This window comes from Molothrus ater, chromosome Z (genome assembly GCF_012460135.2).
Source record: "Molothrus ater isolate BHLD 08-10-18 breed brown headed cowbird chromosome Z, BPBGC_Mater_1.1, whole genome shotgun sequence".
NCBI classification, from domain to species: domain Eukaryota; kingdom Metazoa; phylum Chordata; class Aves; order Passeriformes; family Icteridae; genus Molothrus; species Molothrus ater.
Genome location: NC_050511.2, coordinates 47,575,578 through 47,644,531, shown reverse-complemented (window position 1 = coordinate 47,644,531; position 68,954 = coordinate 47,575,578). Strand labels below are relative to the sequence as shown.

The window sequence follows — 68,954 nt, the reverse complement described above, 5'->3', positions numbered from 1 at the left end:
AAGTTAATGACAATAAAATATCTCAAAAATTCTGTGTTCTGAGGAGTAGACAGGACTCCCTAGTACAAACATTACCTACAAAGGAAATCAAGGCACAATATTGTCTTACATCAACAAGACACCTGAAAATGCTAAATGTATATACATACTTAAACACTGGAGAGATGCAGACCATATAAAGCCAGGGATTCACTTCAGATTAAGAATATATGTGTTTTGTTTGATTGATTGGTTTTATTTTGGTTGGTTTCTTTTTTTTTTTTTTATATGAAACAAATCTCAGCCCCATGGCTGGCAGGCAAAATGAACACACTCCACAGAAAGTGGCTCTTTTGGCAATTCTCCACCTCACACTAACTTATAATTACAGCTGTGCACATACAACAGCCTGCATCTGAAAGAACCAGGATGTATTGGGAAACTGCAAGACAGAAACATAGAGCAACAAAGTAAGTGAAGGCAGCAAGTCAGGCTGCAGCTGTGAAACAAAAGAAAGAAAATAAAGTGGGAGGCACTGAATGATGACAGAAAGTCAAACAAAACAGGCTCTAAGCTGAATCTGAAACTGACCCAGATGCTTTTTAGGACCCTATTGGCACCAGGTGAGCCCCTTCCAGCCTTCCTCTCTTTTGGAGAGGGATGGAGCAACCACCAGAAGTATATTCTGTGCTTACTGCAATGAACATCCCCCACTGAACTGATGGCATAAAAATGGACTCAAAAGACCTGTGCCATCTCACACACCTTCAGATGCTCAATCTCCTCCTGCTGCTTATACAATGTCTCTACAGTGATAGTGTTGGCTTCTTGCAGGGGGTCAGAGAGCTCTCGGGCCATCTGTTCTGTCAAGGTCATGATGACTTCTTGTTTGGCATGGTTCTTCTCCATCAGAAGCTGCACATGTTCCTTGAGCTCCTGGATATGGCTGTCTCTCAAAGTCAGTATCTGCTCCAGTTCCTTCTTTTCTTGTTCAAGAGCTTCCAGTCGACTTGTCAGATCTGCAATTTGTCTCACTTTGTGGCGCACGAGCTCCAGCCTGTCCTTGTCTTCTGTTGCAGTGAGATACATGTTAGATACTCGCTTCTCCTGCTGGGCTGCTTCCAGAGCTTTGTGGAGAAGTTTGACTAGTTCCTGGAAAGGGAATGCAAAACCATTACATCACTGCGCTGTCCAGGGCAATGGCATTATGGACAGCACAGACCCAACAGTGAAATATCTTGAAATTGCCTTCTTTCAGAAGGAAAAAAAAAATGCAGAAATCTTGAATCCACAGTGACACCACTGTGAGATGTTCTGCTCTCAGAGAGCCTGTGTCCTAGGTTGACTATATGATGCTTTTATCCCCAATTGTCTGCTCTGTTTATGCTGAATAATAAGTTTTGCACCTTTAAGACTTGTTCCAGAGAGTCAAGGGGGGAGAGAAGAAGCGCAGAGTTTGTTTTCAGACACTGCACTCACTCCTCCACTGGACTGTTGTTGTCTGCAGATGGACAGACAGTGGGACAGAGTTCTCCTTTGTTTTAGTTAGTTTTAGCTAGCTGAGGCAAAGAAGTTCCCTGGACTGTGGGGTTTTTTCCCTTTTCTTTGGAGCTGTTTAAACCTGCTCTGGACTGGACACCCAGCAGAGCATCAGCAGCTGCACCTGTGGCCCACCAGGCCGGGCCTGGGCCGCGGCATTTCCAGCACCTGAGGGACTGATCAGAGACTGAGTGAGCTGAGCTGCAACCTGGGGAGGGGACTTTCTCAGTTTGTCATCTCTTTTGGAGCAGCCAGGGGTTTTATTGTTTAATATTGTTTTGATTTTATTGTTTAATAAACAGGTTTTTTCCACTTTTCTCCAAGGAGGTATTTTCTCCTGGACCAGTTGGGGTGGGAGGGGCAGATTGAGTCTGCTTTCCTAGAGGAACCCCTTTGGGGCTTCTCCTCCAAATTTGTGCTGAACCAGGACAGCCTGAAAGGTCTCTGCAGCAGTTCACAGATGACTTGACGTGGATTGGTAGCAAAAAAGCTGTTGCCCACACTGTCTGAACTCTGGCTTTCCTACAGTCATTCTTGGGAAGCCCAGCAGAGAACATGGAGATCTGGTCAGCAGTGTGGTAAAATGGGAGGGAAATAATGCAGTCTGCAACTACCTGTGCTACCAGAATGAAACTGCAGTATCCATTTTAACCTTCCTTCTGACAGAGTCCTCCCTCACTCTATCCTGCATGAAGGCATGAAACCTTGCCCCACAACACGTTGCTGATTCAGGCTCTGCCATCTCAGACACTTAAGAAAGCAAATCAAGGATGCAACTGACTGCCCAACATGGGACTTGGCTCTCCTGCCTCTTCAGCTGGAAGAGCTACCAGCCTCATTAGCAGAGAACCTGGCATTGCTCCATGCTTTGAAGAACAGTTTCATTCATGAGCGACAGCCCTTGCAGTGACCCATGCCCTGACTTCTTATAGTTAAATCACACTTTAAAGGTGGGTCACTGTTCAAAAAGAATGATCTGCTGTTAATATCATGACTCCACCTGGCAGTTCTCACCAGTGTCATAGTACCCATTCAGGACTGAACTTATCAAGCAACAGAGATGCAGAAGCAAGATAACAGCAGAGTACACTTGGATTTGTTTTACCTCCCTCTTACACCTACTGCACTTCCTAGAAAGAGCTGAAGGTCTTCTTTTGTGCTGGGCACACTTAGGCACACATAAGGTGGTAACACCAGGAGCTTCAACTGGTCTCCAGTTACTGCCTGATGAGCACTTCTCAGTGCTTCTATCACACCAATGTGTAAGGGAGTCCCTGTGCCCAGCCTCAGGGCCCTGACCCTTAGAAATAGTAGTCTCTTCATCACACTCACCTTCTGTGACTTGACTTCCTCTGTGAGCGTCAGAATCTGTTGCTGAAGGACACTTACTTTATCCACTGAGTTCTTCTCCCTCAACAATTCTTCTGAGCCTGGGAAGCCACTGTTCATCCACCTGGCCTTCCTAATCCAGTTCAGCCTGGGCCCCATCCTCCCATCTTCCAGGGTCCCTTCCTTAACTGAGGGGAGATAGACTTAATTTAGACAGAATTGCTCTTCTACTATGGACTCCCAAGTCTTGCTGTGGGGACTCAACAGTTCCGCAGAGAAGGCTGACATACAGGACATGGATAATTGACCCACAGGATTGGAGCCAAACCTGTAGGGATCAGACACTGATATGCCCACAATAAACAAAGTTGTGATGGTTTATGGCACCTGTTAACCCACCTTGCACCCTGCTCATGAATCTGGCCCACAGGAAATGGAAGTTACCACCGTGGAAAGGTATGCATCCAGTAGAGCTGCCACACTTAGCTTGTGGCTGTGCAGCAATTATACTTTTACCTCAAATAAATCTGGTGGATTTTATTTGTTTGGGGTTGATTTGGTAGGGTTTTTTCGGGTTTTTTTTCTGGCTTCTGCAGAAAGTTCCAGAGGTAGGAGATAGATGGAACCTGAAGCAGAGCCAAAAGAGTCAGTCTTGTGGCAACAATACAGGAAGATACTTGAGACAATGTAACAGAGTTTTCATATCCCTTGAAAATTTGTCACCATCTCATTTCCATTCCTGCTAATCCCTGCTAGAAGGCACCCCAGTCAGCTGACACAGCTCAGTAACAATCACCTGCACCTTCTGCCTCTTGCTCCTCATCCACATTCTCAGGATGCTCTTGGAATTCATCAAAGCTAAAGACATTCCCGTTGCTCCCCCAGAGCTGCTTGGAGCCACAAATATTGTAGACAGTGTTTCTGAAACAAGAAGAGATCAAGACAGCCTAGTGAACAGAAGTCATGATCACCGCCTCTAGCCAGTGCATAGTCAAACTATTCAATTCCTTACCTCCCCTTACTTCTCACCTCTCCTCCCAAAACTTATCTCCTTCATGTGCTGAGAAAATTAATTCTTTATAGAATTGGTGGATTTGAGGAGAGCAAGGTTGTAACCAGTGTAAACCAGGAAAATGCCACAGAATCAGTACAGCACAGCAACGTCAAATCAGATAATCTTTCCCCATGTGCTTCAGCCCTATACATAAACACATCAGATCAAAGAGAGGATCACAGGTAACAGTAAACTAACCACATCCTTCCCTCTCCCCTTCACTTCCTTCATCCATCCCTATCCTTAGTTCACTGCAGAAATCCCCAGGTACCAAGAAAGGCTGCCAAGAGAAGATCAGTTACCTACAACACAGCCAAAACTGGGACAAATGATCACATTTGGAGTAGCCACAGGTCCTGTGCTCTGAACATTTAATAAATAACCTTGCCAAAGGTTATTTACGAAGTCATAAACTAAAATGTAGGAAAGAGTTTCAGGAACAAAAAACTGCAGTCACACCCAGGAACAGTTTGTTACAACTGCTGCTATCAGATATTGCCAGAAGCACTAAGAGATGACTTGATAGAATCATGGAGAACTACAAAGGTACAAGTAGTTTGTGTAAAACCTGTACCAGAAAACATGCATACAAATCTTTTTCTTCTCCTCCTGTGCTGTCCTTCAGCTAAAACAAAAAACAAGTCCCTTGTTTTGAGATCTATAAAAGACTCAGTGTTTGCTGCTTTCTTAACTGTAAATGAAGCTGCCATTTAGATACCATTATCCTTTTGCCTTGCTACTCTAAGGCTCCAGAGCAGAAGAGCAGACATTGCTGACCTTGGAGAACATACTAGTGTGTAAGACTAGCAGACCTTCAGTCCCTGTAGTCTGCAGCTACTACTCATCCAATGCAATTTTCCTACTTTTCCCTAGCTAATGCTGCACTGTTTTCTCCATGAGTCTATAGCAGCTCAGGGATCCAGATGTGCTATGCTCATGAAGACCCAGCCTGACAGTGATAGAGCCTGGAGAAATGTTTACTGAACAAGGGCAGCAATACAAATTGAAGCTGGAAAGAGACAATTGTTACTTAAGCTCATGCTTGAGTAAAAGCACAACACGGGAGCAGGGGCCAAGGACATGTTTGTGTCATTTTTAATCAATAGGAAAGAATGCATAGCCTGAAAAATAGAACAGCTGACTTTGAGGAACTACAAATGTACAAGTAGTTTGTGTAAAACCTATACCAGAAAGTATGCATACAGTTTTTTTCCTTCTCATCCTGTGCTGTCCATCAGCTAAAACAAAACAAGTCTCTTGAGATCTATAAAAGACTCAGTGTCTGCTGTTTTCCTGACTGTAGATGAAGCTGCTAACATGAAACACTGGTCTCATGGGGGATCTTTCTTCATAAAAGCATCAGATTGTAGCTGCAGCAGTGGTGGTAAAAAAACTACAGGCAACTTCCACACCAACGATATTTGGCAGGTGCCTGGCTGCCTACCACACCTACGGCCACTTACTCATTTTTTATTATGTGAAAATTAGCGACTAGGAAACATTTAAAGAGATACTGATGAAGTTGTCTTTGTGAAACTGTAACTGCCCCAGACTAGTAACTTTTAACCTGATGGGGCTATCCATTGCAACAGAAGCAGGCAGTGGGAATACTAACACCCTTGAAACTCAGCAAGCAAGAGCAAGTGGTGCAGTCAGGCCACGTTACAGGCTCAAGCTCCTTCTCCCTGGAGTTCCTGCATTGGAGAATACACTACATTCAAGGTCCTTTGAAACTACTGGAAAGAGCTAATGAGCTCCTATAACTACCTACTGAGTAGAGCTGAACCTGATCATGCGCTCTTCCAAGACCACTGTGCAGATGGCTCATACTAGGCATGAAAAGCACTGACTACACTGAAGAGAGCTTAGTCAAGTCCTAGGTCTGCTACCAGGATCTTTACTAATAGAACTAGATTATGTGAAATTCATCAAAACAGGGGGATGTGAAAGACCCACCTGCAGGAAGTTTACTTTGGCCTGGACTAGCCTCTGAAAAGGTGCTTCACAGTTCTCCCACCTAGGCAAGAGTCCCATTTCACACAATACATGACAGGCAAAGAAGGTACACAGTGGCAGGCCAGCTTGTCAACTGCACTGCAGTTCTCTTCATGCACTTACTGTATCTCTGTCCAAGGGTGCTTAAGGGAGATGTTCTGCAATGCAGTAGATGTTTGGGGTGCAGGCAAAGATGCTGCCTTTAAACCCACTGCTTCTGTTGGTGTTTTCACAAGAGGCAGAAAGTCTTCATTGTCAACTACATCTACAAATATAAAAACAAAACAGGACACAAAAGCAAATAAGCAAGACAGAATTCCATTGGACTTTGGGTCCTTCATGTAACCTGACAGCCACAACAGCTTATACAACAGATACACATTACATGTGCAAGTGGTCAAGGACAGTGGGGTAGGCTTCCTTAATTTTAGGTTAAATTACATAAGTTTCCATGTACAAACAGAATGATCTACTCAAGGACAATCAAGTGATTTCAACCATATATATGAGCATGACTAACATTAAACAATCAAACTTTAATGGCTTAAAGGTATAAGGGAGGAGAATTTTGCTGTTCTCTTCCCACATTCCAAACCACGTTTGATAGTTTTAATGTGCAGATAACACTCTGCAAGAATAGTTTGTTACCAAATTTTTGCCTGCTGTAGCAAGATGCCAGAACCTTTCAGAGCAGACACTAACTAGGGAGGGCATTATTTGTTTCAAACAAAATGTACATATAGTCATTACTGAGCAGGTGGATACCCTGATTGTGCCCTCCCCTGATCCACTGACCTATCTACTACCATTTCTAGGAATGGACATCTTCAGCCCACTGCTGGAAAAAACATTACTTGCTTGAAATTTCAGAGGCCTTACAAGAGTGATATATCAAATGTGTACATTTCACACGTGTGAGGAAAATCAAGATGATCACAAGACACATATCCCCAAACATATGCTGTGGATAGGAGGCAGCTTTTTCACTTTTATACATAATAAGGCAGAAGTGTCCAACATTGGCCAAGTACTGATATCTGGCACCTGCATTTAAAAGCCTGACCAAAACTTCTACCCACTTCCAGATGAGGAACACCATTCATCACCAGGGGGCTGAAAGCAAAAGAAAGGCTAACATGTGCAACACCTACTTGGTCTTCCAGCCAGAGGGTCATTCACAAGCTGGGAGCTGCCCACAGGAAATCTGCTCTGAGTGTTGCAAAATTCCCAACGTCTCATTTGCAGCTGCTGCAGCCAGTACATCATTGCTTGTTTGCTGATTGCCTAACAAAACAGGAAAGGGAGGGGAATCATCTCATCAACACAAGACAGAGCCTGAGGAGATGACCACCACTTTCCTGCACAAGCCAGCAGGAAAAAAGGTCAGCTGTATCAAGCCTATCCATAGCTGTATCTGCTGTATCTGTATCCTCTGGTACTAATACTGATTTGGGAGGACAGAGGAAATTTTTAGTATGGCCTTAAGGGGTAGAATCTTAGTGGACCACTGACCTAATTTTAAATGTGGTTTGGTTTTTTATGGTCCAAGACTAAGCAGAAATGTCCCAATTGTTTTAGCCAGGAAGCATCCCCAGAGCTTTTTAACAATTACTTACACAGAAATAAAAGCCTAGCAAAGAATCCTCCTGGAACAACCATTTTAGACAGAAGAGTTAAGAGTTTGTGTTCTGTAAATGACATATGGACTGCAGGACTCCTCAATTACTTTAATTTGGCTCACAGTTCCGCTTTTATTCCTACTATTAAACAACAGCCATCTCACAGGTAAGGAGACTTGCCAAAACAATGCAAGTAATTTAGGTCCAAGTCATAGCAATCTAAGCTACAAGGACTCAAATGAAACTCAAGCTAAAAGATACCTGAGTAACAAGTATGTCTATCCTGACTGAGAATTTTTCATTACCTTCAAAGTAAAAGCTCTGCTTGGTGTTCTGATCTCAAAAACTCCTTCCCCATTCTCCATTTTGCAGTCAAAGCTGGCACTGGAGAGATCAATAGACCCCAAAGGATTAATGTCCTGGGCAGTTCTGTAGTACAGTAAGCGACATTTGTTTTCATCGTAAAAGAACCAGCGAGACTTCCAGGTCTTGATTGGCCCCTTGATGCCCAGCTTATTTAAATAACCACAGAGTTTTTTTCTGGATGTTTCTGTGCTGGTTTTCACCGGTACATTTTCCAGTTCTCCGGGAGAAGGAAGCATGTCTTTCTCTCTTGCTGAGGTTCCATTGCTGCTGTTAGTGTCTGGATCTGACTCCACTAAACTGCCTGGAGCAGCAAGCATACATGCTCCGCTTTCTGGTCCTTTCTTCATCCCTTTAAGGAAATAGATCGAAACAGGATACTCTCTAGGTAAATAAGCCAATCCCAATTATATCATCACTGTTACAGAACCTGCAGACAACAAAAAAAGGAAGGAATAAGTTCAGGTCTGCCACATGACAAAAAAATACTTCCTAGCTTTCAAACTACCTAGCCAAGGTCTCCAACTCTACTTTTGGTCATTGCTCCCTGCCCTCCTCTGCTCCGATGACCTTTAATACCTGTTTTCTCCCTTTTTCATTCCTAAATTAGGCTGGACTAGCAGCCAAGAAACAGTACCTTAATCTCTTGTGAGAAAAATAAGTACAGCCTATGGGCATACCAAATCCATAGCAATAACCAGGGCATTCAGTACTTAATGTTAAGGAACAGCTGAAGAAAACATGGCAAGATAACAAGCTCTGCAGGTAGGCACATAGTCAGGTCAAGGAATTGCAGGTAAGTGTGTCCTGGTATTTGCACTGAATGTTCAACTAATATTTTAAACCATGGCATCTGGAGAAAAAGACAGCATTATGTAGCATCCTTATGAATAATTTATATCAGCTGACTATAGTTGTTAAAATGCCTGCATGTTACGTTAGTTCTTCATCCAGTAGAAGAGATTCATATGATGAATTATGCACCAGAGAAAGTAATTCTGTGGTCATTGCAAAAGAGACTTGGTTGCCTTAGTGACCAAAGCAACCACCTGGGTCCCAGAAGTGTAAAATAAAAAGATAAAATTCGAGCTGGAGGAGATCTTTCTAAATCTCAAGTTCAACTTATCTCTCAGATATAAAAGCTGTAGCCAGCTACACAGGCCCCCATTCAGGTAAATTTTTCCTTATGCAAGGATGGCAATTTTGCCATGTTTCCGAGCACTTTTTCAAGTGCTTAACCATATGACAGATGTGATCTTTTGCTCAGAGTGGCAGATACCCACAGCTCCTGTATAAAGAAAGCTAACAACACTCCAGCAAAGTATCTATAAATAACTTCTTGCATTTTTTGAAACTTCAGTTCAAGACACTAACAAAGCTGAAGCAAATATGCGAGCAAATAAATTGCTGCAGTGTTAAGTTAGTGTGAATCCAACTGCAGACACAAAACTATTCAACCCAACATCCAGCTGTATGGCAACATGTCAGTGAGATAATACAATGGAGCACACTGAGATGTTTCCCAAGCTGATCTATTTCCTCTGCTCTTAGGAACAACTTGTCCTCATGACTGAAAGGTTTATGCATCTTAGCACTGGCTAAGCCCCAACATGTTTATTGCTGCCCCCTCCTGTTCCCACATTAGCTTTACAGACAGCTGTCAATAATGTTCACTCTTTGTGAAAAGCTACTTAAATTCTTTTAGTTCACTCCCATACACTGTGGATCACGGTTGTGAACACATTCACAAACACCAACAACAACCACTCTGCTACCTTCTCCTTCAGAAGGTGTTGCCTCAACTACACTTCTGAAACACACAAAAAAACTTCATTTCCAAGCTAGTTTTGCTTGTCATAAAGGAAATATCATCAGGAGGAACAAACACTTTCAACTTTCCCAAACAGACGCTGAGGCTTTTATGTCAGTACCAGTGTAAGTATCTTCTGTACCCTCTGCAGATTCCATCACGCTTCTACTTCTTGCCAGCGTGATGATCCATGGATCCACACCATGAACAGGACCAAGCAAGGACTTTATCTAATTTAATTTAGGTTATTTAGTAAGCATTAGGTTCAAGAAACAAGTTATAAGGAATCATGTCAGAGCTGCATTCAAAGACCTCTAGATAAGACCTCACCTCCTTAAGGGAAGTAATGAGGAGCTCCTGGAAGCCACCGTCTCCTGGCACAGAGCTATTGCTGCAAGCAGAACCAAGCAGGTACCCGCAGTCTCCAGCAAATCCAACAGCAACAGAAAAGCAGCGTCTGTCTCTAGTTTTCTTCGGTCCAATAACTGCCGGGGAGCTGTCTGAAAGATATATTTAGCCGAAAGCTGCCCCGACACTGACTCACCAATGAAAACGGATCAGGGTGGACCCGGCAAAAACCTTTCCGGAGCTGTGATCAGCGCAAGGCAGCCCCCATGGCCACTCCCCGTGCCTCCCGCAGTGCCGCAGAAGCGCCTCCCAGCCCAGCTGCACCGCGCGGGGCACCAGCGACGGGGGCCGGAGCCTGGCACCAGCGACGGGGGCCGGTGCCTGGCCTGAGCCTGGCACCGCTCGTACCAGCGCCCGGCTGGGGCGGGGGGGCATCCGAGCCGCTCGCCGCTCGGGGAATTTGCGGGGGGGGAGTGGCGGCGCGCCAGCCCCGCAGCCCCGCCGGGAATAGCCCCGCCGGGAATACCTGCGGTGGCCGCCGCCCCGCGCTTCCTGCCGGGCCGGTCTGCGGCGCTGCCGGCGGGGCGGGGCCCCGGGACAGCGGCGGCGGCGGAGCGCGAGAGCAGCGGGGCGGGGGAGGTCAGCTGCAGCCGCGGGAAAAATATCAACAACAACAACAATATAGGGCATTTCAGACGGGTTTCGGGAAGAAAGTGATTCATCAGGGTGATGAGACCCACGGAAGGCAAGCAAGCAGAGAGGGACAGCTCGTGGGCTAGACGGGACCAGCAAGTGCCATCTGCCATGGAGCACTTCTCTCCAGAGCTGAAAAACCACCGGGTGGTGGATGCAGATGCTGCGAGAGGCACGGCTGTGCAGTCAGCTGGGGCAACTCAGCTCAGTGAAGCACATTTCACGGGGTAAAAACAGTGGTAAATTGGTGAGTTGGGATACTGGAGGCTGATAGGATCAAGCTGCACCAAAGGAAAAAGCCTCTGGAAAAGATACTGCAAGGAATAGGGGTGTCAGACCACCCTAATGAAGCAGTGTAGGTCCTGGGGGCACAGGGGACGAGACATGCAGCACAGGCAGGTTCACATGCTCTCTGACAACTGCCTTTCCTCCCACCAGTGCAGCCTGGCACTGCTGGCCTTGGCAGGTGCTGTACTGGCCTGGGAAAACACTTCTTATGCCTTTATCCCAAAAATAAGGAGTCTGGGTGGCTTTAATTTTCCTTGTGTGCAGTGATAGCTGTGCCTTTTCCACTGGTCTCAGAAAAGCCCTGAGAGTTTAGAGTTTAGAAAGTGTTGCTGAGTTTTATCACTGACTTTAGCTAAGTTTAGTACCCAGAACAGCAAAAAGCAGACCTGTCCAGGTGTGGCCCATCTTTCCACTGGCCTAAACTGCCAAACTGTAGAGCACATAAAGCTCATTACAGCATGCAAAATTTACAGATTGCCATAGACAAATCTGAGACAAAAGACAAATTTGAGACAATCTGTCTCAAATTTGTCTTTTCTTGGTATTTGGCCAGTAGACTGGATTATAGGATCACATAGAATCACAGAATTGTTAGGGGTGGAAAGGATCTCTGGAGACCATCTAGTCCAACCCTCCCTGCCAAGGCAGTATCACCTAGAGTAGAATGCATTGAGGTAGGATTTTAATATCTCTGGAGAGGGAAACTCCACAACCTCCCTGGGCAGCCTATTCCTGTGCTCTGACGACTTCAATATAAAGAAATTCTTCCTCATGCCGAGGTGAAAGTTCTTGTGTTTTGCTTCTCATCCTGTCATTGGGCATCACTGAAAAGAATCCGGCATCATCTTCTTGTCACCTGCCTTTGAAATATTTGGATGTATTGATGAGATCCCCTCTCAGTCTTTTCTGGACTGAATAGGCCCAGGTCCCACAGTCTGTCATAAGAGAGAAGCTCCAGGCCCCAAATTATGTTTTTCTCCACGGGACCTTCTCCAATAGCTTCCTGTCTTTTTTAAACATCATCAGTAGAGACTGACTGAGTCTAGCTCCACTAGGAAAAGAGGGAAGTGTGAAGGGTATAACTGATTGCACAAAGTCCTTCTTTCCCCTGAAGGCTGAACTACCTTCTCCCCCTCAGCCACACCTGGAGGGAGGTGGCAGAGTGTGACAGAAGCAGTGGCAATAGGACAGCGCTAACCCATGTGAAGGCTGGCCTGTAAGTGCCTTGGAAGCCTCAGCTGGGGTGCTTCAGCTGGCTAGTGCCCAAATGGCTCCAAAAGAATCATCCTGCTCCTACTGTCGTCTTATATACTGGCACTGGCAAGGCGGGACATCAAGTGCTGTGTCCAGTTCTTGGCTACTCTAAAAAGGACATTGATGTGCTGGAGCATGTTTGGAAAAGGGAACAAGGCTCATGAAAGGACCAGAAAACATGTCTTATGAGAACTAGCTGAAGGAGCTGGGGTTGTTTAGTGTCCTGAAGAGGAGGCTCAAGGCTGACCCCACTGCTTTCTAAAACTCCCTGAAGGGAGGGTGCAGTGAGGTGGGGGTCAGTCTCTCCTGCCAGGCCTGCAGTGAGAGGACAAGAGAAAATGGCCTCCATCTGAGACACGGGAGATTCAGATTAGATATTAGGAAAAAAGATTATCACTGTCAGACTGGTCAGACATTGGAATAGGTTTCCCTGGGAGGCGGTGGAGTCCCCTATCCCTTTTGTTTAAGCATCTGGATCTGGAGTGTGGTTGAAGAGTTACAGTGGCAGTGCCGGGATGGTTGGAGTGGGTGACCTTAAAGCTCTCCTCCAGACTCACAGGGAGCTGAGCTCCTGAGGACTCGCCGAGCTGCATCTGCCGCCTCAAGCGGGGCGGCTCGCAACCCCGGGCCCAGCGCTCCGGCACGGCCCGTGAGGGAAGGAGAGGCCGCGCTCCCCCCTGCGGGGCGACACCGCGCACGGCGCCTGCGCCCGCCCGCTCGCGCTGCACGACGGGGCGGCGCCGTGAGGCGGTCCCGGTGCCTGCCGTCCTTCGCTGCCCGGCGTCCCTCGCCGCCCGGCCTCATCGCTCGCTCCCTCCCTCCGCCATGAGGAACCTGCGGCTGCTGCGGGCCGGCGAGTGCCGCTCCGCCGCCGCCACGGGCACCCCGCTGTGCTTCTGCCTCGGGGCCGAGCCCGGCGTGGTTCTCGTGGGCTCACAGTACGGGCTGGTGGAGCTGCGCCCCGGCGGGGACTCGGTGAGGGCCGCGGCTGCGGGGCAGGGTTCTGGTGCTTGCCGGCGTGTTGGGGTCGGCTGTGGTTGCAAAGCCTCCGCCAGCGGCAGCTCGCCGGGAACTCGCCTGTCTCCTAATGCGGCTCCCCCTTCCTGGCGGTGTCTGCGCGATCCTGGACCCTCCCGCTGCTCCCCGCGGCCGCTTGCTGCTGTCTCACGGTGCCGTGGAAGCCGCTGCACTGTGGTTTCCGTGGCTGAAGAGGCTTTCTGTGCCTCTAAAATACTCTATCTGCCTTTTTAAGAGCGTGGCTGTGTTAGACACGTGTCGTTCGCGTGGTTTAGTCTTAAGCACGACCTGACGAACAGTTGCATCCGAACAGATTCACAAAACAGAACCAAACAGGCAAAGAGGTGGTGAAGAGTACAAGAGGAAACTTTGCAAACTTTGCACTAGGGAGGAAAACACGCCGACATACCTCTAAAATAATAGAATGCTATTGAGTCATGAATTCCTATTAGAGCTGTGTTGCTTTCTTCTCAGTGTGCAACTCTGAGGCATCTAATTCCTTCAGTACATTCAATTCTGAAATTAACTGACAAAAAAACTTTGGAGCTTTCCAGGGATTTAATTTTCAAAGATTGCTGTACCTTAACCATCCAAATGATTTTCCTTAGAAATTACTTTTTATGCTGTGTATAGTAGTCTGCATGTCCCCTTAAGAGCAGCAGGACACTCTTAGCAGCTACCCACGCACTTCTTAATGTTGATACTCTGGTGAAACATGAAAAGGGTATTGAAAGATGATTAGCAGGGCAAATTGGAAGTTGTGTATTGTTTGCTCCCATATTTGGGTTTTCTCATTTTCTCCTATCACTTTTGCCATAAGTGAAGATAAGTACTTGTGAGTTGGCTTTTTTCTGGTGCCATTCACACACTCTTCTACTGTATAGTGCTTTGTGTCACTGCAGTAGGATGGAATATACCTATGTTTTTTACGCTGTCATTTCTGCAAAAATCCCAGGAAGGTGATGTATAATTAGTAAGCCATTGGCCTTTCTGTATCAAGGTGTCAAGAGAAGTTTCCCTGACTGTGGATGGGTTCTTGCCTGAGGATGGAAGTGGCTGCATCGTGGGTGTTGAAGATCTTCCAGAGCAGGAGAGTGTGTGTGTTGCTACAGCAGCTGGAGACATCCTACTGTGCAATTTGAGCACAGAGCAGGTAACATGGCAGGAAAGACTCAGCTGTACTGAGGAAATTTGGAGGAAAGAGTAACATTTAAAATTTCTTTAGTGGCTAGTTGTACACTCATTGCATACTGAGCTGTGGCTAGTTTCCATTCTCAGGGCAGACAAACTGATTTTTGTGATAGCCTTGGGAATGACTAAAGACAGAATATATACTCTGTAAAAGAACTTGAATTGAAATGATGGTTTGCCTGTGTACAGCTTGCATCCTCTGAGTTTGCTCAGTGGGCTCCTAGCAGCAAAGGATCTGATGGAGAGTCTTACAGAAACAGGATATCACTGAGACTAGGTAAAGAATAAAGTAATCCATTCATAATCCACTATGTAGCTACCATTTTGTTATCAGTAGATACATGTTGGCATGATTTAGGAGATGGCAGAAACTGAGATACTTGCTTTCTCTTCCTTCCTCAGTGTCTTGTATCATCTTCAGCAAGACACCACAGCAGCACCCTCTGAAATCTGAATCAGCTCCCACAATACTAGTCCAGCAGTGCAGGTTTAAGTGGACATGAGATGATAGTGGTCTGTCTGAGTTAGCTGTAAAACTGTGGTTATTTGCAGCTTGTCTGTTTTGGTTCATGTTTGCAGTTGATTTGCAGATACCACTTAAATGTGCAGTTAGCTGTATCTGAAAAATGTGTCCTGTATTGCAATTTATAGTGTATCATTAGGGAATAGCTATTACCAGAGCTTTTTGGGGTTTTTTGGTTTGTGGGGGTTTTTTTTGTTTGGTTTGGTTTGGGGTTTTTTGGGGGGTTTTTTTGGGGTTTTTTTGGGTTTTTTGGGGGTTTTTTGGGTTTTTTTTTGTTTTTTTTGTTTTTTTTTGGTTTTGTTTTGTTGTTGTTGTTGTTGTTGTTTTTTTGGTTTGGTTTGGTTTTTTTGTGGGGTTTTTTTTTGCATTGACAGTTGCATCAGGTTTAACATCAGATTCTTTATTTTGTGGGGTTCTGGCTTACTTTTCTGGTTTTTTGCTTTACTTTCCAGTCTTCTTTTGGTGCAGTCTCGGCACCAAGAAGGAGGTCTGGAAGACTCTTCTGCTTATTCTGAAACCCTCTCTGTGTAAGCGAGAGTTAGTCTGCTGACAGGTGCCGAGTCACACTTTTCTTACCTGGAAAGATTGTGACCCCCAAGCCTAATTTCTTGAATGGCATCATGATGCTTTTTATCACAAGTGATATATTTGTTGTTCTGTTCTATGCCTTTTGCAAATCAGGGTAACCATGCATAACAAAAGTTCTCTGCCTACTGCTATTACTTGCTCATGATGGCCCAGTAAAACTAGTCCAGCTTTCCATAAAATTTGACATTGGTTCAGGTACATACAGTTGTCAAGTTCAGCATTCACAGGCTGGTCAGAGTTTACCCCTGTGCTGGAATTTTCTAGGCAAGAATCATTATGTCTGTGTTTTGTTACTGAAGAATATTTACCAATGTAATCACAGGCCCTATCAGGTCATATTAGTATTGACACTATCTGTGCTGACATAAGACTGAGAGTTGCAGAATGAAGCTCTCTCTAAAATGGTGTATGGTAGAATGTGCTAGACTCTACATTACCTGGGTTCTCATTCATAAACATTCTGGAACTCTTTTTAGTCAGAAATGTGTCTTTTGTTTTGTTCAACACAAAGTGTGAAGTTAGACTTTAGATTTTTTTTTTTTAAGTAGAAGGCAATTTTCTTTTCCCTTGGTGACTGTTTGCTTTTGTGCTGGGATAGTGCTGCCTTCACGTTCCTGTGATCTTATTTTGGTCTTTAGGTGGAATGTGTTGGAAGTGTGGACAGCGGTCTGAGTGTGATGAGCTGGAGTCCTGACCAAGAGCTCGTTTTGCTTGCAACAGGTACCAACAATAGCCTGTAAGCTTTCCGCCTGTAGAAGTGAAACTCTCTATGGCCAAAGCACAAAACATAACCAAGATTGAGAGAGAGACGAAAAAGTTACAAGACTAGGACTAGGACTTAAAGTGGAAAAAACTCTACCAGATCCTATATATTAGATTTCATTTCATGGTTCATAAGGTGTTCCGGAGATCCAAGCAGAAATAGGTTAGGCCCAAAAAGCTGCTTTGTGGAAGAGTTTTTAGTCCTTAAAATCTTCCCAGGGAGTACCTTTGATCTTGTCTCAAAAGCATAAAGACTTCTTTATATCACCATTTGGTTTCTTCATAACAAAAACTGTTTCTTGGCCTTTGGTATGAAATATATGTGTCACAGGCCCTAATTAACTACAGGTGTGACTCATCTAGAAAATAAAATTAGCTTCAGACAAAACAGAATCATAGAGTGCTTGAGACTGAAAGGAAACTCTGGAGATTGCCTATTCCAACCACCTTGCTCAATGTGTGTTACTTAGAGCAAGTTATTTGGGGATTTTGTCCATTTAGGTTTAAGACCCCATAACTCTCTGGGCATCCTGTTTCTATCTGTTACCACCCTCAGAGTAAGAAAAAAACACTTTCTTAGGTTTTAAGGGAATTTTCTGTATTTTAGTTTGTGCCCATTGCCTCTTGTGCTGTCGCTCAGCACCACAAACAACTTGGCTATGTCTTCTTTACTGTACCCCACCTCCCACATAATATATTTACACATGCTGTTGAGATTCTTACCTGGAAAGATTGTACCTGAAGCCTTCTCTCCAGGGCAGTCTGGCTTGTCTTAACCTCCACTCATGTGACAGATTTTTCAAGCCCTTAATCATCATTTTGATCGTTTGCAAGACTCACTCCAGTATGTCCTTGTCTGTCTTGCACTAGGAAGCCCAAAAATGGAGTCAGCATTCCATATATCTCACCAGCACTGAGTGGAGGAGCAAGATAACCTCCCACAGCCTGCTGGGAGCACTCCTAATGCAGCCAGATGCTATTGTCCACCTGTGCAGCAGGATGTACTGCTAGCTAGTTCAACTTGGTGCCTCAGGAAACACAGTTTATTGGTTTTTGCCAAGCTGCTCTCCTGCCACTTGATTTCCACTCTGTCTTTAGTTCCTAAGATTATTCTTTTCCATATGCAGGACATTTTTTTCTTGTTGAGCTTTATGAAGTTCTGGGCAGCCCATCTTGCCTACATGACAGGGTCCCTCTGGACAGCAGCACAATCTTCTGCTTTACCTGCTGCTTTTCCCAGCTCTGTGTCATCTACAAACTTAGAAAGGGTCCCATTCTTTGGACCATTAAGGACAATGTTAATCATTGTGCCTAGTGTCCAGGGGCTTGCTGGTGACTGACCTTGAGCTGCACTTACTGACAGTCCTAGCAAGCTTTTGAGCTTGGCAGTTCAGCTGGTCCTCACTGTCCTTTTATCTATCCCATACTTCATTGGTTTGTCTGTGATGACGTGGCACACAGCATCAAAAGATTATTAGAGTCAAGATAAATGAAATCCACTGTTCTCCCCATATTCACAAGCTGGTCATCTCATTGTAGGAGCTTATCAGGATGGTATGATTTTCTCTCCATAAATCTATGGTGACTATTCCCAGTGGCCTTCTTGTCCTTCATATCTCCAGAGAAAAGGAACCAGGTATTTGTTAGGAAGGTGGAAAAACTTATTAAGGTTAGGCCAGGAAGCATATTTTTGAGGAGAAAAACTTGGAAGTGTTCTGTTCCAGTTTGCGGTTTCATGCTTTGAAGGATATGTTCTCTCTAGTACCATGTTTTCTGTATTCAGGTACATGGCAGAACAATAGGAGCACACAGGAGAACGCTTGAGTTTTTATTTGCTGCAGATACCATTACCAATACCATATTTTATATCTGCCTTGCAGGTCAGCAGACTCTCATCATGATGACAAGGGATTTTGAACCAATTACTGAGAAGCAAATCCACCAAGATGAGTTTGGAGAAGGTGAGAAGTGCACTGAAATTAAGTTGCCCTAGCTGATGTAGTTGATATGTTGTAAGCACATGGAAAGTAAGGAAATGGAGCTGAGCACTTTGAGGCCCCAGGAGACATTTTATTTACATTGTAATGCTGCTGGACAGCAGAAGGGTAAAGTCAATATTGTTACTTGTCAGCAGAAATTCAAGTAAGGTCCATATACCAATGTACTTTCTAGGCTACATAACTTCCCAGCAGGTTTTTAGAATAAAATCTGGGAAGAAGGTGTGTCATCGTTGAGTCAGGAACGGGAGTGAGGCAACACATTAACTCTCTTCAGCAGGCTAATATGAAAACCCATAGAAACCCATTGTGCACCATTCCTGTACAGGGGGACCTCATTGGTCATGTAATCAACACCCTGTCACCACTGGCTAATTAAGAAGATGCCCTTTGGTAAACGTATAATGGAAAAACAACTGTTCAAAACACCAGCTGCAAGATCGTTTTAATTCTTTCTCTCAGCCTTCTCAAAACTCCCCAGAACAATTCCTGGGAAAGTTTATCTGGCTTTCTCTCTCTGACCAGACTGTGGCATCCACAAAGGAGTGGGTTGCTTGAGGCTATAGTTGTGTACATAATGCACAGTAGTTAAGGTATTATCTGTAAATCTTCCACTACAAGGATTATTTCTTCTCCAGGAAAGTTTGTTGCTCTTGGCTGGGGTAAAAAGGAGACACAGTTCCATGGATCAGAAGGGAAACAGGCAGCTCATCGCAAACAGACGGTATTATACTGCTTTTTTTGTGTCAAGCCAATGCTCTCTCAGGGAAAACATGCATAAAGAGAGTTTCTGTTATTCCTGTGATGCTGATTTGCCACCACCTTTCCAGTAGTTCTCTTCATATGCTGCTTCTGTTTGTTCCTGTGTTGTCTGAAATCATACATTTTTATCTTTGAATTCAAGCAAGCATCATGGAGTATTTACTTTTCAAACAGAGCTCCAAGTAAGATTTGCAGCCATTCCAGCATCGATCTTAAGCAAATCTCAGTTTACCGTGTGTCCAGCTTATGCACTGTTGTCTATAATTAGAGACCCCAGTGAATGGGAAGGATAGTGTGTGGTCATGTGAAGAGACAGTCATATGCACTTGGAGGAGGAACAGATTGAATTAAATAGTTTTAATTCTAGTGTTTCCTAAAGCAACATTTTGAATAGTGAGTTTTTAACTTACTAGTCTTGACACTTTTTAATGGATGGATTTCATCCCAAGGCTCTTGAAAGAGCAGTCTGTTTAGACAAAGACAGCAGGTGCCTTCCCAAGCTTTGATGCCACTTTCTTTTGTGTGACTTCAGGAAGTGCTACCAACATCAGCCTGGGATGATGGCAGGCCTCGGGTAACGTGGAGAGGAGATGGGCAGTTTGTTGCAGTGAGTGCTGTCTGTCCAGAGACAGGTATGGCACCCCACTTCTTTGAAATACCAGCTTGTGTAAAGGGCTTCTTAAACATAATCTAGGTAAGGCAAGGACTGTTTGTGTCTGTTGACCATTTAGAGAGTGAGTTGAGCTATTTAATCGCCCTTTTCTCTGCTCTGATGTTCTCAGAGCCATTTTATAGATATGATATTTTGAATATTTTCTGTGTGGTTTGGTTTTCAGTTCTGTGAGATGCCAGAAAGGAATACTACTTTGCAGATACTATCTGAACTATTTCTTTCACCTGCTCAAGCTTTAAGCAATACCTGATAGGCTCTCAATGCCAAATGGATGAATATGTTTGGGTTCATATGCCCACTGTCCCTCACAAGTGTGTAAGTTTAGCCTTGCACACTTTCTTTTAGATACTGGTGATACTTTTCCCTTGGTTCTGCCCTGAAGTCAAAGAGGTGATGCATTACTTCTAAGACTGTGTGTTCATGAAAAACTGTACATTACTTCTAAGACTCTATCATGGAAAACAATGTATTTTCCATTATAAATACTACTTTCTGAGCAGTTTAAATGTATTGGTTAACATATTGAACTGCGTCAAACTGCACTGCTCTTCCACTTGTTTGGATTTTTACCTTCAGTACTTCAAATTAGGGAGGATTGTAAATTTATAGCTCAATTTTAACATTTCTATTGTGAGAGCTGGAGCGGAAAATTATTATGACTGAACTACATCAGACTGAAATTCCTAACACAGTTCCTTTAGTCACTTGCTTACTATGGGAGAACTACCTGACACAGAATAAATTCTTAGCCCTTAAGGTGTACAAGAGAAATCTCCTTTTATGCATGTGCATCAAAATTTGCTCTTGTGCCCTCATAAAATTAGGAAAGTCTCTTCCCAGTTTTCTTAGACTTCTGTCTCATTGCTCTCTCAACCTGTAGGTGCTCGGAAGGTCCGGGTATGGAGCAGAGAGCTTGTGCTGCAGTCAACAAGTGAGCCTATCTCAGGATTAGAACAAGCACTGTCCTGGAAGTGAGTAGTACTGCAGTCTGCTTGCCGACAGCAGTGGTGCTTGTTATTCCCTGGTCACAGTCTTTGATCAGCATCATTTTAATTTCTTCAGCATTTGGTTGATTTTGCCCAAAACTTGAAGAAAGTTGCCTTCTGATTTAGCATAAGGAAGAGTAGCCCTTTAAACCCTGAAAACCCTAATACTTGCATCACAAATGGGAAGAAGGGATAGAGTCTCTGCATAAAGTCAGAGTCAAGTGGGTTTGGGCTCAGCTGCATAAAAAGAAATATTACAGGTTCCTTTCCTAGTGCTGACATTTATTTGGTGACATATCATTTGGTGGCTGTCATAAGCTCTGGTCTGTGCTGGATCTATGACTGCCTGAACAGTGCTGAGGAAAACACGTCCTCTGCTGCCTTTTTCTTCATGCCACTGGAAAAAATGTGAGATGACGGGGATTTAGAGTGACAGTTGGGGATTGTGTAAGCAATGAATTTTCATTTGAATTTTCATTTGACTCTTTTTTAAGGCCCTCCGGAAACCTGATAGCATCTACACAAGAAAAACCCAACAGACATGATGTGGTTTTTTTGGAAAAGAATGGACTTCTTCATGGAGAGTTCACCCTCCCTTTCCAGAAAGGGCAGGTCAAAGTAAGTTCCTTGTCTGGGCTTCTTTGATGAGAGTGTAATGGAGAAGAGGACTAGATCTCTTCCAGATTCTAGGAAAAGGTTTTTAACTTAATACTTTGTACTTATCCTAATGGGAGAAGTGACCTGAAAAGAGAACATGTGGAGAAGATGCAAGCCCGTAGTACAAAGACACATAGTAAAGGATGATTGTAGCCCTGGGGTACTTCTGTGCTCTATATACTTTATACTAGGCAAGTGAATCAAAAGTACTTTTCAGCATGTCAGTCATTGCAAGAGTGAGGTTATATACTCACATTATCCCAAATAAGTGAGAAGCTATTGCTAGAGTCTTACTTCAGCTTCTGTGCTTGGATGCTGAGAGGTCTTTTGGCAGGTGCTTAATGTCAAGGAAAGCAAAGAGAAGGCTGCTGTCATTTTTGTGGCCTCTTCATCTGTGGTCTTCTCAGGATGCCTTCTCAGGAGCTTTGTGATGCACACAGGCTCTGTTTGTGTATTAACTGATGTACCTTTTGTTGTTGGAGCCCCTCCTGGTCTTGTAAACTTTCTGTGAGCAAGAATATCAGCCACAGCCATGTTTATTTCTGCAGGTTAACGAAATGCTTTGGAATGCAGATTCTACAATCCTGGCTATATGGCTGGAAGACCTGAAGGTGGAAAACTCCAACCCAAACACTTATGGTGAGAGCACTCCATGGGGCTCTGGCCCTTAACGCTTGCCTGCAAATGTTCTTAGCAGCGGGTACTTACCTGCAGGGTAGGAGACACTGTGGAGGCTTGCAAGTGGCTTTGAGACCACTGTGCTGGTGTCATGGTTTAACCACGGACAGCAGCCAAGTGACCCCACAGAGTCACTTGCCCACTTCCCCACCAGCAATATCATAGAGAAAATCAGGTGGGTAAAAGCTGGAAAACCCATGGGTTGAGATAGTAACAGTTTACTATGAAAAAGAAAAGGCCATGTGTGCCATAAAAAGCAAAGCAAGGAATTAGTTCACCACTTCCCCTGAGCAGGCAGATGTTCAGCCATGTCCCAGACAGCAGGACCCCATCACGTGTAATAGTTACTTCTATTACAGAAGAAAAATGCCATCAGTTCAAATATCCCACTCTTCCTCATTCTTCTTCTCACTTAATATATGAACATGATGTCATGTGGAAATATCCCTTTAATCAGCTGGGGTCACCCGTCCTGGCTGTGTGCCCTCCTAACCTCCTATGCATCCCCAGGTTCCTTGCCATCTTGGCAGTTTGGCAGTAGAAAAAGCAGAAAAGACCTTGGCTCTCTGTAAGCCCTACTCAGCAATAACTAAAACACCACTTATCCATGCTGTGTTCAGCACAAATCCAAAACAGAGTCCCATACTTGACACTGTGAAGAAAATTAACCACCCCAGCCAAAACCAGCTCAGCTGGTGAGGAAAAACTGGTAGTTCAGCCTGAGATTGTAGCATCTTCCAGGCTGCTGTAACTGGAAGTGGTACAAATGGAATAGTAAAGGTCTGAGTCTTTCATTAAACCAGGAGTACTGTCTCAAAGGGTAGCTCAGTGAATTTTAGGATTGACTTTTGCACAGCGCGTTGTTTTCTTGTGCTGTGTGTTGTATGACATAGGTCATGGACTGAAGACTAAACTGTTATTTTAATTGCACTTAACCCACCCAGAGAAGGGCAGTGGTGGTTGGGAGGGATGGTTTGAGCTGGGTCTCAAATACTGGTCTGGTAACTATTTGTTTTTCTGCAGTTCAGCTGTGGACCACAGGGAACTATCACTGGTATCTGAAACAAAGTCTACACTTCGGTAGCTTGGAGGAAAATCAGTTGGTGTCACTGCTATGGGACCGAGAGAACCTGTATAGACTGCATATACTCTGCCAGGGCTGGCATTACCTCTTCTACGACTGGCACTGGACCACAGACCATGGGCTGGGGGAGAATAATCAACATATGGCAAATGTGGCTGTCATAGATGGAGGTAAGCAGTGGGACAGCTTTCCAGATCTAGGGTGAGACAAGGTGGGGTAGCCTTTTGTATTCAGTTCTTCTTTTAGTTGTTGCTACAGCGCTTTTAGGGAGGGATCCACGTAATTGATAGATGCTTCAGGGTTAGCTCAGTGAAGATAACCACTAAGAGCACACCAACCATTTTCCTGTAACATCATTTCTGCTTCCTATAAAGAATCCAGGAAGAGCTTCACTAGCATTTGGACTGGTGTTCATCTTGGATTTTCTTCTCTTTTCTTCCACAGATAAAGTGCTTGTCACAGCCTTCCAGCATGCTGTGGTGCCTCCACCCATGTGTACCTATGAGCTCCAGCTCCAACAGGCAGTTAATCAGGTTGCATTTCACACAGATCCCAAACATAGTGGGGACATGGCTATCCTGGATGCTGATAACAGGATCTCTGTGTACAGATATGGTGAGAGCATGTTACAGCCTTGTTAAAAGAAACCCTCTGTTCCTGACAACAGTACCTTAGGAGACTGGTTAGGTGATGGTCACTTAAATCTTTACACAAGACATACTTGGTTTAGTGTGAGTTCAAGCTCTGCTCTCATTTCCAGTAGTTTGAGTGACATAGAAGCATTTTGGTGATGCGTTGACTTTGTGAGAAGACAGTGTTTGGCACTTGACTATGTCATTGTGCTGGTAATATTCCCCTGCCTAGCTTCAGCTTGAGTGCAGCACATGGTATCTTGCGTAAGCTGTTCTGATGGCATGATGATGACTGTCACTGGGAAGTGTCTAAGAATCTGTCTGGGGCGCCCAGCACTTCCCAAAGCAGTTTTATATACAGCATGCTGTGAAGAAACAGCTGTTTTGTACTGCAATGTTGGAATGTGACTGTCTTCCTCAAAGTGTTAATGAGAATTAACATTTTGGCTGTAAAAGTAGGGATGGCATTTTCTGACGTTTTTAATACTTGCACAAAGCATCTACTTTTTGCAAAGATTGAAGATGGAAGGGGCTCTGTTGGGTGGATGTCTAAACTCTGCTTTGTTCTGCTTTGTGTTTGCTAGGACAGAGTACAGGGAATGACCCTTCTGTCAAGTTTGGAGCTGTGGGAGGAAATGGCTTTAAAGCAGCTGTAGAAACACCGTACCTGGATAAAACCTACAGGTAATAAACTACTACAGCTGTAGAGGGGAGAAGAGGGCTGTACCTCACTGGATGCTTTAGAGGTCACAGCTCTTACCACTTTTCTCAAGATTTTTAAGAGGCTATCAGATAACATGGTTTCATTTTGTGGACACTGTCCTGCAACTAGTGCTTTGAACGTCCTTTACTGAGGTCTCAATCTAGCAGAACCAATCTAGACTGTTAATGACAGCAGTGAGATATCTCTTCCCGAGCCTTCCTGTGCCTGGTGCACAAAGGAATGATGGTGCAGTGCCCAGGCCCATGATCACATCACACAGAGCAACAGAACTGCTTGCATGGCAGAGACAGTGATGAGGTTAAAAATCCCACCATGCTCCCTGTTTGTTCCTAGAGGATTCATGCTTTGGGTATTGGTGTTTCTGCACTGGAGCCCTCCCAGTCATGCTGTATATTTAAACAGCCAGGCTGTGCTTAGGAAGTCCTCTGCCTCTTTAGTGAGGTGGCCTATCGAAATCAGGTTCTATTTGTGTCCCAACCTCTCCTATTTTGTGACAGAGTTGATGTGAGCAGCAGCAGCAATGAAGTGATGAATCCTCTGGGGCTCCGATTTCTCACCTGGCTGCCAGATGACAGCTTCCTGGTTGTTGGTCAAGGTCAGCATGCTGCTCAGTCTGTCCTTCACCATCTGACTGCAGTGCCTCACGTGGCTGGAGCTGAAGAAGAGTGCCTGAATTTACGGTACTAGAGATCTGTCAGTTGTGGCTGAAGTCTAAGAATGCTTTCTGGACAGTGCCTAGAAGGAATTAAGTCTCTTATTAGCCTGGAGGCCATGGGTTAAGGAATTTGGCTCTCTTCTGACAGGAGAACCAAACAGCTCATGAGGCTCCCTACTGATCAGCACTTGCCTGTAGTCCTGATGTCTACACCCAGCCTGGCAAAGGTGCATGCTAGACCTGCCTGTATCAGTACAGGATAACTCTGTTCCTTGGAATTCGAGGCCCTTGGGGAGAGGGGACGGCACATGACACTGAATTCCTCCATTCCTTTTCCCACCATTATCAAGGTCCAGGAGGGGACCAGTAGCCATCAAAATTGCTGTCCTCCTTCTTTTCCTCCTCCTCACCTGCTGGTCTTTGTGGGGCCAGTTGAGCTAAAACCAGACACAAAAGAAAGCCACCTGGGGTGCAGAAATACAGGAGGGCTGCTTTTTGCAGCACTCACCCAGCAGAGACAGAATGATTTGCACATGAACTGTAGAACAGAAAAAGAAGGGTGTGTCTGCAGAGTGCTGCAGTGCAGACAGTGACCAGCACAGTTAGGCAGATGCCTGTTGGCTGGAGTTGCTGGTGCTCTCTGGTGCCACTGTCAGCTGACATAGGTGTGAGAAGACTGCAGAAGATCCTTACATGGACAAAGTATGTCCATGCTGGAGATGTGCATCTTTTCAGCTGGGTACAAGAAAGGCAGGAACAAAGTATCTGGTCTTAAGTGTGTCTGCTGTGACTGACATTCTGTATGTCCTCTGTCTTGCATCAGGTTGTCAGTGCCTGTAGATGGAGAAGTGATCAGCCTGTACTGCAGCCCAGTGACCAGAACTGTGGCTCTGCAGCTGACTGATAGGCGGATCCTAAAATACCTGTGGGGTAAGCTGGGCCCTGTTAAAGTACCTGGTCTTAGGGGTAGTTGTTACATATTTCTTAAAAGGTTTAATGAGATGATTTGATTTTCGGGGCCTTGAGTGACTCTTGCTCTGTAGTTGGTGCTGCTTTTATATTTCCTCTCCTTCCAGAAACGGGCTGAAATTAGTGATTTGTGTCACAATTCAATTAAAGGTAACTTCATATATATACACACGCATATGTTAACAAGAATATGCACATACAAAGTTCAGTGCTTACTGACTGCCACATTCATAGATCTCTCTCATTCCACAGTGGAATAAAGGCACCACTGAGCCCCTGGAAGTTACCACCTTCTTGTCCACTGTGTCATGGATTTCTGTGCCAGCATTCCCCCCCTCTTTCAGATAGTGTAGCTTATTCCCAGTTCTGATTTTCTTAAGATACATATCATGTGGTTTTAATGTCTGAGTTTTTGTTTGGCTGGAAAACAATTACATCTTCTTTGCTCCTTAGAGGTTTCTGCTCCAGTCCTTGAGCCCTGGCGGAGTAGCAGTAGCTCTGCTGTTCAGTTCCCCTACCGTTGTGTGCAGACTTCCATCACGAGGATCAGTGGTGAAGTAAGTAAGACTGCAAGCAGATTAAATTCCCTACTCAGTTGTTCTCTGTGCCAAAAGTACACCATGGTCTTCTGCCCAGGGCCCAGTGATACTTGTTCATGTTCTTCATAAGGCCCTTTGCAGAGCTGAAAGTTTATCTTCCCTTGCCTTCTAGAGCATTTTTGGTGGATTGCAGTTAACACCTGATCACCCTGTTCTATGAATCCAACAAATAATTTCATTAAAAAGTGAGAAAATTCAGATTGGAAATTTCTAGTAGTTACTGCCACACTCTTTTTGAAAGGAATGTTTTGCTCAGTTTTGTTTGAACTTAACCTATTAGCAAATATGGCTGCACTGAGTTACTGCAGATGTCCTGCTACTGCTTTTTCCTGTTGGAGATACTTTCTTGATAGTTACAACAGCTTAAAGAATGACCAGCTGTTTTGCTGATATTTCTGGGTTTTCCTTCCTTCAGTGTGCATCCAGCTGTAGGAAGCTGCTTTGCTCAGCTCTGTAGTGGAGCTGTTCCTCTGGTATCCTAGACCAAGTGCCACTGAATAAAAGAGCCTAGATTTCTAGCATGGCTTCTGCTTCCATTTTGCAACTGTGCAGTTACAGGGTAGGCCAGGCTGGATTTTCAGCCAGCAGTGTTTAAAGATGTTCAAGTTTAAGTCCTCCTGGAAGAGAGGTTGGATCTCACTTGCTGTCTGGCTTCTTTAAGTAATTCACATGAAGTACTCATTATGTAATTGTAAGGTACTTCGATGTAAGGTACTTCAGTGCTTGTCAGTGTTGTGAAAGACTGGAGGTTGTGATAGCTCATAGTTGTCATTATTTTAATTACAGGAGGTGATCTTGGGCCTCACGGATCGATGCCGGCTTTTTGTTAATGATATTGAGGTACAAAGCTTTTGCCCCTCGTTTCCTGCCCTTTTTCTCTGCCAAAGGCAGCTTCCATATCCTAGTCTAAATTCTGATAAACTTTTTTTTTTTACAGGTTGCTTCTAACATCACATCATTCGCAACATACAATGAGTTTTTGTTGGTGACAACCAACTCACACACCTGTCAGTGCTTCTGCTTGAAGAACTTGTCAGTGAAGGGTAAATATCATTTAGCATTTGTCTTGGAAACACAAGATGTCCCCATTTTTCACATCCAAACCTGTTGTATTTGGGTTCCTCAAAGGAAATGTTAAAGAAATGAGAGTAAGAGAGCTGCTTTCAGAAATCTACCAGAGAGCAAGGAGGTCAGGAACTGACTATATATCAGGTGTTTTTCACAGGGAAGAAAATTTGTGCTGTAGTTGACTCTTACACTGTTTCTAACAGCCTAGCCCTGCATTCTCTTCCTTCCCTCCATGTTCAAAAGGAGAAGTCTGTGTGCTATTTGAAGGTGTGTGTTAGGGAGGGGAATCGCTGTAGAAAGAGTTTCTGGTGGTGTCTGGCTTTGAGAAGCATGATGACTTTGGTAAAGGCAGGACAGCAACTTATTGGTCCTTTTACACCCTTCAGTGCTACTCTTATCTGGTCTGTTGATCTTTGTCATCCTGTTGTGCAGAAGACACAGCTCTGCTTGTCTTGTTCAGCACTGATCAGCACTCCACAAGGTCTCATTCTGTCAGGAGTTGTTGAAGATTGCTGTTGTACAGGTGGCTTGGTTGGTCCAGTACAGCCTTGCCTGGCTCCTACAACATAGGAGGTCCTAAATGGGGCACTGTGCTGCATGTGCCATGTATGCTGATAAATGTTGTCTCCAGCCCTCCAGGCCAGCCTGAGCAGCGCTGCTGCACCCAGCAGTGAGACCCTGCGCAAGGTGGAGCGAGGCTCACGTATCGTCACTGTTGTTCCCCAGGACACAAAGGTGGTGCTGCAGGTCAGTGCTCTGCCCGTGTCTGCTGACGTGCTATCAGGATGTGCAGGGGTCTGTCACTGTGAGCACCTTGCCAACCTGCAAACAGTATGTGCAGTGCTACAAAGCTGGTGCCCTACAGTGCTACAGCAGAGCACCTCACAAATCTCCAGCTGCAGAGGGATTTTGAGCATGCCTTTGGAAGTTAGATTCAGTAGAGGCAGATAGGTATGTGCAGAACTGAGAAGGACTATTCAAGTTCCTAATGGCTGAGGTAGTGTAGTGCTACATATTGTGCCCTCTCACCATGAATCTCAAGACTCACTTCCTAGTATTTACTAACAGCCCTCTATTAGCCTTGGTACTTAGTTTTTTGCTGAGCTCGGTCTTCAGAACTGCTAGAGATTCACAGAATGGAGAAGGATGTAATTTGAGAGGCAGTTTTGGAGGTGTGGAGCTCAACATCTTCCTCAGAGCAGGACTAATATGAAAACTTGATCAGGTTGCTCTGGGTCCTGCCTGGTTGGGTTTAGCCCAACCTTCTGAGGAAGGAATGTTTCTGGGCTGAGAGAGTGTTCAGGTATTTTTCCACAGTTGTTGAAATTGCATGTCCTCTGAAGTGAGCAGCCAGGCCCATGCACTTGCAAGTAGCAGGCAGGCCTAAGAAACTGGCCACTCCTTACTTTCCCCACAATGTAGGCAGAGTAACTAAAGTAAGTATTTGTGTGGATCTTGTGTTATAGATGCCAAGAGGAAATCTGGAGACCATTCACCACCGTGTTCTGGTTCTTGCCCAGATTCGGAAGTGGCTAGACAGGTAAATGGTGCTGGTGTATTCTTGTCTCCCCTTCTCCAGTCTGAGCTGTTAGAGGCTGACTAACCTGGAAAAGAGAGGGAGGCTAAACTCAGAGGAATTGACCTTGTTAGAGGGAACAAAACTGTTTCTAGTGTGACCACCTAGGAGTATAGCTTTCAGCTGTGCCAGGTACTTCTCACTTCACCACTGAAGGGCTAAAAATTGTGTGGGTGGGAGAAATCTTCATCTACGTGTGCTGAAATTGCGTGGGTGGGAGAAATCTTCATTACTCAATTCTCCAGACATCTCAATCACTTTAAGATTAAGCTGGCTGTTTTCCATTTTTTACTGAGTTCATTTACATTGAAATTTTCTGAAAGGGAAATTGATACAAAATGTAACACTGTTTTAGTGGAAATAAAAATAATCTAAGTTCTGTATTGCTTCATCAACCTTGCAAGCTGGTGTGTCCCACTGCTAGGGTCAGCAGTGAGCTGTATTGACCTTGCACATTTTTCTGGAAGGCTGTCTACACAGCTTATGGTGTAGGCTGTTCTCATCCCACTGGTTCTGTTCTTAGCTCTAATCAGTTGCCTTTGTTTGCATCTTATCCACTAAGAAACTCTCCCGCTTGACTCATTCCTCCAGGCTTATGTTCAGGGAAGCTTTTCAGTGTATGAGGAAGCTCCGAATCAACCTCAATCTTCTCTATGACCACAATCCCAAGGTAAGTCTGCCCAGCTCTCTTGTATTGTTTGCTGCACTAATCTAGCCTGGAATCCACTGAGCAGTGTGCTCAAAAGTGTAGGTGGTACTGCTTTCAGCAGTGATGGCTGTTCTGCACTGCAGCATCACACAGATCAAATTTAGCATTTCCTTCATCCTGTACTTCCAGACAATGTCTCTGAATTTTTTCTTATACTTGATGTACATGTTCTTTCTGTTCAGAATATCAGTGATAATGCTCTTGTTCATTTCAGGCATTTCTGGAAAACACAGAAACCTTTATCAGGCAAATAGATTCTGTGAACTATATCAACTTGTTTTTTACAGAACTGAAGTAAGTATAAGTCTGCAAATGGAAGCATGCATGTAATTAGTGGTGGTACTTTATTTTGTCAAAATATTGGCAACTCTTCAGTGTGGGTGCAAGGAATCAGAAATTTGGCATGTTGAGTCATAAAGGCTTGAGTAGGCTCAGTAGTTTCAGAGATAGCATGTCTTGTTGGAAATTCCCGTTTGCAGGCAGCCATTAGATTTTTGTAGCAAGTAATTAGTACATTATCCTAGTGCTTTGACTTCTCTGCTGGTTTGCTGTAGAGTAGTAAATGAGAACAGAGAAAGTTTTTTTCCCTCATAAAGAGGAGCAAGGTAGCAATGCATATCTAGTCTGAGGCCAATATACTTGCTTGAATCCTCAAACCAAGTCCCCTGACTTCTTTTTTAAAGGCTCAGTGATGAGGCTTTACAGTGATGGTAGTTTCAGGACTTCTCAAGCTTGCTGAAGTCAATAATTGTGTAGGAACTGGCACTATCACTTTGGTTTGATTTTCAGTCTTGACCTGACCAGAAATAATAGCAAATGGCTTACTCTTCTGAATTGTTCAGTGGAAATATCCATAGCAGATTTAGTGGAAGACAGCTGTATCTTGTAAATCTTGTCTTCTGATTTTTTGGTGCTGCTGAAGTAATTGTTTGACCAGTTTTAGGGGATTTTTTTATGCCTTTCTTGGCTGACAATCAGTTTGGACTGACAGAGATTTTTGGAGAACTTCCTGTTAGCATGGCAGTTAATGAGTAGTTATGTTCTGCATGCATTTGAGTTCCTTAACCTTACTGTCTTTGTTCTGGGCTATGTGGCGGGTAGTGCTCTTATTCACATTACCTGTTTTTATGCAGAGATGAAGATTTCACTAAGAGTATGTACCCATCTCTGAATGGTAGCAGTAACAGCCAGCCATGCCAGCATCCGGATCAGAAAAAAGTAAACCTCATCTGTGACGTGATGAGAGTTGCCATGGAACACATTGACCCTCAAAAGTGAGCACTTTCTTACTGTAGGTAAAGGAACCATTAGAGAGATTTCCAGTAAGTCATTGGCAGGAAGCAAAGCTGTCCTTGACATCAGTTCTTTGGCCCTAGGTTCTCTGAGGTGAGCTTGTGCTCCACAAAATTAACTATACCATGCCTTGCTTCTGCTGAGCATGCTGTCCTGGAAACATCTAATATTTCCACGGACAGCATACCAACATTTTACTATTAAATAAAATAATAGAATTAAAATAATAAATGCAGGATGCTTATAAAGATTTAGGAGATACACTCAATTTAGGATCAGTCTGTGTGGGAAAATATGAGCAAGAGTTTCATCTTGGTGAGTTGCTGACTGTTTGAAGCAGCTGGCCCTTTGGAAAGATATCAGCTGTTCCATTTGACACTGAATTACTTTGTAAATGATCAGCTCCATTTTCCTGATTGATTACCTTTTTGGTAACCATCCTTCTTGGATGAATCAGCACCAGACAAAGATAAAAGCTGGGAAAATAGGATAATAACAATGCCTGGTGAAATGGTGCTAAAGTATTGACAGTCTAATGTTAAACAGTGGAGAGGGGAGCAACTGGTGGTGAGTAGCTGCTGAGCCCTGAGAATTTAGACTCTTTCCAGCAAACTATTTCAGAAAACAAAGCATTTGCTTGGCTGGGAAAGCTATTTTGAAATAGTAAATATGAGATGTATGGAAGTACAAATAACACCCTAGAAAGCTGTCCTTTTTTTAAAAAATGCTGGTTTTGTGCCAGATTTCATTTGGAAAACCATGTCCAGCTATCTGAACTTTCAGAGAGAGTTCCTTCATCATGCTAGCTGGCACGGTAAAGGAAGCTCATTCTACTCAAAACACACCTCTAGCTTTGTGACATGTTTGGGAAGACATGCTGAGTAGAAGAACCTTTCTGGTCTATTCTCTTCTTTGCCTGTGTTTGCTGCCTTCCTCTAGGAGGATCACAGTGCCTGAGCAGTTTATTTTTTTTTTTTTTTTTTGCTAAGACATAAACTAGAACTTGCACAAACTGCTAAAAAAAGGAATAAGCTGTGTTTCTGCCTTCTCACTTTCTCATTCACTTCTTCTCTTTTCTTCAGATACTGCCTATCAATACTGACAGCACATGTGAAGAAAAGTCCTCCAGAACTGGAAATTGCTCTCCAGAAGGTTCACGATCTTCGAGGTTTTGTATCAGAAACTCAAAAGTTTTGAAACTGGGTCATTTGCAGGAGCTTTATGTTACGGAAACTTCTCTGTCCAACCAAAACTGTTAAGGGGGAAATTTCCCCATCTGACCATCCATGAGCCTGGCAGACTGGCAGTCACATTGCACCACCTGAGCTGGGACCACCCCCCAGAGCTACATCCCCTACACTCAGAGTCAGACCAGGATTCCTTACTGGCTTCACCTCAATTTCCCATATCAGAGTCTCAGGCATCCTGATCCGTAATATAATTTAGTCTCAGTGCAGTAACTAAGTAACAAAATAGCAGCTCCAACTAGTGCCTCTGAGGAGAGGCCCTGAGCAAAGGAACCCCTGGACCTGTGAGAACTTTTATACCTTCACAGTATATCCCTGCAAAAATCTGGCAGTCCTCAGCTCCTACTGTGTCTCACAGGTTTCTGTCCCCTTTGCTAGGCAAGGGGTTGGCAGTTCAAACTGGAGTTCTCACCACCCAGAGCTCAACCTGCAACTCCCAGCACAGCTGCATTCTGAGATCCTGCACTGGATGTGTTCCTCAACACTTTGATCATTACATGGTTCACTGAAAAAATTATTTTAAGGTTTCTGTTTATGGAGCAAGCCAGAAATGGACTTGAATCCAGTGTGTGTTTAGGTACAGCAGCATATCAGCTAAGATAGGCTGCTGTACATGCCCTCAGCTCACCCTTTTGACTAGGTCTGTTGGCAGTTACCCCAGAGTTGGACCTGTTTTCACTTTCCAGTTGGAGCTCTAGTTCTCCCAGCATGGAATAGGAGGTTCCTATTCTGGATTCTGGTATCCCAAACTAACAAACTTTGCTTTTATTCTGTGCTGATCCTTCAAGTTCATCACAGTTGCATGCTCACTGCTATGCTGGGGATGGTCCTTGAAGTTGCCCAGTAAAGGCAAAGTAACCCCTCTGCAAGACAGAGCAAGCTGTTAGTCTGATGGTCCCTCTCTGATGTCAAGGTTGTGCTTGATGATGCATCCTTTCCTCACAGCAGAGCTCCACTGCTGGTGGTGTAACAGGTCATATGCTGCTTTATCTTGTTGCAGAAAGCATTACGCCAGATGTCCAAGCTGTGAGTGCAGAAGAAGCACTAAAGTACCTGCTTTTCCTTGTGGATGTCAATGAATTGTATGATTATTCCTTGGGGACGTATGATTTTGATTTAGTCGTCATGGTGGCAGAAAAATCTCAAAAGGTCTTGGCTCATATTTCCAGCTAAGGAACTTATTTTTCTACTTTCTCAAAGGTTCTTTGTAGTCTGCAGATCAGCCTGCATGCTTTCTTAGTAACGGCTCTCTACCCAGGCAGGATCCCAGTTGCCCAGAAGCCCTATGTGTGTTTGGGATGATGCTGGGCAAGTGTCATGTCTCTGCATCCTTTGGTTCTTGAGCACAGCTCTGGAAATTTATTTGTGTTCAAGGCGAAACAGTGCTCTTCTAGAGCAGCAGGGCAAAGTAGCTCTGGGGAAGGGAGGGATTGGTATCTGAAGTTTTGCGCCTTTCATTCTCAGTTCTGCACTTTTTTTTCTTGCTTATTTAGTCATTCCTATGATAATAGCATGTGTCTTCATGTGGGTTTAATGTGAAATCTCTGAACTGAAATGCCTATCTGCATTTCAGAGTTTCCTAATGTTATAGCAAATTCTGCTGCTCATCAGTTAGGACACCCTATTCCTGTTAACAGGTTTTATAACCTTTGGTGTAGGGAAGTTGCTCAACTTTATGGCTGTAAATTTACATAATCATAAATAATAGAAAACAACATTTGATATGACACATAGGCTTGAATTTTAAATGTTGCCAGCCTTTAGATACTGTTGAAGTCCATGTGGGAGCCTGGTAATTCAAGTTAGTAATTTCTGGCAAGAATATGTGCACAAATTGATTAAGATGGCTTACATTTGGGGGAAAAAAAGCCTTTTTTAGTGTATTATCATATTTTTTCAAATATGGGACTGTCTGTTTGTGAAGATGGGGCAAATAAGGATTTTAGCAGATTAACTCAATTGCCGTTTTTATTGTTCTTTGCAGGACCCAAAAGAATACTTGCCCTTCTTAAATGCCCTCCGGAAGATGGAAACCAATTATCAGCGATATACAATAGACAGACACTTGAAGAGATATACAAAAGCTCTTGGCCACCTCAGCAAATGTGGTAAGTGTCCTAAGGAGGATTTCTGCAGTGTAACATGTCCATTTGGGAGAGCCTTTGAGGGAAAATAGCTGAAGAAAGAGAAGGATTGCATAAGTTCATCTTCCCATCTGGTAATGGGTGGTGAACTTCTGCTACTTGCTTTTTGTACTGTAGGTTTGTGTGGGAAGAAAGAAGTGTTTACTTCTCTGTGGTCATGAAACACATGAAGTCTTGTGTTGTTCCTGTTCAAGTGAATTGTGCCTGGTTAATATCTCTGGCAAAACCTCAAGGAAGTGAATGCTTTGATTTTACAGTAGTAGAATGGATGGTCTTCCACCCAGGCACTTCTAGTTGATTCTTCATGTTGTGAACCCAGACTGTCTGGGAGCCAGGAGGGCCATGTACATTCTCCTTAATTTTTACAAAAAGTAAATTATTTCTGCAGGTCCTGAACACTTCTCTGAATTTCTGAACTTGGTGAAGGATCAGAATCTGTATTCTGAGGCCTTGAAGCTGTACCCCTCTAGCACTCAGGAGTATAAGGTGTGTAAGCTCATGACAGTGCAGTTTATATTCTCTTAGTCAAAGGTTTATATTCCCTTATGAATGTGTTTGGATCTCCTCAGCACCTTGCATGAGGGCAGGAATGAAACTGCAGCTGCATGTTTTCAAGTTCTGTAGATCATTGCTCTTCCAGTGTTGTCTGAGACCCTCTTCTGAGATAACAGCTGGAATGACTCTCAGCACTAACCCTGCACGACTTGGTCATCAATGGTTGTTATTCCTTTGATCCTGTGACTCAGAGAGCACCTGGAAGTCCTTTTTCTTCTGCTGCACTATCTTGTAGTGTGCTGAATAACTCATAACGTCAGGAAGACTTCTCCCTGTTTTGACGTCTGTGTGGCTTGCAGATTGTGTGGGGACAATTTATTATCCTTAAACTATTCTGAAAAGTGCTGAAGAACTTGGACACTTTTGGATGTGCTGTTTCCTAGTACCTAGTGTCCCTTATTGGTTTCAGTGTTACTGAAGAACTTCAGCTTGTCCAAGGTTGAGATAAAATATAAATACATTTAATATAAGCTAATGTAGATACTGTAAATACACAACACACAAGCCTTTGTACAAGGAGGAGTTGAGTGAGAGAGGAAATAGAGAAAATTGGTCTATTTGCAGTACAGTGAAAGCAAAAAGGAGTCTTTATTCATGAGGGAGATCTGTTTCTGAGTGACTCCTTGGGAGTAATTTATTATTCCCCCTGTATCCTTCCAGTGAAATCCACTTGCCCCTTCTTCGTGCAGATAGTGAGCTTTGAGTAGCCTGTACCTGTAGAGTTACAGGGCTTGTGTGTTCCCTTGTGTCAGTGTTTGTTTCCTAAAGTAGGTTGGTTCAGAGAGACATTCTAACAAAAACTGCTCATGTGGGTGGGGAAGAAGGGTCTGGTTTCCTGTAGTATCTAATTTACCCAGCATTTGGTTTGGATAATCAGGTACCTTCCTGTGTCACTTGCTGTAGCTCTGTGAAGTGTCTCCATGTGCTGATCACCAGCCCTTGGCTTGATAGAGTTTGAAATGAGGTAGAAACTTCATGCCTAGAAATTCCTTGGAGAAGCTGGGTAAGAGGCTTTTGTTGACGAGCCTCCATTTTTACCAATGGAGGACTGCTACTGACCTTTCTTTTTTTTTCTTTTTTTTCCTTTTTTTTCTTTTTTTTCTTTTTTTTTTTTTGTCCCTCTCTTTCAGGATATCAGTGATGCATATGGGGAGTACTTGATTCAGAAGCAGCTGTATGAACAGGCTGCATTGATATTTGCTCGTGCTGGCATCTTTGCAAAAGCACTTGATGCTTTTCAGAGCAGTGGCAGCTGGCAACAAGCCCTGTGCATGGCATCACAGCTTGGTTACACAAAGGATAAACTGTCCAGCCTGGCACGGAGCATGGCAGGTAGGCCTTGAAGAGATGTAAATGTGCAGAGCAGAGTGGCTGCTGTTATTTATGGTTCACTTCAATTTTTCCTAAAATTCAATGAAAGCTTCATTATCAGCAGTGGTTTTCTTAAATGAGAACAAAGATCCCATGTTTCCCCAAGGTTTGTGCATTTGCACATGACCTTTCTTTCTCAAAGGAACCAAAAGATGCTGAAGCTGTATTGGTAGGCAACACAGGAGCTGCCAAGCAAACTGTGCCCTTGGCTGCCCAATGCTGACTGCTTCTTGCGTTGTTCCCTTGCAGCTGGTTGCCAGAGTGCTCTTCCAAATTGCCTCATTAGTTAACCCCAAGGAATGGAGGTGCACTGAAGTGTCTGATGTAACTGAGGCCTCTAAGACATTAACTGGTGCAAGTGCTGTGCCTATTCACCAACCTTAAAGGCTGTTGGATAATTTGGAGCTGCATCTTGTTTTCTCCTTGAAGCTAGCTAGCAGCTAGGACCAGCTGGTCCGTAAAGCTGTGTGCTGTCCTAAGGAGAAGAAAGTAGCTGGTCACAGAATTTGTACTCACTAGCACATGTCAGACATGAGGTGTGTTGTGGACCTGGTGGACCTATATTTCAGCAAGAGAATGGAGCATCATTTCTCAGAGGCAGAGTTTATGAGGGGCCACTTAACACAGAGGGAGTATGGCTTCTGGAAGTCTTCTCTTCCAAAGTCAGATACCCCAGTATTTGCTTTTTCTGTCAATGTGATTTAAATCCTTCATGCTTTTAATGCTTTTTTATGGTGCCCTTTTTAAATTACAGCTGTAATTTAGCAATTGAGTACATGTGTGAGCAGAGAGAATGTGTCTCAGTGAGTGGGATTTTTCCTCTACTTTGTAGTTTTCTGGCAAAAAAATCTAGCTGTTTCGGAAAAGCTGAAACTCCACTTTTTCTTGTAGGAAAACTAGTTGAACAGAGAAAGTATGCAGAGGCAGCCATACTCCTGGAGCAGTACACTCAGGTAATGTCATCACCCTCCTGCCTGTGGCCAGTAACACCCAGTATTTGTCAGTCAGATACACCATCCGTGTTTCCTCTGTTCTCCTGCACCACATGTGACTCCATGCATGCTGACAGCAAAACATTCTGTGCCATGGGCCCCCTTGGGGAGGGCAGAGCAGGCCTGGGTGATGCCATGAGCAGGGTGGGGATAAATGCTGTGTCCCTGAGTTTTTCCACTTGTAAAGCCTCCCATGATTTGATACGAAAAATGTTTCAGCTCTGTTTTGTCTCAGGGAGCTGAAACATGAGGACTGGAATAAGGAAGACAGAGTTCCAGAGGGATTTCCCCTTAGTGTGGGAGAAGTAACATAGATTTGCTGAGTTGGTTTGTGGGTTTTGTTTGCTTGTTTGGGTTTTTATGTCAACACCTCGAAGTAGCTGGCATAGTAGTGTTTTCCTCTCTTGACTGGGATACTGCTGTGTAGAAATACCCATCTGAATAACTTCTACCTGAGCATGTCTTGCTAGCAGCAGCAGCAACCCATGGTTGCTCTTTCCTTCTAGGACTATGAAGAGGCTGTTCTCCTGCTCTTAGAAGGGGCTCTTTGGGAAGAGGCTTTGAGACTGGTAAGACACTTCAAACCATAATAACAGAAGTAGAAATAAACCTTTAGAGTGCAAAAACAGAGGGATGTGGTGTGGGTTAGATCCTTGAATGATACCTTCTCTTTCCCTGATCCAGATTCACAAGTATGGTAGGCTGGATATCTTGGAAACCAACTTGAAACCTGCTATTTTGGAAGGTGAGTCTGTGCAAGAATATTTCTCTGTGCTATAGAGGCTAAAGAAGATCTTTGCTGGTTCTGTGGGAAGTCGCAGCATTCCAGTACTGGAAGGTGTATGGAAGGATACTTTGTTGCCGCCTAATTGATGCTGCTCAGTTATCTGCGTTTGGTTGTCCTCAGTGCATCTTGAAGCCCTGCAGTGTCATGGGATCTTTTTAGCTTAGTCAGGCTCCTTTGGAGCTTTTCCAGACCTCACAGTCAAAAGCTGCAAAGAGGTCTGTGTCTGCATGTCCATGAACAAGCAGAACAGTCCTTGTTCCAAAGCATGTATGGCAGCAGAGCTATGGACCAGGAAAATGGTTATCTGTACTGTAAACTTTGATGAGTAGTTTTTGGAAATAAAAAATTATTTGATAGCTTTATTCTCCCTTCCGTACAGGAAGAATGTTTTATTACCATTGCTTGTTCTTCCTTTTCATGCTTTATGAGTTGAGGGATTTTTTTTCTGAGGTTGTTGAAGGACTGTGCTTGTGTAAAAAGTGCTTTTCTTTCTCTTGCACATATGTTTATGTTTTGATTTTCTTAACGATCAGCTCAGAAAAGTCAGCTGATCTTCCTAGATTCCCAGAAAACAGCATTTCTTCGCCATAAGAGTCGCCTGCAAGTGGTGCGAGAGCTGAAGGAGAAGGCCTGTGAGAACCTGCAGGGTTGGTATTGAATTGCATATGACTTTTTCCTGCATAAGTAATTGTGATCATGTTTTTATGTGTGGTTTCTGTTTGCTGTGATGGTGCTGTGCTCTCCTTTAGCTCCAGTGGGACTTACAGGAGTAAAACAGCACCCTTCTCAACCCTCCTTGCTCCGTATTTGGAGTGTGGTTACTTTTGTATTTTCAGCTCTTCCTTGGGTCACAGCTTTCACGCAAAGAAAATGCACCTGAAAGCCGTTCAAAATGACACAGCATTGTCTCCACAGTACCAACTTGACTGGGTGAGACAGTGCTCAGCATGTCCTCAGTGCAAAGTACCTATAGGCATATTCACCTGCCCGCTGACACAGGCTCAGGGAATTCCTCTGAAAGCAGAATGCTGTGTCCTGGTCCAGTTCTGCTGCACTGAGATTCTCATCCCTCTGATTGTGCTGTTCAATGTCATGATCCCCACCAGGGCGGAAGAGCAGTGTTGTTCTCACAATTACTGTTTCCTCTTGTGTGCTGGCTCAGTAAGTTTGGGAGCTATAAGGCTCCAGAGCACCGGCAGGTAGAATGACTCTTCCCAGCAAGCTACACAGATCAATCAGAAAGCTTGAAATAATTCTGACCGTTTTCCATACTGTGACAGTTGTTACCATGTTTTGCAGATTATGAAGTGCCAAATTGTCCAGAATTGGAGCTTTTCTCTGAAACCAGCAGTGTTGTGACAGCCAGTGACATGAACAGCAAATATACACACAGCAATTCAAGAATATCAGCGTAGGTATCTGCCTTCAAATCGGGTAGTGACTGCTCTAGCATCAGCATTCAGGATGTTAGCTTGCTCATGCTTGGCTTGCTCCTCCTTGCAGCTGTGCATGCCTTGTAGCTGCTTTAATTACAGGCATTTGATGGTTATTTTAGCTCTCATTGGAAGGGAAAGGGCAGAAAAAGCCAAAAGCTACTAGTGCAACAGGAAGAGCAGAGGAGCTGAGAGCACAGACTCTGGGTGGGTTCTGGCTCCCATGGATGTTGGGCATATGGCCAGAATGGCTGACTGTAGAAAGTTAGATAGAGAATACAGGCAGAGCCTCTCAAACGTTAGCAGCTTGTGCGCATGCCTTGTGTTCTTTGGCCCAGGTTTCACACTTGGTGCGTGGGACTTGCTACTAAATCTCATACCAATGTCTTCCCACAGTGGTTGTGTGCATTGTTTGTGAGTGCTCTCAAGAGTATGAGCTGCAGTGTGAGCTGGGGTGTATAACAGGCTGGTCAGGCTGGTGTAGTCTCTGGGACCACTTCTGAATTCCCTGGATGAATTTTGGAAGAATACAGTTGTGGGGAAAATGTGCACTTTTTAGACATTTTTTATTTTTTCTTGTGGAGCAGATGTAAAAAAGAAGGAGAATGCAGGCTTAGTATTCAGCATCAGAGTGTGCGGATCACTTAGGAACATTATGCAAGTAGGTCTGGTCTGTGAAAGAAGTTGCTTTCCTGTGATCATGGTTAGCAGCTGAGCAGGCTCTGTAGATGGCAGAAATTAAAATGATCACAGCCAAGCACAGACCCTGGCACAAACCCCAGTGTTTTAAGTGGACCTCAACTTTGCCTGATAGTGACTACTGCTTTGTGCTTGGAGCAGCTCCTGCTTTGTGTTGTTGACATGCTTCAACCTTGCTGGAACATGGAACAGTCCTTTTTGGAGTAGAGAAACAGCTTGATTCCTGTCTTGTGTTTCAGGCCACTAAGTATATTGGTTGAATAGAGCTGAAAACATTGTCAGAGCACCTAAGGTTACACACAGTCCTCTGTCAGCGGAGAAGGCAAGGACTTGAGTGACAAGCTTCATGCACACTGTTGATGTTCCTTCAGAAGTAGCCCTGCTAACAGCTAATCTGTTGTGCACCCTGTAACTGAACGTGCTCTTTCCAGGCGATCCTCAAAGAACCGACGCAAGGCGGAGCGTAAGAGATACAGCCTGAAGGAGGGGAGTCCTTTTGAAGATATTGCCCTTCTGGAAGTCCTGGGAGAGAGTGTTCGTGCTGTTGAGACTGTGAAAGGTAGGATAATTGGTGATCTTAATCCATGCTACAGCTTGTGAGGATGAGGACAGCTAAGGTAGTGTGCTTGTTCTTACTGTGTATGCTGGAGAGAAAAGCTCCCTGGTCCATACAGCTCTCTGCATTGAATGTTGGTTTATTTAATCTGCCTCTGTGCTCAGAATAACATGAACTTCTCTGCATTTGAGGTTGGGAGCAGAGAAAAGAAGCCTTCTCAGTACCATTTCAGATTTGTCTTGTTTTTGTTCTCAGACACTGTAGGGGCTCAGTAGGAACAGAACCAGTTCTGAGTTGCTGCTCTCCTTCCTGTGTGCTGATAGCAAAGAAATGCAGCTTTTTATTTAGTATACCTGTGTTGATTACTATTTTATTGCTTCTGTTCCCTCCTGCAGGAGAGATACACATCCTTCTGAAGCAGCTTGTGCTCTTTGGTTATGATGAGCAAGCTGGAGCACTGCAGCAAGTCCTGGAAGAGGTTTTGCAGTTGATGGAGACCTCAGTCCCAGAAATCTGGACTCCAGACCTGCAACAGAGCTCTGTCAGCCTGGTCTGTGCTCATCCACAACACTTATCACTTTCACTAGACAGTATCAAGTGTTTAGCAGTATTTTGCATTCTCCAGCACAGACCTAGAATCCTTCCGTGGCTTTCAAAATCTGGGTTTTTTTTCTATTAGAGGCTCAGTAGATATTCTGGGCAGGACCTGCTGAGTCAGTACACTCTAGATGGGTACAACATATATAGTCTACTGTCACCCCTGCCCTGAGTGCCACATTGATGTGATGAGGGCTTCTGAGGCTTGTGTTGCCTTGTCCTAGTGGTGACGTGTTTTTGTAAGCTCCATCTTAAGCAATTTATAGAATATGGGAACACTCCCTCTTTCCTAGGCCTAATGGTAGAATTGTACTGGAGTAGAGTAGGTCTTGTGAAGTGAAAAACTACTGGATTGGTCAATTAAGTCTGAACCATATATCATAAGAAGTAATTTACGTAAAGAAGGGTTATGTCAGGCTTCTAAGCTTCAGCTTAAAGCAGAATAAGGAAATCACAAGGGCTTTAGTTAGTTCTCTTCCAGAGTAAAAGTCTTTATTTCTAATAAGTGTTTCTGAGCATTTATGGTGAACACAAAATGTTCCCCAGTATCTTCCCCCCCAACTGCTGATTAGCAGGACTCTTAAAGACAGACTCAAAATGTTCTGTGTGACAGGGAACAGAGACTCCCAGATGAACTTTAAATATTGATGGTGCTGTAATGAAATCAGTCCTGCCGAATCATGACATTTATGGTGCTGTGAAGAAGTAGGTGCTGGATAAGAGTTCTGTGTCATGAAAAGCTGTGTGAAAGCAATTCTCTCTTTCTGCCTCTGTATTAACTTTTCTGAGACATTACTGGGCTTTGATCACACCAATCACACTTTGATCCTGTTCACTTTGTACTGTGAGGTCTCCTGGTTTTGGACAATCATAGCAGAGTTTCCTTTGAGGGTGTTCCTTGCTTGTGCCTTGCATTGTTCAGGTTGGAACATGGCTATTTCTTCTTACAGGTCTTGGGGCCCAATTCAACTGCAAACAGCATTATGGCTGCTTATCAGCAAAAGAGGATGATGCCTCCTGTTGTACAAGGTTAGTTGAGTCTCTGAGTTAAGTTTAGGTGTGAAATGTCAGGGAGGTTAGTGGGCTTGGAGGCTCTCCAAACACTGCTACCTGCCAACAGTTGTACCAGTTACTCAGCTGTGGTGGTTCCTTGCTTTTCTTTATGGGTGTACCATCCTGCCTTGTGGCAAGTGAGCAGCTTTCTTAATAAAGTTTATTTTTCTCTGAATTCATGTTCTAAAACTGTTTCACCTTAAAACTGTCTTCTGTGCTAAAATATCTCAACTGTTCTTGGGTTACTGTGTGTGTAATGTCAGTTCATAATGTTATGAGGGAATTGAAAATCTGATTTCTTAAAGACCGTGTTAGATAAATCATCTTGTAAATTACCTGCTGAATTTTTCTCTCTGGCTTTGGCAGTCAGGCCCTTGACCAGACCAGGCTACAATCTGTCATGTCACTTTGCCTTCTCAAAGTCCTTGCAGTGAATACAAAATCAGGGCTGAGAGACCTAGCAAAGGGTGGTCCCAGTTCCTCAGTCTTTCATCTTTCCCCTAGTCCTACATCTTCTTTCCCTGCTAGTCCTGAAATTGCCAGAGAGAAAAAAAATCTATAGATTCAACCTGTCTATTGCCAATTACCAGGGCTGGCTTCAGAAAAAGCTCTTTGTCCCGAAGGAGCTCACTGTGGTGCATGATGGGCCAGTGACAGGTGAATTAATGGGGTTCTGCTTTGTGCCACTAATGGTTGTGGCTTTGTGCCTGTGCCTCCTCGTTCTGAACAGTAACACTTAACGATTAAGAGGGAACTTGGTGTGCCCAGACGTTTCCTGGTGAAAGCAGGTCTTCTGAGGACACTCTCCTGTGCAGGCTGGTTATCGGTCACTACAGGGAAATTATAGATGGCAAGAGATTTCTCAGCATCCTTTGATGTAAGAAAAGTGGACAAAGTAGTTGACAGCTCTTGAAGAAACTGTATGCTGTTACCCCCTGTTCTGACACTTGCTCCATTTGTCTTTCAGATCCAGAAGTACTGACTCCACCAAAATTCAATAAAAATGTACAGTGGAAGCTGCATCTTCTCCAGTAACCAGAAGCCAAGGAATCTCTGTGGACTCTGAACTCTAACTTTTCATATAATTTCATTATATCTTTGCAGAAGCCGTTGCTGTTCTGGTATTTCTGATACACTGTTCTTAGGGCTGTGCAAGTGAAGGGTCCCTCCACCTGGTGCAGCTGTGACTGCCACCCATATGGTGTCACACTTATGGGCACAGCCCTCATGTCCACTGCAGAGGTGGCTTGTGAGGCTGGGGAGCAAAAGGACATGCAGCTCTGACAGCTCCTACCACTGTTCCCCCCTTCTGGATGAAGCAATCCCACCAGTGTTGGATGGGTTAACTTCACTGCCATCCCTCCCTCCCAGAGTTGATACCTACTATGATAACAAGCCACATTTTAAGCACTTCAGCCTGCTTTAGAGAACTCACCTGCAAGACTGTACCAATTGCAAATTCCTGTAGTTGCCAAACAAATTTTGTGTCTTTTCTGCTGAAGCTGGGTGTTGTTGATACCAGATTTTCATTATTGCTTTCTTATATCAGAATGAATCCTGCAGTGCCAACAGACATTGTATTGAAACTGGGCCTGGTCACACCAGGGTGGTCTTGGACAGAGGTGTTGGTGTTCCACTCTGCTGGGTAATACTACCCTAATTATCTGAGATCAAAGATAAAGTAATGGTGCTTTATGGCACTGACTGATCAGCAGCTGTATCCTGATAATAGTGCAATAGTGCACAGCATTATTGCAGAACTGTGTCATCTGGAAACTGATCTTGTACTGAGAATTAGTTTTTTCCTCAGAATACTGTCATCTGATGCAAGAAGTAACAGCAATAGTGCTGGGAGCAGAGGAAGGAGATGAGGCTGGAAACCCTCTCAGTGGCAGCATCCCCTTCTTGGTTAATTTTGGCCTGGCAGTTGTAGTGTTCAGGCCATTTCCATTGGGTTCTGCAGAAAAACACCTTACAAGCAAGGCGCTTACTATCTGTTGGAGTTGTTTAATGGCACAGCTGTGTTCTGACTGCACAGCGTGAGCATGTGCAGTGCTGCCAGTAACTGTTTTTGTGTGGCAAGAACTCCATCAGATTGGAGTGGCCATTTAGTCTTGCACTGTCTGTGTTGTGCTGGCTTGGGCTTGCTGGGTGGAGGGGAGTGGTAAAAGTCTTTTTTCAGTGTGAAGCATTGGAGCACATCTCCAGTTGTTCTGAGTTGCCTGGCCTGTTCTGGGTTGTGTGGGGGTGACTTAAGCCTGTTGTCAAATACTGTGACTACATTGGAAAGAGATTCTCCAAGAGTAAAGCCTTTTGAGATGGCAAAACACATGAAAGTCTTTACAGGGCAAGACTGTTTCACAGGATCTGGGTCTTCAAAATGGTAGCAGAGCATAGTCCATGGTGAAATACAGAAGCCATCTACCAGATCTGGAGAATCTGTGCTTCTCTGCAAAGCACTCTGGCCCTGCAACTGAAATCTGACACTGACTCTAGTAATTCCTGACATTCCTAAATCTGATGCCAAGAAATGCTGAGGTCTTGCACAACTGAAGCTATTGTTTAGAAAGAGAACACAAGAAAAGATAAAATTGCCACTGGCTTACTGAGGATTCATGCTTGTGCCTAAATATGCGTATGATTTCTTTGGTTTTTTCATCATGGTGATGGTGAAAGCCAAAGACCCTTTTGTGTTAGGTGTGCTTTCTTGTTCTCCCACCAAGGCAAAAATCTGCCATCCAAGTGAAGACCAGTCTTATACATCATTCTTAAAATTCTTACTGTCTTCCCCTGCACCTTTCTGTCCTGAGTGAACTTGGAGTAAGGAGCAGTAGAGCTGGGAGCAGCACCTAGAGTGGGTGAGCCTTGAGGGGGAATATCCCTCTTACTACTTCTGCAGTTGCTGAACCTTAATTTCTTCTCAGCAGCAGCTCGGAGTCAGCTTTCCCTTGATTTCTGCTGCCATGTTCTTTTGCTTTCTTAGTGATGCCTGTAATCTTGAAATATACTCAGTTTTAGTTTCTGTCATTACAGACATATTGAATTTACTCTTAGGAATTCTGTGGGGGCTCCTACAAACACAGTTACCAGGAATTGAAGTAAACCATTAATGCAGAAATACGAAGTTCACTTTAAAAATGTCTCAACCTCTGAGCAAATACAGCTGTATGGAAGCCTGTTTCTCTTGCTAGATATTTTTCACCTGTCTGCTGATTAGCTTCATTAAACACAGAAGGAACATAAATCCATCAAGTTCAGTAGGAAGTTTCATGAACAGATGCACAGTGTGGTTCATTGGAGCCATAGATTATAGTTCTTGCCAGTGATAAACACACCTGCTAAATACAAGTGTAGAGTGCTTTGTACAAGTGTTCCCAGGTATACTCTAATGAGGTCAGAGTCACAGATCTTTCCAAAGAGGCAACTCTGCTCTGAGGGAGAGACGAGTAAGACCCTTGACTTGTCTGCAAGGTGGTTATGTTCTCTTTCTCTGCCTTGGAGGCTTTTAAAGAATAAAGTTACTCTTTGAGAGAAGCAGAGATGAGACTATAGTTTCATATTCTATAACTGCAATTGTAAATGGAGAAGAGGGGGAGAGAACTTTCTTTGTAAATGATTGTTAAGTGTTACAAAGAGAGAACAAAGCCAGTGGCATTTTCATCAGGGTGAAATAGAACTCTTGTACCATTCTCTTTTCCACTGGGATGGCTGCAGGGGCAGGGGTCATCTGGCCCTCCACCTGATAAACTGTCACCCCATCAGCCTACCAATCAGCCCATGTTAATCCCTTGTTAATCCCTTCACAAATCTCATGGCACATCTCATGGAAAGTCCTTTACCACATCTTCCTTGGCTTTAAGCTGCATTCCTGTAACAATATCACAGAAGATAGTACAGTTCCAGTAGAGATCTAATTACAGCCAGGTGTGGAAGGGAGATGCTTTATCATCACTGGCTGATGAGTGTTAAGGTTATGCTGCTATTCTGCAGCTCTCTTCCAACAGAGATGTTGTATTGGTTGCTCGCAGTCTCCTGTATTGACTTGGCAGCTGTAGAGGAAAGATTGGAGGAAGGCTGTGGGTCCCTGCAAAGCCTCAAAGTCACTCGTGATGCTTTGTGGCCTTGAGGCTACCCCTATAGGTGGCTGCCCCTTCTTGGCTTCAGAGAGCTGGTGCCCACTGCTGCCATTCCTGCGGACCTTTTCCATACAGTGTTGACCTCACATAGTGCTGGACATGCTGCCATCCCTCCCCCTGGGGTCAGCCCAGTGGCAGTGGTTCTCCTGGTGATGCTGCTGATTTACATCATAGATAGGCTTGTCCCCCTGAATCGTGCTCCCCATTTGAGTGTGTGGCAACTGTGACTCAGCTGCACGCTGTTTCCAGACAGATGAATTGCAGGGGGTTATGCTTCACTCTGACCTGCTCCAAGAGGTTCTAAAACCATCACTCCCACCCAGATGTGATGGGCCATGGGCCAAAAGCAGCACATTTCACTGTGAAGAACCATGGCTTCCCTTTCTGGCCTGGGTCTGCTATGAGGAAGACCACAGCTCTCTAGCATTTGCAGCTGGCCTTGGTCCAAATTAGTTCCTGTTGCAAAGCATTAGCACTTTACCTCCGGAGCAGCTGAAGCCCTAGTTTGTGACAAGAATGGATTCATAGACTGGCTGTGCTTTTGTCCTTGTTCCTTACTGTCTAAGCTTTATTCTGTAATTTAAGGCATATTATTACTGATGTCAGCAATAGCTGAACTGTGGCTGGTGTTTTAAATTAGGCCACGGCCACCTGTTCACCTTACTGTACCCCATTCTGGTGAAAGATGAATGGTTTAAGAAAAGATTTTGCACAGTGAGTCATAGGAGAACTATAAATACTTTAAAGATCTAGAAAAGTGGGAAATGGCAGGTCTTGCAGAATAGTTTTGAAACAAGTAGAGAACACAAACAGAAATCGTGCATTTGGGAAGGTTCCATGTTTTACTGAAATTAACTAAATCAGCTAAAAAACATCCTTTAGATGAACTTAGCTCATTATAATGTGAAAGCCATATCTGTAAAGATTAGACTACCCACCTCCAAATGAAGAATCCTACCTACTGAACATGCACAATAAATTCAAAACACATTGCACCCTTATATTGAAGCAGGCAAAAGATTGTCCAATAGCTATTGAATCAGCAGGTATTTAGACATCAGGTAAGTGCAGACAGATATTTTGAAAATATCTTAGCTATACTGCTTGGCTAGAACTGGATGTGCTGGCTCTGTGGATTAACCAGCTAGCACCTATCTCTGCACAAGCATGAAATAAATGTGATCCTCTGTGTGGTTTGGCTTCTTGCATACCAGGTTGAAAGACCACATTTTTGGGAATAACTTTACGACAGAAACATCTTTATTCTTTTCCAGCAACATTTACTTATTATTTGCCCCATTTGAGTGGGTACAGCAACATGCTGCTGCATGGGGGAATGGAAGAAGAGGACACCCTCTCCCTAGAGAATGTGTTATTGTTAGGAGCAGCATTTTGCTTGTGTAACAAAAGCTCTGTGCACTCTTTTACTGAAAGCCATTTCACCCAGAGATCATCTTACTTAACTCAAAGTTGGGCTTAGGATGGAGCTGAACTGTACAAACCAGATCTGGACTCAAGAGATTTTTACTAGTATTGTCCTGCTGCTTCTGGAAGTTCACATCTTGACAACAATCAAATTATTAGAGGATCACTAAAATCCTGATTGCAGAAACAGTAAGGGATTAAACCACAGAATTTCTGTACCAACCTCAACATATGCAGACAAGCAACTGCAAACCTTGATAGTTTTATTACTCTAGGAAGCAGTAAAGCTGGTTATTGTGTATTACAAATGTATTACATAAAAAATGTGTAAATACATCCTTGTACCCAAATGAGATTTTTGCTCCACTTAGAGCCTGAGCAGTGGCTGTCCCCTAGCTGAGGGGCAGTTCAGCAGCACTGAACTGTTAGGCCTTTCAACGAAGTGGGGGTGATCAGCTGCTGCTCCTGCCTCTCCTCTGACAGTACATTCTGTCAGCCACACCAGTGCCTGCAACATTAACACATAGGAGGAACTTCAGTGGTAAGCAGAAAACGTCAAGAGAAAGACCTCTAAATCATTGTTTCTTTCCTTTCTCAGTAGATCTGGGCTCAGTTCAGCTTCTGAATTAAAATAAATCCTTTCATCCAAACAAAGCACTTGTCCCAGACTTCAGTTCACTTACAGATTAGTAAGTGACTGTACGACAATAAAGCTGCACCAAAAAGCTTCCATTTCAGAAGTCACTTTATTTACATTTTCAGTAGGAAGGAAGAAGAGGGCTTGAGGTTTTGTTGAAGCTATTACTAAATTAGTATGCTGCTGTTTCCAGGCCACTTTTCCCCACATTACAACATGTCACTCTAGTTAATAAACATACATTTCCATTAACATTTTGTGGTCTTTGTGTTGGCTTGAAATCTGAAAATAGATTGAAAGATTATTTTTTACAAAATCATTTTGGCCAATGTTTCCGAAGATGTTCCTTTAACTGCGGGATTGTGGACAGCTGTTGTTTACAGCGATGGCATCTGAGGGGGAGTTTGAGAAGTTCAGAGGTATGGTCTTTCACTATCACTTTTCCCTTGCTTCTTACCATCTCTATCACATCTGGGGAAAAAAATAAAAAAGACCATAGGTATTGAGACCACATAGTGTCATGAAACACATGACACTGCAAATCTCTGTGCATTGTTTTGCATGCACAATGTGTCATTGCTGCATTCTAATTTAAACCAGCCACAAAATTTGTTGACTTTTACTCAGAAATTTGTTGACTTTCATGCAGTGCTACTCCCCAATATCTTAAATTAAATAAAATCTTTCACTTACTGCAATTAAAATGTATGACTTGCACATTTGTTTAGAAGAAAAGCCCGAAGCCAGAATCTGCAAGTGGGATTACATGTTATGAAATACTTTCTCTAATCATTACCTTGAGAGTTTAAGAAGTAGTCTGTAGTAAAAGAATTCCAGTGCTTTTTGGTTTTCAGGGCCAGAGAATCAAAATCCTGGCTGATTACATGCAAATGTAGCTGACTGAAAAAAAATATAATGTAGATATGAGAGAAGAAGGTTAATGCTCAAAGTTGTTTTGCAGTTGTATCAGTTGCAAACATGATTCAACAGGGTGCCAGCCTTGTGGGTCATTCCTGACCCTGTGACAGAAGAACCACAGTCTGTTCTGGAAGCACTGTCTCTTGCCAAGCATGTCACTTATAAACAGTCAGGGTCAGTAGTCTGCATATTCCATTGGTCCCTCACTGCAGTCTATATTCCTGCTAGTTTCCAAAAAGGCAGAGACAGTAGTGTTAGCAAACCACAGGTTTATTAAAGATTTAATAATAAACCAAAGTTTTATTATTTGTAGAGTAATTGAATGGGACTTGATCAGTGTTCAAAAGCTTCATTCAAGAACTGGAGAACAACTGACTGCAGTATCAACAGACACTTGGACACTCTAAGGTCTGGACTTAGACACAAGACTCAAATCCTTGCTTGGTATTAGGCAGGACTTGGCAGGTCTAGGAGTCAGTCTCTAATCTCATGCTGGTGCCCTGAGAGCGGGATGCCCCAGCAATGGCAGCAGTGCTTCTCTCACTGGGGCCGGACCACAGGCATCCCACAGCCCTAGGCACCAACCTCTGCTAGAGAAGCCCAACAGGCATTTCCCCCGTGCCTCAGGATCTATACAGCAGTGTGGGGCAAAGGACTGCACACCAAGCTGTCTCTAGTGTTGAGGAGGACTGCCTGTTCTTTAGCAATGCCAAATCTCCTCATGGATTTAGCCCCAGATCTGTGTAACTGGAACAACAGCATGTCCACCACATGACTCCTCTAGGTCTTACCTCATACTGGGGATAGCATGGTAACCCAGTCGGAACTCCAGGCTCTCTCTGGCAGGGCACTGTTCAATCATTTTTTGCCCAACGGCATGCATATGTTCCAGAAGTGCAAGGTGGTCCCTGGTGACTGACTTCAGGCTTGAAATAGGGTCCCATGGTAAGATAAGCCAGTGGTAACGTGCTTTGGGATATTTATCCTTGATGACTACAATCTTTTCATCTTTGTAAACCTTGCAAAAAAATGAAATAACTAGATTACTTTCCAATTGAAAGTTAAACATATTATTCCTATAAGCACTATATTTAGTGGAGAGATGCTATCCAGTGAAAACTTTTGCTGGAATTAAGCTGCTCCAGGATAAGTACCCTCTTCCATAACATAACAGGCAGCTATGGAGAGGTGTTCCAGCATCCTTTTTCATATACTTCATTATAAAAGGGGCAAAAGCGTTCTAATCTTACTTTGCAGTAAGTTAACCATAACTACAGGGGTATATGAACTTTTGAAAATCACCTGGACTGAGATATCAGTGAGGCCTAGGGAACTCTACTTCCATCAAGCTACGCTCAAGCTCTGCAGTCACAAACAAAACCACGGTGCTCAATACAGAATATGTTGGAATGTATTAGGTTGCAGATTTCCAGAGTGAAGCACAAATCTCAGATGTGCTATCAGCAGTGTGCGGCAGACCTCCACCAGCATTATGAAGACAAAAATATTCAAGTCTGGGCTATTTCAGTTCATCCTACCCAGTGTGCTGCTTTGTAAGATCACTCACAAGAAGGAGAACAGATTCCTGTCCATCATGTCCTTCTTCCTGTTTTCATTTTGTTTTATTCATTTTGTTCTGCAACAATTCAGTGCAGCTGAGGAAGAGAAATGGGTGGGAAGCTTGTGGACAACAGTGGGGAGAATCCAGCAAGAAAAACCCATCAGCTTGTGACAGAGAAACTGTGTATTGTGTCTATGGTCTCTTAGCAGGGCACCAGCTGATGAGAGATGGATGATGTCTCTGTCACCTTTGCTAATTAAGTCTTGTATGTTTATATACAGATCAGTCTTACTCTACAGGAAAGAAGAATAGAGTTCTATTGGCACACAAATCATAGGACTGATTCTTTCAGCAGCAAGATATTTTATACACACATATTACTGTCTGCTCCTGCTGCCAACAGGAACAGGATCACGTTCAAGTCTTTTCATGTCCAAGAAAAAAGAAATATGGCCATTTAATATTTGATTAAAAAGAAAAGATAGGAGTTCTATTGTTTGTGTATTCAGATTGAAACTACAACTAATAAAGCTAACCTTCATTCATAAACAGTTATTTGTGTCTAACATTAAAAGAACAGTTTTAAAACCTGCTTACATTTAGGGTCAAGAAAGCCTGGTTTTGGTAAGTATATAGAATTCTCCTTCAGGGGTAAAAATTAAGCTTCATGTTTAAATAGTACAGAAGAAGAACGTACTCTATAGGGGTTTTATCATCCCCTATATATAGACTCATTTGAAAGCGCTGGCAACTCTAGGACAATGGGCATCCAGTTCTCCTGTAAATCTACGCAGTTCAACATTTCACACTCGAATTAGAAGAAAAATCAATCCAGAAACAGGAGCCTTCTGTTTAGTTATCAGTTAAGCAAGGACTGGCTCACAGGTCTGGCACAAAGGGTTACAGGGAATGGGGTGACATCAGACTGGTGACCTGTCACTGGTGGGGTTCCACAGGGCTCCATCTCAGCCCTGAGCTCCTCAACAGCTTCATAAATGACCTGGACACAGGACTGGAAAGAACAGAAAGCAAGTTTGCCAACGACACTAAGCTGGGAGGAACTGTCAACTCCCTTGAAGGCAGGAAAGCCCTTCAGAGAGACCTGGACAAATTGAGGGCTGGGCAGAAGTTTAACAAGGTAACGTGCTGGACTCTCACCTTGGACAGGGCAACTCTGGACATAGAGAGACTGGGGAGCAAGAGACTGGAGAGCAGCTCCATGGAATGGGAGCTGGGGGTCCTGGTCAGTGCAAGTTGAACGTGAGTCAGCAGTGCCCTGGGAGCCAGAAGGGCCACCCGTGTCCTGGGGGGCATCAGGCACAGCATCACAGCCAGGCAAGGGAGGGGATTGTCCTGCTCTGCTCTGCTCTGGGGCAGCCTCACCTCGAGTGCTGGGGACAGTTCTGGGTGATACAATAGAAGTCATAAAGCCCTTAGAAAATGTCCAAAGCAGGGCTAAGAAGATGGTGAAGGGCCTTGAAAAGAAGCCATATGAGGAGCGGCTGAGGTCACTTGGTCTGTTCAGCCTGGAGGAAACTGAGGGGAGACCTCATTGCAGTTACAACTTCCTTGTGAGAGGACAAGAAGCAGCAGGCACTGATCTCTTCACTCTCATGACCAGTGACAGGACTTGAGGAAATGGCCTGAAGCTGTGTCAGGGGAGGTTTGGGTTGGATATCAGGAAAGGCTCTTCACCCAGAGAGTGGCTGAGCACTGGAACAGGCTCCCCAGGGAAGCTGTCATGGCACCAGGTCCGTCAGAGTTCAAGAAGAGCTTTCAGGTACACGATGTGATTTCTGGGAATGTCCTGTGAAGGCTAAGAGTTGGATTCAATGATCCTGACGGGTCCCTTCCAACTCAACATACACTATGACTCTAAATTATCTTCAGCCTAACAGTGATCATCACCTGAAGGGGCCCAGTGAGGCCAGAGGTCAGATCACGTCAGCTGACATAAAGGTATGAAAGTTAAGAACTTGCTGGAAACCAGGAAACAACACAGCGCTGACTGCTGGAGAATGGGAAACCCTGTGGCTTTCTCAGCTTCAAATGATAACCCTGTTCTAGTTGGGTTCCCCGAGGAAACAAAGCAACTGCACAGCTCGCCTGCTCTCCCATCAACCTTTTTGAAATCTGTTGGCCAAATCACACAGTGCAGAGAGCTCAAAGAAATTAACACAACGAGAATCTGCAAAATCAGTACAGTAGAGACTCCCAAGTTAATGTTACTACAGAGAGAGATGCAAGTATATTTCAGCCCTCATGCAGGACTCCACTGATTAACCAGACTGTTAAAGCAAATTGCAGAAGGAAGAAAGAAAGCTCATTTAGCTTTACTAGACAGGATCTACTGTAAAGTACAAGTATACATCTCTCACCTGCATTTTTGGATCTTGCATGGAGCTCTTTAGACCCTGACTCCAGTGTCCTAAATGTTCCTATAGCACATGGGAACATTTATGGGGAAAAATAAATGGGAAAAAAGAAAGAAAGAAAGAATGGGAAAAATAAATTGTAAGACAATTAAGCGTTCAATTATATACTTCAAAGGATTCAGTAAAGAATATTCATTTGTACACAGCAGTACAACAGCTATAACAGTATACAGTTATAGTTATACAGTATATAGTATATAGTTCAGTATAACAGCTGAATGAGAGCTCAATTATTTCCTTTCTATAAAATGCCAACATACCTGCTCCAACTGCCCCCAAAAAGCTACTTTTGAAAACTTTTAACAAGATACTGTGAAGATGGAAAGTTCAATCTTCCAAACATTAGATATTCAACAGCACGGAGCTATAAATGTGTTTAAATTTAATAATTTGCCTGCATGTGTCATGGCACAAGGCCCTCTGCTTCAGGGATCACAAGAACCAAAGAAAGAACAAAGATGTCCATTAACTGTCCTATCCCATACTGCTCTGCACAGAAAAAAAGTAGTTGCAGTGTGTGGCCTGATCCTTAGATGTACTGATTTTTTTTATATTGTTCAGTGGCTTGTAGAGAAAACAATAAAAGCATGGGGAGATCAAGCCAAGACAGACTATTTCTAAACTTTGCTACTGAACACCTAATAGAATGTGTGTCTTGAGTGCACCTTTTTCAAAACAGATGTTTTAACTATTCAGAGCAGTAATGATATTCATCATATTCTTACAAAGGAAGACGTTCAAACATTATTATAGTCCTGGCAGGGAAACAGTGTGAGTTGTCAACTCCCTGCTCATCCTACCACAAATCTGGCCCTAACATAACCAGCCCAAGTTCACAAATTAAATAAGTGGTTAACTCACAGCAACCTGAGAATAAAATTTTGTCTTAAGGGGTTTCATTTCTGTGCCTTCTCCTCCAGCACTGCACTAGTTCCAAATGCATTAAGGTCTTTTATTTTGTCATAGGGCTAAAAACTCCCTTTCAAAGATTCTGGTTGCTAACATTCACTAATGTAAACATGGTTCTGCCACATGGAATGAACAAAGCAGGAGGAGAAAAAAAGCTTTGTGCAATTACAAGCAAACAAATTTTAAAAAGAAAAAGCTCAGGTTGTTCTGTTCTCTGTGCACTTGCTTTTAGATAACCACTCAAGAGCTAGGACAGTGTCCTTGGGTGACTGCAGCTAAATAGAGCTCACGTGGACTGTTCTTCTAGCAGAAACTGCAGCTGAAACCAGAGATTAAATCCTCATTTGCTCATCCTCACACATACCTAACTCTCAGGTCAGGTTAGCATGGGTCCCAAGTAACTTTCCCAGGGCATGGGTGATGTCAGGAGCACGTAACACCTCTCATGCTCTGTATACTTTGAGGATCTGTGCTCACCTGAGATGCCTGCTACTAGCAGAATCCACAAAAGCAAAAGACCATGTCTCCTCATGGAGGAGACAACCCCAGGAGAAACAGCACAAGTACTAATAGCAACACACTCGCCTTTTTGCTCGAAGTTCCTTCATGTGTAGTTACACTGGTATTGCTTAGCTTTGGATTTGTAGAACTGCCTTGTGTATCCACCACCTCCAACTTCATTGTTTTTCTGGGCACAAGTTCTATATCATCATTCTCACAGGAGCCTTCATGTGGCATCTTGTCTGTTTCTGGAATAGTTTCCCCAGACTCTTCGGCAAATTGCACCGTGTAGGGGTAAAGGTTATTTACAATATGCAGAACTTGGCCTGGCTTCATTTTCACCACTTCATCCTTGCCAATATTCACAAGATCAACACTAGTTGGGTTGACCCCTATCTTTAGTAGACAGAAAAAGGAAAAAATAGTAGAAAATTATGTTGTGAGTGGAATTGCCAACTTCTGTTCAGTTCTCCTGGAATACCATTATCCTGGAAAGCAAATGCATTTTGCATTCACCACCAACCCTGCCCACATCAACCCACTTTAGCAGACCAGGCAGTGCAGCACTGGGGACATCTGCTTCTGTCCCAGTCTTGCAGTCACGGCTGTCAGCACACAACCTCAGGGCCTGTGTCACAGGGAGCCTGGGTCTGCAGCAGTTACACAGTTACAGCATCACTTGTGCTGCACTTCCCACACCAATTAGCAACCTATTAAACAACTAGTAACAGCAGCAACTATTTCTGAGGAGTAACAGTAGTTTTAGCAAATTATTTAAGTGCAATGGTATTGTGATGTTGGCAACCTACAGTGATTGCTTGATAGCTGGATTTTGCATCGTCATGTGGGTGACCCTACAAAAATGAGGAGTCTTCAGCAAAATGCTTTTAGTTAATATTTATGCACAAAACGGGCTTTAGGAAAACAACTCTCTCCTGTGACTGATGAACTCAGTCAGAGAGACTTTTTGTTAGCTTTGTCACTGCCATACTTGCATGCTTCACAAGATGGTAACACACTTCTCACTTGGTATTCACTACAATGAAGCACACACCTGATTCCAGCCAGGATCTCTTTAGTCTACAGCTCTGCAGTTTCACTCAGGTCAAGGATGCTTCCCATGAGTGAATAAATTATCAAACAACTGATCACTGGAACCTTGTGCCACACACCTGTCACCTGGGGAGCAACTCCTCAACAGGCAGAGAAAACATGCTGGCACCCACCACCAGAAAGTATTCCCAGTTTTGAGATTCCAGTAACACAATATTCAAACCATGACTAGGGTTGATTTCTGAGAAAAACTGTCCTAGATACCTCTGCCAGATTCACCAGATACCCCCGGGGTGCCTGTGCCTAGTGGGCTGTGGAGGCATTTTGAGAGAAGACGTGACCCCTCAGCAGGTAGAACATGTTGTGGTACTGTCCGCACAGGCTGATGCTGGGGGCGCACACACACACAAACACCAGCACCAGAGACCTTTCCCTTCATATTATCTCAGAGATACTGGGTCTGGTAAGCATGAGGCAGTAGGCCTACCTCCATCCATCTGGTAACGGGAGCATTCCAGCAGTGCTGTCTCACATCCCATCTCTTCCCATAAGTAACCACATCTTCAGCTTTATGAGCTCACCCATAAAATATTCTACAACTGAGGAGTTCCCATTAACACAAGAAGTTCAACCTTAAATGAAGGACTGCCTCAGCTTATGAAGTTTAAGACTCAGGAGGAAGATAAACAAGTTTAGTAGAAGAAGTCCAAAGTCTCTCAAATGCAGCACCCAACAGAACTGACTGAGGATTCACAACAGCATTCTCTGATGCTGCAAGTCTTGCTGTCTTAGACTGGAATGTATCTAGAAGGAATAGTGCAGCCTTTCATTGAGGTCCACAAAGAAGAAAGTTCACTTCTGAGGGTCACTTGCTCTAACCTCCCTTGGTGATAAGAAAGCTTCAGGTCCCTCAGACCCAGTGATCATTATCATCACTTGGAGCATTTGTGGAGCGAAGTACAACTGTCCCAGTAAGTACAAGAAATACTGCAGATCCATACATAAAAACATACCTGTTTAACTGTGACATACCCCTTGTTACAGTCTGCTTTTAACTGAACTGGAAAAGAAAGAACAAAGTGTCACAAAACCATGCAAATAAAAAGAACTCTGCTGAACCACCCAGTGCAGAAAACACTCCTCTTTTTGAAGAGCTGTTTCTTTCTGGAGCTGATCTCTGTGAATGCGTGCCAAGAATACTTCTGCCTCATCTCTTCTTTCCAGGACTACAGGTAAAACAGAGCCAACCCACACACTGAGCCAAGGGTAGAATTACTTCAGAACAAAGCTGGATTCTGTTGATGTCTTATACATATTCTTGACATTCTTACCAGCCCTCTGGGACAAAAAAAAATAAAAAAGGCATAGAGCAAGACTGTGTCCAGAGGCACAGAAAATAAAGCAAGGAAGATGTGCAGTATTGTATAGGTGATAGGTATTTTCATACATTCTCCAACATCACATTATTTTATGTATAAAATAACAAGTCATGCTAAAAATCAGTTGGTGGAATACTATGGAGAAGAAGTGCTGCTCACGAAGCAGGGATGCAGGCAGTGAAACACAACTTTTGGCCTGGGAACTCACATTAAGATTCAAAGCTTTAGTTTATGGAGGTGGATGTCCTGTCATTGGGTATCTCTGATTTTTTAGGCCCCAGAGTAAGTGCTTATTAAAAAGGATTGATGACTTCAAGAACCAGGCAACCCTGCAGACCACATAGAGGAATGAGGCAAGCTCAGCTGCTCTGCACATGGAAAGCAGGATTTGAGCAAAATCACCTTACCTTGCTGCCGTGAACACTTCTTATCCGTTATCCCAGTCTCTGGGCCACGCCCAACTACCACAGCTTCTAAGTGCGGCAGTTTCACTCGCTGAGTGCATTTCTCTTTGCCCACGAGCCAGCACACACGCATCACTGAGCTATAGAGCAAAATAAACAGTGTTTTACTTCCCGAGGGCCACCTTCCTGTGGAACAGGGTCCATGAATTCTGGTGCCAGCCCATCCATTAGCTGAGCCAATTCTGCTAACTTGGTTCAAGTTTCTGAAATTCAAAGCAAAGCATGTCACCAGCACTTGCATAATCTAAGAGCAGGTTGCTGGTGAAAGGGCAATCCTGTTTTCCTTCCTACACCACCGTACATTCTCACATCCGTGAACCATATACAGGAAAAATCAATTGGATTTAATGGGACTCCTCCATCTGACAGAAGAGCCTAGCCACCAAAAAAGCTCAATTTGTTTCCCACTGAATCAGAGTTCACCAGAGAAATTAACCACCAAAACAAGAGAGAGCAGCAGAAGACAAGAGATGAGAGAGAGTCGGGACAGCTTCCATCCAGCAACACTCAGCACACAGACCATGTAAACCTTCAAGTTTACATCAATTTGACCCTGAACAGCAAAGATCCCTCACCCTGCCCGGCGCTCGGCCCTCTTCCTCCCAGCTCTGCGGTGGAGAGCTCATGCCCGCGGAAAGCCAGGCTCCGTCCCGGTGTAACACCGGCACTGTCACACACTCATCCCACGGCACACCCATCCCCGGCACACCCGTCCCCACGGCACACCCGTCCCCACGGCACACCCACACCCACGGCACACCCGTCCCCACGGCACACCCGTCCCCACGGCACACCCACACCCACGGCACACCCACACCCACGGCACACCCACACCCACGGCACACCCATTCCACACCACACCACACCCATCCCACACCACACCCATCCCACACCACACCCATCCCCGTGGGCCCCGTTCCCATGGCAACGCCGGGACGGACCCCTCCCCCTCACCGCGCGGGTGACGTTCGCGCCGCCACCGCCCCGCAGCCAATCAGCTGCTGCAGCGTGTCACCCACGTGACCAGGCAAAGGCTCCCGCCGCGGCGCGTGTCCCGGCGCAGGCGCACTGGGCCCGCGGAGCCGGGGGTGGGCAGTGGGTCCTAGCAAAGGCGCAGCGGAGTGAAGCGGGCCGGGCCGCCGGCCGGCCTGTGCGGCGCGGAGTCAGGCCTGCGTAGGGTGAGGGGGGGAAAGGCGCGAAGCGGTGCCGGGAAGGCGGCGGCCGGGCCGGTGCCCCGTATCCGGCGCAGCTCTGTGCCTCCGAAGGCGGGAGCGGCCCGGCGCGCAGGCGCAGGGCGAGGCAGACGCTGGGCAGGGACGCCACCACCCGCGCGGGGCGGGGCGGGGTCCGGGCTCAAAGCGGGCGGCGGAGGCGCGCGCTGATTGGCCAAGCGCCTTCCCCTCCCCATCAGCCATTGGTGGGCCACTCGCCCGGGCCCGGCGCGCGGCGGGGCAGGACTTCCGGGGCGGGGCCGGTTGTTAAGCGGTGAGGCTGCGGGACCGGCCCGAACTTTCCAGAAGAGTCGGGATCGGAGCAGCGCCGAGTGGGTTCTGCGTCCGCCGCCCCGGGGGCCTCCTGCCGCCGCCACCGCCGCTATGGTGAAGGAGACCACCTACTACGATGTGCTGGGCGTGAAGCCCAACGCGTCCGCCGAGGAGCTGAAGAAGGCCTACCGCAAGCTCGCGCTCAAGTACCACCCGGACAAGAACCCCAATGAGGGCGAGAAGGTCGGCGGGACGGGACGGAACGGGGCGGGCGGGAGGGGGCCGTGCGGGTGTCCCGCCGGGGGTGCTGCAGGTGCCTGAGTGCCGGTGACTGTCTTTTCCGCAGTTCAAGCAGATCTCGCAAGCTTACGAAGTGCTGTCGGACCCGAAGAAGAGGGAGCTGTATGACAAAGGAGGCGAGCAAGCTATCAAGGAGGGCGGCTCTGGCGGCGGCTTCGGGTCACCCATGGACATATTCGATATGTTTTTCGGCGGCGGGGGAAGGATGCAGAGGGAGAGGCGAGGTAATGTGTCGGCGGGGATATCAGATTCTCTGAAGAGAATGTCATAGATGTAGGAATTTAAACAGAGTTTAATTGAAGTTACAGGGTTAATCTGAAAATTGGAGAAAACTGTTGTCCCTTAACGCCTGAAACCCCAAGGGAGGGCGTTTGGTTGGTGCAGTGGTAGTTTGGTCTCCTGTGCATTGCCCTCTGTTAATCGCTAACCAGGTGTGTTTGGAGTACCTTTAGCTGAGTGTAAGCCTAGCTGCTGGTAGACAGAATGGGAAATGAAAGGGTAAAGTATCTTAAAATAGTTTATTAACTAAGCTAGTGTAAGTGTAGCGTGTAAAAGCAACTAACTTGACATCAAGATCCAGTTCAGTCTGTGAAACTTTTCTCTGTTCTGCACTGTGCATTGGTATTATGTTGAAGGTGCAGTAAAATGCTACCCAGAAGTTAAGCTCCAGTTTAATCACGCTGGGAACTTTAAACTTGTTAAGAGCAGTGCTGATCCCATCACCTCTTAGTGCAGATCTGCTGAGAAAGGGAAGAAAAATTGTTTTGTATTTAAGTGTTAAGAGTCTGTAACAGCCCAGAGCTCAGCATCCTTTAGATAACTGAGCCTACAGCAGCTGAAGTGCTAAGGAGTTCCCGAGGGTAAAAATGTAGTTGGTCATTTCTGGTTCCAGAAGGTCTCGTGGTGAGAGGAGGAAGGTGCCGAAGTGGAGATTCCAAACAGAGTCTCTCTGTTTGCAGGAGATCTGTTTGGTGACTTTGTTGAAACCAGGGTCCTGCATTATAAAACTTACACATTTGAGGTACTGTACGTTCTGTTGCTTTTACTGTTTGTACCTTTCCAGAAGGTATCCTCTGACTTTGCCAGAGTCAAAGTCATAACAACTGTTACCTAATACGACAGCAGCTGAGAAGGGGCTTTTGACTAATACGAGCAAAACAAGGCAAAGCTCTATTGAAACCAGATGCTAAAACCCAGAGACTTGGCTTACCATGGCTTGGCAGGGAGATGTGAAGACCAAGCTTCTAAGCTTGAGTAAATACTTGTTCTTTTACAGGTAAAAATGTGGTCCACCAGTTGTCAGTAAGTTTGGAAGATATGTACAATGGTGCAATGAGGAAACTTGCACTGCAGAAAAATGTCATCTGTGACAAGTGTGAAGGTAATGTTGAAATTGAAACTAAAGAGAATATGTTTCTAAAGCTTTTGGGGTTTTTTTTCTGGTAGCACATAACCACCTATCTCCAATTTTTGTTCTCAGGTCGTGGTGGTAAGAAAGGTGCAGTAGAATGCTGCCCTAATTGCAGGGGAACAGGCATGCAGATCAGAATTCACCAGATTGGGCCAGGAATGGTGCAGCAGATCCAGTCTGTGTGTATGGAGTGCCAGGGGCATGGGGAGCGTATCAGCCCCAAGGACCGGTGTAAGAGCTGCAATGGCAGAAAAATTGTTCGGGAGAAGAAGATCCTGGAAGTTCACATTGACAAAGGTGAGGTGTCTTACTGAGGTGAAGTATTGAACTTGAATGTGCTGAATGACTTTGCAGCACTAAAATAGAAGCCTTAGCAAATACCTGGTGTCAGTTTGGTAAGTAACAGTGCTAAATACGTAGCAAAATTGCTTATTGTTGTCTTACAAAAAGTAGAGTTGTTTTCTAGGGAAGGTCAACTATCTCTGTGTTTACTTCTTAAGCCTGGCACATAAATAAGAGTGAATTCTGAAACTTGCATTATAGTAAGCAGTGAATTATTTTTCAAGTCCCTCTAAGGCCAGTTTGTGATCAAGTAGTCTAATCAATTTTCACTGCCTGCAGCAAAACCCTGCAGACTCCGATCACTTCCGCTGTGTTTCAGTGTGAAGGGGAACCGGGTCTGCTAGAGTGATAGGGTGCAGAGACAGTGCTAAGCCTCTCATGCTTAGAACTCTGTTGGCTACACGCCCCTGACAGTGCTGCCCAGCGCAGGTACTACTTCCTTGCCTGGCACAATGCAGCTTGATACACAGACCCTCAGTGTGATGGGTGAAGGTAATGGTATTGAGTGACAAATGCATCTCTGCTGAGGGGCCTGCCCAGAAGCTGGTGGGAGAAGTCTCTGGATCAGTGCAGCTTGTAGGACAGAGCAAGCTGACAAGTACATGACTTTTACTGACTCACTCATGATTGTGACCTGCAGCTGTTACATGTGTAAAGTGTAAGCAGAGCTTATGCAATGCCTGAATTTGTGGGCAAAATCCTACAGTAGCAGTAAATATGAGGACTAGAAGGGATATATTACTGATATTTTGAACATATGAGGATGTTTTTCTAGAAGGAAGGGAAAAGAGACTCATATAGCATAAGAGAGCTAGTATTTTTGTTCAATAGACTTCTTGTGTGGGTGAAACAAGTTTCTTACAGGAGGTTTTCAGTCCATGGGGAATGCTTCTTCTACATGGCAGGCACTGAGATGATGCTTCATAAGGAGATGTGCCACATATTTATGAAACTGAAGAAGCTGACTAGTCAGTTGCTCTTGAAATAGAGTTTGTACACAGTGTTTCTGATTTCTTCTTCGTATTTGTGTGTATAATGAAAACTGTCTTGATGATATTTTCCTTCAGGACTTTATGTTGGTGGCTCTTTTGGCAGTACAGTTAAACCTGATGGTCTTGAGACTGAATTCAGGTTAGCACTGCTAAGATCTGTTGAACAAGTGAGTGGATTAAAAGAAAAAATACAAACAAATGCTTCAAGGGAAGATCCTGATAGTCTTGCTTAAAGATACCTTGATGCCAGTTCATGCCTCTAAAAGTGTTTGTTGTTGGTGCTTTTATCTTAAAAATAAGAAAAATGTTTTTGTTTTGTGCAATAGGAATGAAGGATGGTCAGAAAATAACATTCCATGGTGAAGGGGACCAAGAGCCAGGTCTGGAGCCCGGGGATATTATTATTGTCTTGGATCAGAAAGACCACTCTGTATTTACAAGGTAAAGATGCTTGAATTCTCTTATGTTATCTCCTGTGATGTTTTTCCACATGCTTCCTTGGTTACCACTCATCTTGTAGGTATTGGAGTGTCAGGAGATAGGATCACATGACTGTCACTCAGCCATGAGTTTGTCTGGGTGGTCAGAGCAGCTCTGAGGTGAGTTCTGGTGCAACTAGTCTGGCCACTTGTGTTCTAATAGCATGAGCTAATCTCCCGAGAGCTTTGGCAGCAGAAGGGGATGGAAGGCAAACAAAAGCAGTTACAGCTAAGAGTTTACAAATCTTTAATTTTAAGAACTCATTGGAATACTGAAATTTTTAGTAGTTTTGAATATTTGTGACATGTTTCCTTGCTTTCAATTATTTAGCTCAGAAAATTGCCATTTAATGTAGTCCACTGTTGTCCACATGGCCTCAAGACACAGAAAACTTGGAGTGTGTGCACATGCATTCGTGGATCTTACTTAGGACAAATTTACTCAGTATAGTGTGCACCCTTGTGATCAAGTGCGGTTTGCCATACTTCATTTCCTGCCCAAGTGCTATAGGCAGCATAATTGGTCCTGTCTGGCTTTTATTGTGAAAGCAAAAGTGACTCAAGCAGTGCTGACCACATCTCAACTATTTTGTGCTCCCAGGCAATACTGCTGGGTGTTGCATAGCTCCCTCTGTAGTGTTACTGTTTGTGGAATTAGTCTGTCCAGTATATTTTGGTCCAGTTAAAAGCACCGTTGATGAGCTTGCAGAACTGTGTTGCATTTGTTTTCTCACTGTTGCTGCTCAGAGCAGTTACAAAGGAAGTGGTGGGTTTAGAGAAAGCACTTATCACTGACCTTGTGCTTGTAAATAGGAACAGTGAGCCAAAGGTTCTTAGGAAACCTGCAGCTGGTCTGCCTGACTATCATGTATGGTGCTGAGCTCTTGAAGCTGGTGCCAGAATTCTGTGCCAAGGAACACTGAGCTCACAGGTTAAGAATCACTTCTGCTTTGGATGAGCTTACTCAGCTGATTTTTCTTAACTTCCAGTGAAACCAGACACTGATTCAGATGTGCCAAACTGTTCTCATGGTTTCCTGGGACCTGAAGTCAAAATTCTGTTACATTATTTTTGTCTATCCTTCTGCCCAATGCTTTCAGTTCTAGTGTCCTTCAATAACCCTTGATATTACTGGTCTTGTGGGGTTATGCTGAGGTCATGCTCTCACACAAGTGGGATGTTCCTCCTCTCCTGTCAGAGTCTAAAATTAGCTTTTCGTTCAAGTCTTCTGTCAGATGTTTTAAAAACAGGGTGAGTGCTCTATATTCTTTGAATAAGATGAAGGATTTTGTAGCCTTTGAACATGTAGACAATTACTAGTAGTGCCATACTGAAGTCAGAACACAATTAAAGTAATTAACACTAGATAATTCCAGATATTTCTTGGTACTTGTATCATTACCCAGAGTGGCCATCACGTGTTCAGACTTACCCTGGTAATAAATCTTGAGGGTGTCACAGATCGCCATAGTGCAAGCTAGTGCAATTAAGACTGTATTTATCTGCACAAAGAAAGGAATGAATTGTCCCAGTTTCAGTATTTATGAGGCTGAGAATTTTTTTTTTAATTGGGAATGAGCAGTGAAGTGAAACTGGATGCCAATGGGCCTTGCTGTATTTATTTCTTCTCAATAAACACTTGCAACACTTTAGATAGCTTGACATGATCGTAATGGCTCTCAGAGTGAGCATTGTTCTAGTAATTGAGGAGCTACATTAATATTTGGTATGCTTTTTTTAGTTGCCTGGGTTTCTGTTATAATTACAGCTTATTGTAATTTCTAGATTTTAAATATTGAAGTTGGGTATGATCCTTGTACTGTTTCTCTCTCACTGTGGCTGTTGTTGATTGGTTCTGCCTTAGACGAGATGAAGATCTACTTCTGTCTATGGATATTCAACTGGTTGAAGCACTATGTGGCTTTCAAAAGCCCATCACAACTCTGGATAACAGAACTATTATTATTACCTCCCATCCTGGTAAGAGTTGGTTTGTTTTCTGTTGGAAATTCTAGCATACAGTGAATGTAAGCTGGAAATCTAAAGGAACAGAAGCTCCCCATCTTCATGTAGATGGGATGTGTGCTGGTATCAAATTCTTTGCCCTAGTCTTTGCAGTTCAAATCTTAAAATAAAAAAGGATTTTTGCATAGCAGTCAGCAGTAACTTTCTCTTTGCGTGACATAGTAACAGACCCTACCTCATGGACATACTTGCATCCTGAGGATATCTCATGAGAATTGAAGGCCGTGGGTCTCTGAAAACCACTTTTTCAGCCTTGGAAGCGATGGAGCACTTAATAAATTTGTAAGTATGCTTCCTTTGGGAAGCATAACAAGGTTTACAGGAATGTAATGTAGACATCAATCTGCTTTCCTACTCATATGTTACCAGGCAGTAAGTTCCTGTTAGACTACTACATGTTGCTGTCTAACCACAATGTAGAAAGCTACATAAATACTGAAGGGAATTATAACTAAAGCTGCTTCTGTTACTTGGATGGCTCCCTTCCTTTTTTGGTAATTTTTTGTTTATTTTTTTTTTTTAGGCCAGGTTGTTGAGCATGGGGCTATTAAGTGTGTGTTGAATGAAGGTATGCCAATCTATCGCAGACCATATGAAAAAGGACGTCTGATCATAGAATTCAGGGTAAGTGAATCAACTCACTTCCACAGCATTTCAGGACTGAACATCCATCCAAAATTCATCCAACAAGCACTACCCCTGTCAATAAGAGATACCAATAATCAGATATCCTGTTTTGGTATTTGTTCTTTACAATGGTGGGAACATGGAACCCATCAGAATTATAGTTCAGAATAGAGAAAACTTCCGGAACACTGTGCCTTCAAAGTATATTAGGTACCAGAGGAGTTTCTTCAGCAACCTTGTGAATTTCCATTTGCTTGACATATTCTTTAGTTTCTATTGCCCTGTAGGAAGGATGCATGAGTAACTTCAACTTCTGCACTGGAGCAGAAGAGTAGGTTGGAAAATGCTGGTTTTCTTCTCTGGGGAGAAGCTAATACTGGGAGCTGTAGGAGTAAGCCCCGTCTGCTACAGCTTAGAATATATTTAACCATATCTCTAATGTTGACGTTTTGTTTGTATATATATTATATATATATTTGAATATGTTGTTGTATATGCTATTATAAATATGTAGTAATATGCACTATTGTATTACATTTCTACTTTGCTTTTGTGTTTGATTCTAGAGGGCAGCCTGAGGCAGATGAAGAAAGGTGTTGATTGAGTTGCCAGAGTTAGAAGCTAACTTCATGCAGGCATTAAAACCAGCTTAGTGATGCTGATATTTTTGTAAGCTCTGAATTTAAGTAACCTAGGACGACAGACCTGACTTTGGCAGATATTTAACCTGTAGGTCTCTTTGACCTAATGAAAAGACAGTTCAGATAGATTTGAGTAACCTTAGCTCTTGATTTCAGGTGATCTTCCCAGAGAGTGGCTTCCTCTCCTCAGATAAGCTGTCCTTACTCGAAAAACTGCTACCTACAAGGCAGGAGATAGAAGAAACTGAGGAAATGGAACAGGTGGAATTAGTGGACTTCGATCCGTCTCAAAAGCGAAAACACCACTATAATGGAGAAGTGTATGAAGATGATGAGCATCAGCCTAGAGGTGGTGTTCAGTGCCAGACATCATAAATGGGCCAGTGAATAACTTGTGATGCTTGTTTTGTATGCAGTAGTGGATGAGTGAAGGACTACAAGCAGTTTACCCTCACCTGCTATTTGTTGTTCTATCCAGCCATAGTCATTTCTAAAAGCATAAAGAAATAAACTAAGTTACTAAACTGACTTTGCGATTTGTATAAAGCTCCAGGATGCAAGCTGAAATGAAGTTGACTGCACTTCACCCCTGCCTCTTGGTCCTGAAAACTCCCTTACCTGCTTGTCTTTTATTCCAAACCTTGTAATTCCTGTATGTGTGCAATTGCCCAGGCTTAAACTAAGATTCTGTGGTGTGCTTTTTAGAAATTCTAGATCTTACACTCTGTGAATAAAGTATGCACAAGTACTTATAATCCATGGTAAGATGTAGTAAAGTTTTGTACCAATTAGGATAATAATGTTTGGGCTTGTACTGGTGTTCGTTAAACAGGGCCTGGCTGTAATGCACCCACATGGTAGATGAGGCTAACACAGATGTGGTCAATCTTCACAGGCCCATTAATGTCATGAGATCCCCAAGCTCTCCACGCTATTCCACATGAGGTCAGATAGTCCTTTCCTGTGCCAGCACTGGTCCTGACCCCAGAGCTAGGTGTGGAGCTTGCTTTGTTTCATCAGTGACTCACGTTTGGCTGCTGTCCTGCGCCACACTGCCTGTGGAGCCAGGGGTTGCTTGGAGCTGTCTTGGCTACTGTGCATTAGTAAAATCCTCTAGGCTTTGTCAGCATGCAGGTGGCTTGGAAGGTCAGACTGCTGCTAGGTGAAGCTCGATTTCCACCCTGATTACTGAAATCAGATACCCTTGGTGTGTTGTGGAGAGCGGCACCGGTCCTCTTAGTGGGTATATGTGATCCTGCAAAGGAAAGAAGGCTGTTGAATACAACCAACCACTGCATCTGGGATGTTCTGCAATGAATGTATTGTGTGCATTATTTCAAGCTGACTCTTAAATTTCTGTATGAATGTTCTAATTATTGTAGATGAAGTGTTTCCGATATAATTACAAAATTGTTCATTGCCTCTTTTCTTAGACCAGATGTTGGTTCAAAAACACCACCCCCTTCTTTTTAGACAGCTATTCACAGAAAAATCTTTAAAACCTTCTTTCAGAAAATATGCTGAGAGGACATGTCCAGATTTAACCTCTCGTGTGGTAGTTTAGTCTTAACCATCTGGCTTGGGACAGAGCTTATGCTTTTCTGCTTGGAAGCAAAAGTGTCGCGAGGAAAACTCATCTAAGTAGCTGCTGCGTGGCAGTACATGTATTGTAACCTGAATATCTGGAAGCTCTTAGACAAAACATCTCTAGTTTATCTAAATGTTACAAGTTTCATTGTATAAAGACAGCTAGTATACCATGGATTTTGTACCTCAAATGTGGTCCCTTTCAGGTACTTACAGAACTGTGATCTTTCACCTGCATGTTTCACCTACTTTTCTGTTTTCTTTCTCAACAGAAATAAAATTCTGTAGGCCAAGTGTTTTTCCAAATTCTACTTGAGTGAGCTCATCAGTGAGATGAAAAATGTGACCTGCAGGTGCCTGTGCTCTGTCAGTAGGATGGTTTGAGTCAAGGGGAGAAACAGAAAGTAATCTTCTTCTGGCTAGGGCTTAATCCTGCACAGCTGGCTTGAGACTAAAACAGCAGTAAAATAAGCTCCTTTTTTCCAGCTCAGTAAGCACCCATGGTTTTGGATTTTTTTTCCTTAACCACTAGATAAAAACAGCAAGAACAAACAACACCCATTCATAGCCTTTCTCTTGACAGTGGGACATGATTTTGCTTCAGATGACTGTGTATTATATTTAAAAAAAACCTCATTCCATAAACTTAGTTTCTCAGGAACACTGCATTTCCTTTCACCACACCCACCCATAGCTGCATTGGAATAGTTGTGGTGACATTCTTGACTTACATGACAATCCTGCTTGGTGCTTGATGGCCACACGGCAGATGGGCCAGGTTCCTGGAGGAGGGTGGCTGA

General features: G+C 44.1%; 4 protein-coding genes across 10 annotated transcripts in view; 2 read left to right on the top strand and 2 right to left on the bottom strand.

Moving 5' to 3' along the window:
- TBC1D2 (TBC1 domain family member 2) overlaps positions 1-10,409 on the bottom strand; it is a 21,619-nt gene extending 11,210 nt beyond the window's left edge. For 2 of the 4 annotated variants that reach the window (XM_036403103.2, XM_036403106.1), the window contains exons 1-7: positions 10,019-10,409; positions 7,821-8,308; positions 7,048-7,180; positions 6,020-6,161; positions 3,644-3,768; positions 2,851-3,035; positions 745-1,131 (exon numbers count right to left, since the gene is read on the bottom strand). In XM_036403103.2, the coding sequence (XP_036258996.1) occupies positions 745-1,131; positions 2,851-3,035; positions 3,644-3,768; positions 6,020-6,161; positions 7,048-7,180; positions 7,821-8,228 (1,380 nt within the window). In that variant the 5' untranslated portion in view covers positions 8,229-8,308; positions 10,019-10,409. The remainder of the gene's footprint in view (positions 1-744; positions 1,132-2,850; positions 3,036-3,643; positions 3,769-6,019; positions 6,162-7,047; positions 7,181-7,820; positions 8,309-10,018) is intronic. The other 2 variants (XM_036403105.2, XM_036403104.2) reach the window with 2 other exon arrangements.
- Positions 10,410-13,091: 2,682 nt separating this feature from the next.
- Positions 13,092-46,387, top strand: ELP1 (elongator acetyltransferase complex subunit 1). The gene is made up of 36 exons (XM_036402926.1): positions 13,092-13,246; positions 14,289-14,441; positions 16,229-16,310; positions 18,233-18,313; positions 18,988-19,073; positions 19,644-19,743; positions 20,665-20,755; positions 21,265-21,388; positions 21,976-22,066; positions 23,129-23,359; positions 23,634-23,804; positions 24,406-24,505; positions 25,043-25,225; positions 26,024-26,130; positions 26,623-26,726; positions 27,555-27,608; positions 27,706-27,811; positions 28,468-28,583; positions 29,303-29,376; positions 30,004-30,082; positions 30,336-30,415; positions 31,255-31,395; positions 32,497-32,582; positions 33,662-33,810; positions 34,646-34,769; positions 35,194-35,291; positions 36,491-36,692; positions 37,623-37,684; positions 38,230-38,292; positions 38,408-38,468; positions 39,044-39,157; positions 39,810-39,921; positions 41,074-41,201; positions 41,594-41,748; positions 42,746-42,824; positions 43,816-46,387. The coding sequence occupies exons 1-36, from the start codon at positions 13,097-13,099 to the stop codon at positions 43,881-43,883; spliced, it is 4,005 nt and encodes a 1,334-aa protein (XP_036258819.1). The 5' UTR covers positions 13,092-13,096; the 3' UTR covers positions 43,884-46,387.
- Positions 46,388-49,136: 2,749 nt separating this feature from the next.
- Positions 49,137-59,409, bottom strand: APTX (aprataxin). 4 transcript variants are annotated; one of them, XM_036402928.2, is made up of 8 exons: positions 59,221-59,409; positions 58,210-58,346; positions 57,437-57,483; positions 55,455-55,766; positions 53,904-53,963; positions 50,756-50,982; positions 49,843-49,946; positions 49,137-49,517 (listed from the first exon to the last, which is right to left on the bottom strand). In XM_036402928.2, the coding sequence occupies exons 2-8, from the start codon at positions 58,337-58,339 to the stop codon at positions 49,363-49,365; spliced, it is 1,035 nt and encodes a 344-aa protein (XP_036258821.1). In that variant the 5' UTR covers positions 58,340-58,346; positions 59,221-59,409; the 3' UTR covers positions 49,137-49,362. The 4 variants fall into 4 exon arrangements, with proteins under 4 accessions (XP_036258821.1, XP_036258822.1, XP_036258820.1 ...); XM_036402929.2 differs by lacking the exon at positions 59,221-59,409 and adding an exon at positions 58,842-58,964; XM_036402927.1 differs by lacking the exon at positions 59,221-59,409 and having other exon boundaries at positions 58,210-58,820.
- Positions 59,410-59,696: 287 nt separating this feature from the next.
- On the top strand, positions 59,697-68,465 carry DNAJA1 (DnaJ heat shock protein family (Hsp40) member A1). Its single transcript, XM_036402932.2, has 8 exons — positions 59,697-59,993; positions 60,097-60,274; positions 61,327-61,431; positions 61,531-61,758; positions 63,122-63,236; positions 65,139-65,254; positions 65,823-65,923; positions 66,724-68,465. The coding sequence occupies exons 1-8, from the start codon at positions 59,862-59,864 to the stop codon at positions 66,940-66,942; spliced, it is 1,194 nt and encodes a 397-aa protein (XP_036258825.1). The 5' UTR covers positions 59,697-59,861; the 3' UTR covers positions 66,943-68,465.
- Positions 68,466-68,954: the final 489 nt, after the last annotated feature.

Bases quoted from the DNA above. Each gene is read 5' to 3' on its own strand.
- ELP1 (XM_036402926.1), top strand. From the start codon at position 13,097: ATGAGGAACCTGCGGCTGCTGCGGGCCGGCGAGTGCCGCTCCGCCGCC. The intron at 21,389-21,975 runs GTAAGTTCCTTG...TTATTTCTGCAG, and splicing joins TCCAGAAAGGGCAGGTCAAA to GTTAACGAAATGCTTTGGAA. The intron at 35,292-36,490 runs GTGTGTAAGCTC...CCTCTCTTTCAG, and splicing joins CTAGCACTCAGGAGTATAAG to GATATCAGTGATGCATATGG.
- APTX (XM_036402927.1), bottom strand. From the start codon at position 58,507: ATGCAAGTGCTGGTGACATGCTTTGCTTTGAATTTCAGAAACTTGAAC. The intron at 57,484-58,209 runs GTAAGGTGATTT...TTTCTTTTCCAG, and splicing joins GAAGTGTTCACGGCAGCAAG to TTCAGTTAAAAGCAGACTGT. The intron at 49,947-50,755 runs GTAAGACCTAGA...ATTTTTTTTCAG, and splicing joins CATGCTATCCCCAGTATGAG to TCAGCTACATTTGCATGTAA.
- DNAJA1 (XM_036402932.2), top strand. From the start codon at position 59,862: ATGGTGAAGGAGACCACCTACTACGATGTGCTGGGCGTGAAGCCCAAC. The intron at 59,994-60,096 runs GTCGGCGGGACG...TCTTTTCCGCAG, and splicing joins ACCCCAATGAGGGCGAGAAG to TTCAAGCAGATCTCGCAAGC. The intron at 61,759-63,121 runs GTGAGGTGTCTT...TTTGTGCAATAG, and splicing joins GGAAGTTCACATTGACAAAG to GAATGAAGGATGGTCAGAAA.